The sequence below is a fragment of the Hyalella azteca genome, unplaced genomic scaffold, assembly GCF_000764305.2.
Source record: "Hyalella azteca isolate HAZT.00-mixed unplaced genomic scaffold, Hazt_2.0.2 contig12759, whole genome shotgun sequence".
Classification (NCBI taxonomy): Eukaryota; Metazoa; Arthropoda; class Malacostraca; order Amphipoda; family Hyalellidae; genus Hyalella; species Hyalella azteca.
Genome location: NW_025942707.1, coordinates 45639 through 117727, shown reverse-complemented (window position 1 = coordinate 117727; position 72089 = coordinate 45639). Strand labels below are relative to the sequence as shown.

The 72089-nt window shown below is 34.7% G+C and overlaps 2 protein-coding genes across 2 annotated transcripts; both read right to left on the bottom strand.

The window, feature by feature from the left end:
* Nucleotides 1–12758: 12758 nt before the first annotated feature.
* On the bottom strand, nt 12759–23601 carry LOC108680630 (blastula protease 10). Its single transcript, XM_018169503.2, has 9 exons — nt 23543–23601; nt 20828–20962; nt 19338–19530; nt 17877–17940; nt 16958–17105; nt 16145–16343; nt 14568–14708; nt 13970–14050; nt 12759–13363 (listed from the first exon to the last, which is right to left on the bottom strand). The coding sequence occupies exons 2-9, from the start codon at nt 20936–20938 to the stop codon at nt 13035–13037; spliced, it is 1266 nt and encodes a 421-aa protein (XP_018024992.2). The 5' UTR covers nt 20939–20962; nt 23543–23601; the 3' UTR covers nt 12759–13034.
* A 9928-nt stretch (nt 23602–33529) lies between these two features.
* LOC108680629 (blastula protease 10) lies at nt 33530–40573 on the bottom strand. Its single transcript, XM_018169502.2, has 10 exons — nt 40448–40573; nt 39704–40148; nt 39030–39093; nt 38295–38439; nt 37941–37993; nt 37545–37752; nt 36364–36493; nt 35804–35842; nt 35639–35731; nt 33530–33837 (listed from the first exon to the last, which is right to left on the bottom strand). The coding sequence occupies exons 1-10, from the start codon at nt 40505–40507 to the stop codon at nt 33530–33532; spliced, it is 1545 nt and encodes a 514-aa protein (XP_018024991.2). The 5' UTR covers nt 40508–40573.
* Nucleotides 40574–72089: the final 31516 nt, after the last annotated feature.

Below are 72089 nucleotides of genomic sequence, written 5' to 3'. Positions count from 1 at the left end.
TTCTGCTTTTGATCAGATGGCTTCGCCGAAAAGATCGAGCCACAAAATCAACTTTTGACTTTAAATATTTTTACTCACCGACACTTGGTCAATTAGGCATCAGCCATTCATCAGTTCATTGTAAGGCACCAACCAAATTTTTATGTTAATTTTTTTTTCCTAGGAACATGGCTCTTCTGATGAAGTTATGTTTTATTTATTTGCTTTGCTCGCCTCATCCAAACGAATCGCCGTGACTCAGTAGCAGCCCGGAAGTTTGTGAGACAAAATTCCTAGCATAATGCGCAATTTTTCCTGCAGTGACCGCGACTGCAATGTTTATTTTTATATAAAATGTTATGGAGTCGATGGGTTCAAATAAACAACACTGTAACAAATTGTTACCCTTTTCTGAACACGAAAAGAAGCGTTTGAGTGGCTACGTTTCTATTTTATTGGACCAGAGTTTCGAAATAACAAGAAATTATTTTGAAAAGTTTTGGGTTACTGTTCTAATTTAATAATAATTTTATTTATTTCAGGCCTGATAAATTTCATAGCATATTCAAGTGAAACCAGTCAGTAACTTAGAATTTAATTAGATATTTCATTTTATTAAGCTTTACCATGCGGAAAGGGTACCTCGATTGTTAGTTAACCATCGCATGCATAAATAATATTAGTTATTTTTAACATCATGCTCGAGCGTCTTCATTTCAATGGATCTTTATATTTTTGAGCTAAATTAATTAGATTTAAAATAATTGGTCCTAAATCCCACTAATATGAAGATTGATACATCCTCTTGTGCAAGTGTCAAATTTAATTTCATTTGTTTTGACGACGAGTAATTGTTTCTTCATTATAATACACTTAAATTAACGGAAGCAATGCATGTGACAAACGAAGAAAAAATTAGCTCATAAACATGGGTCATTTGAAACATTGAGTTGCGATACGGGCATGATTTTTCAATTAATATGCAATATGGTGCTTCGTTACTGGAATATTCCAGCGATTCGTTTCAAACGAGAATGTGATCATTACTGAATCTGAATGTGATCATTACTCTTCATTTAACGAAAGTTCCACTGCTCTGGAGATAAAAATTGGGGGTAGCGGACTCAGATTATAAAGTTCATTCTCACTGCAGGACACCCTTCATAAATACGAGCGACAATTTGGTTTCTTTTTATAAGGTGTACGTAACCATTTTATTTGTAAACGTCAGCACTTTGGAAGTGAATGATTCCTAGAACGACACCGTTTGAGTTTATAGTTAACTTTGAATGTCATAAGTAGAATACATGCGTTCCGTCAGACAGCTTTCTGGCGGAAAATTTTTGTTTTTTTACATTTCTCAATTGAATAAAAAAAATATCAACATTCTCAAATTCAGTGGTTGATGCAGGGCATTAAATAAATCTACTGAATAAAAAATAACATAAAAACATTGTTGAACATTCTAAATAAGAAAGTTAGTTTACATTATTTGTGTAGAACTATTTATAGCTTGTAATCATTCTGTGATTATAAAGGGTCAATTTGATAAACTTCTTATCTGTATATTACGAAGACCTGAAATGTGATTTTCAATAATTAAATCATAAGGCTTAAACAAAACGCGGGTTGAAGCAAGAAATGTATGAATACGTATTCGAAAAATGTTCTTCTCAATTAAAAAATCAGTCTTTAGCAACAAATAATTTTTATTGAGGCATTCTCAAATTTCAGAAAAACTTATATGGAATTTTACAGTGCTCAATCTCTATATGTGGCTCACACTTTGACTAACTAAATCTGATGCAGATTTGACTGACGCAGAAGCCAACTTAGCAATCATTTGAGTCGCTGTTGAGCTGCCAAGACTATTCACTAAGATTAAAACGGTTTTAGGTTTAACCTGAAATATTTTGGATAAGTTATGGTACATTTCCTCTGGTCAATTCACCCGTCGACTGGATTTTTACCGTTGAGTCGTGGTCGCCAATTAATTTCAATGATGATCTCAACTACGCCTGCATGATGTTGATGCTTGTTGATCACCGTGTGTTTTCATTTGGATTAATTTCACTTGCAACTATCCTAACGCAGAGTAAATGTTCATGATAACTTTAATAATGTTCTAAGTATTGTGTAGAAATCACAAAAATTCGTGTTAGGGCATGCTTATAAATTCTCTTCAAATTTTATTTTATCATCCATAGGAATTTATTTTGCATGAAACTTCAACTTCGACTTCGATTTTACTTCTCAATCTTCAGATATGCACATCATGTTTGCCACTGGTACGTCACCTCGCTTCCGCAATTTCTTAATTTTTCCACTGAATTTGCATTGCATTTCCAGGAAATTATTCCTGTTTATGCGGCAGCCTGAGGCATTCGGTCGGTGACAGTGATGGCGGTCATCAGTCATCGTTAACCGGTGATCTTCTGACGAGATCCATTCAAAGTTTTTTTTCATATTTCCGCGCTGCTTTACATACGTCGGCGCACTCGCTTAATGATCTAAAAATATTTTAATTCATGAGACTATTGTGGGACATAACTGCAACGTCGGTGAGAAAAACTTCCTTGTCTTGCTCTTGGCGACGAAGTGTTAGGTCATTTGTATTTAATTTAAATATAAAAATACAATGGAAAATAACAATCCTGAAGCTATCACATGTTCCAAATGTAATGGTGGGACAACCATTTCTTTAATTTCAATTCCTGACATTCAAAAAGCTTTCAAATTAAATGCATTAATAAAAATAACCGTAGTAGATCGATGACTGAATTTCTGCATCATAGAAATCATGAGTTTTTTTCTATTTTCTGTACAATGCATAATTCATTCAATATCTTATTCGAAAAATAACGTCTCAATTGCGAGATATTAGATGGTATAGAAACTAGTCAGAACAATGTGGAAGATATTTGACTGCTAAGCTGCCAGTCATATTGAACGTGCTTCACATGAAATGAAAGTTGTTGGAATTCATTGGCTGCCTTTAATTTATTGTTTAAATCATGTTTATTGTGTTTACATGTTTATTGTGTACATGTTTATTATATTTGTTAATCAATGAAAGCTATACATCCATTCATGATTATTAGATTACCATAACTGCATTAACCTGAAATATTTATCTATTTTTATCGCTAGAAACAAGTCCAGGTTCCGCCGCTATTCTGTAAATGCCGCTGAAATCTTTCGGCTAAAATTAAAAGAGCCCCAAGTTAATGCCGCTGTTTCGCGGTATTCTGAATCTGGGCGGTGAGCGGGACGACGTAAAGGCGAAAATCTCGGCGAAAATTCAGTGCAATAACGGAAATAAGCGCTCTATTATGGGATGAATTATATACGACCTCCTCTAAATCATATTTATCCTTTAGATTTCGATTTCTTAAAAACTGCAGAGCGGATTTCCTTGAAAAAATCACTCCTGTAAACAAAATAATCGGTTGATATCTTTTTATGAATTACGTTCGTTACAAACAAAATGTTTTGACTTTTGTGAATGGAGCGGCAATTACCTAATGAAAATTATTAAATCTGATTTATGCATACCTCATTCGATGAAGAAGTCTTCAAATTTATACCTTGGAGAAATGTAATAGTCCCATTGGACTATTACATAAATGTCCCATTGGACATTTTTAAACAGAAAATAGCACTCATCACGAGCAATTTTTTTAAGAAAGAACAAAATGTTTTGACTTTTGTGAATGGAGCGGCAATTACCTAATGAAAATTATTAAATCTGATTTATGCATACCCCGTTCGATGAAGAAGTCTTCAAATTTATACCTTGGAGAAAAATCTGCTCGTAATAGTCCCATTGGACTATTACATAAATGTCCCATTGGACATTTTTAAACAGAAAATAGCACTCATCACGAGCAATTTTTTTAAGAAAGAACACCCGACGTTAAGATTGGACAAACGCCGGAAAAAAACTTTATTTTATTTTCTCATTTATATTTTAACATTTACTTAATTACCAGAATGAATGATAATTAAATAAATGGAGAAAATTAAGATCATTTGAAGCTGCACCATCCGTCCAGTGTCGCAACCTGTACGATAATCCTTGAAAATTATTTATTTATAACACTTCTCCTATCACGATATATGTAGGTGTTTTCACTTCCATTGGTTTCAGTGGAACAATATTTTTTTTATCCTACGACAAAATGAAAATTTTCTAAAAATGTGAAAAATGTTATTTTGAAGTTGAGATAAATTACAATCAGGAAAAAACTTTCCGTCGATCAGTTCCGAAAATATACCTCATAACTAACGAAAATGTAAACTCTATGGTAATTGTCCCAATACGGACGTGATAAAAGCCGAAATTTTTTCCTTTAAAAACACACGTCGCCCAGATTTTTCTGTCTACGATGTAACCGAAGAACGGAGCTTCTATCTCATCGGCCGGTCCTCATCAAGCGAACATTTACGCCGAAATTTCCGCCTCTCAAGCGACGACTTCTTTGACACAAGATGCAGCCGATGGTAGATGACGAGGCGAAGGCCGCCGTACGAACGCCGCTACCAAATCTCTGAAGTTTTCCTGATCTTATCGCTCAGTGATTTTGGTGCGAACAAAAGAACGGAGTTGTTCCTGCTATAAACTATTGCAAATGCTGTGTAAAATAGGATCAAGAGGGGTTACGTAGGTAAAGTAATAATTATGACAATTGGTCGAAAAGCAAGTCGCGTAATTTATTTTACCGCATCAAGACGTTGAGATTAATAGAATTCATGGAATTTTATTTGCAACACTTAGGCTTCATCTTCATAATAGGCATGATATTCGCTTTTTTGATCAGTTACGTTATTTGTCGTGAATATAAATAAATATCCAGTTGTGAAATTTTGTTTAACTCTGAGGATTTGCGCCAGGAATGAATTTCAATATTTGTTATTTCGAAACACTGGACTTTTATGTATCGAGCTGCTGAGCAAAGCCGGCAATATTGAGATATGACCACTTTTAATATGAAAATTTATTAACCAACAATCGATTGAGCCGCTTATGATCATATATAAGTAAATTTAGAACAAGTTGAATATATGTTCTCTTATAAATGTATAGTTTTAAAATGCAATCAAAAAGTCCTTGTTGAAAAAATTTGATTGTTCTTTAATCTTATTTGCTGGCATTACAAGTTTAATTTCAAAAATTTAAAATTGTTCTACTAGTTCTCCTGCAAACTGAAAGAGATTTTCAAGACAGAATATAAGGTTTCATCTCGTACAAAAATTTAAGGGAAATTGCGAAGTCTTCAATGAAAAAACACTATAAATTTTCAAGTATTCACTGCAATAGAGTATCTAGACATCATGATATAGAGAACAAATAAATAGGATCATCACAGAAAGCACGACACAACTGTTTCACCTGCTTACTTATTGCAATATTTACGCCCTCTCGCAACCTGGGAGAAGATTGGAACTTAAATTAGGAGATGTTGAAGTTTGGATAAGATTAGTTTACAGTAAGATTAGTAAAAAATTGATGGGTGTAATCATTGCGCTGTTTAACCTGCCAGGTTGCCCACTCCCACTGCATCGCACGAGTCCAGATCTGAATAACCTGTCAAAAATTGAGATGTCAATAACTGAGATTAAGCTCAAAACTTTCTGAGCTTGCTTCTTTGAGGTAATTCAACCTTAAAATAATAATTTAATTATCCAAAATTGAGTTTGTTTTGGACTCGAGCAACGCATTTGTGGTAATTGCTTGACGCTCTTATTTGTCCCAAGTGCTAAATAAAAAGAAAGTCTGCGACCTGCGCGAGGTTAATGACCGGCCTGGCTGTCACTTGTGTCTGTTCTCATATTTCAATGACCCTGAATGCAACGCTGGCCTAACAATAAAGGTAATGAGAGGATTGTCAGCCTTTCAACAAGGTTTGATAAAAAACTGGTTTCCGGTTGCACCACAACATCAATCAGGGTTTATATGGAGAATCTCTGAGTCTCATAAACTTATTCGTTTGCAACAGTGCGAAAAATTGCTGAATAGTCTCTGAAGTTGTGATCTCACTACCTAATAGTACCTGCAGTCGCGATCTCACTACCTAATAGTACCTGCAGTCGTGATCTCAGTACCTAATAGTACCTGAAGTTGTGATCTCAGTACCTTCAGTTACTATTATAATAGTACCTGAAGTCGTGATATCAGTGCCTGAATTCCTAAAATATTTGAATTGCGCAGTGATTTATGTGGGCAAATTAAATTTGGCATTCCTCTAACATTTATTTTTTGACGCGACATTCGTTAATAAAGCAATATTTTATCATTGATCAAATGTTTTGATGAATTGGTTTCCGTCAGCACAAAAAAACTTTGCCAAGCGCATATGAATAATTGCGCTTAATGTGATTTACTGTGCATTTACTGTGCAAATAATTACTGTGCAAATTTACTGTGCAAATAATTATACGCACTAAAGTACAAATTTTACTATTTTTTCTAAATTGTGATTCTGATTGTAATACAAGAAACACTCCCATGACGCTATTGTCTATGCAAAATATATGAGGCTAAGCACTTGCAAAATATTTTTGTAGGGGTTGCTCAAAATTACATACAATGAAAAAGCAGAAATGATTTCCACTCCGAATAATGACTTTGAACATAATCTTCTAATTTAATATCTGTTCTATGAAATCCGTTCAAAGAAATCTTTAGCAAAAATTCCCTTTTAATATTGTGGTATTTTAAAATGTTTTTTTTTTCTCGAAAATTGTTCAGGAAATCGCAATTGCTCAACTTGAATTGAGTATTTTTAATTGTCTTAGAACTATTTCATAACAATTTCTTCAATAGCTCACTATCATATTCTGAAGAAGACATCATTTACCACAAGAAATTAAATGTCATGTCCGCCGTCTTCAGATTATTTACGATTAATATTTACCAAGAAAAACTTTCTGACCAGCCTCGTCATATGAATTTCTTTAAAAATTTTCCACCGCACCTCCGGCTCATCCCTGAGATTTTCGTAATATATCATGAAAATTTTTTTGTTAATCCCCAAAATTGAGTTTGTTTTGGACTCGAGCAACGCATTTGTGGTAATTGCTTGACGCTCTTATTTGTCCCAAGTGCTAAATAAAAAGAAAGTCTGCGACCNTGTAACCGAAGAACGGAGCTTCTATCTCATCGGCCGGTCCTCATCAAGCGAACATTTACGCCGAAATTTCCGCCTCTCAAGCGACGACTTCTTTGACACAAGATGCAGCCGATGGTAGATGACGAGGCGAAGGCCGCCGTACGAACGCCGCTACCAAATCTCTGAAGTTTTCCTGATCTTATCGCTCAATGATTTTGGTGCGAACAAAAGAACGGAGTTGTTCCTGCTATAAACTATTGCAAATGCTGTGTAAAATAGGATCAAGAGGAGTTACGTAGGTAAAGTAGCAATTATGACAATTGTTCCCAGAAAGAAGCCGGCCTGTGTAAAGCCGGCAGTATTGAGATATGACCACTTTTAATATGAAAATTTATTAAACAACAAAAGTTTGTGCCTCTTATGATCATATTTGAGTATATTTAGAGCACGTTGAATAAATGCTCTCTTATAAATGTATAGTTTTAAAATGCAATCATAAAGTCCTTGTTGAAAGAATTTGATTGTTCTTTAATCTTATTTGCTGGCATTACAGGTTTAATTTCCAAAAATTTAAATTGTTCTACTAGTTCTCCTGTAAACTGCAAGAAATTTTCAAGACAGAATATAAGGTTACATCTCGTACAAACATTTAAGGAAAATTGCGAAGTCTTCAATTAAAAACACTATAAAATTTACAACTATTCACTGCCATAGAGTATCTAGACATCATGATATAGAGAACAAATAAATAGGATCATCACAGAAGGCACGACACAACTGTTTCACCTGCTTACTTATTGCCATTTTTACGCCCTCTCGCAACCTGGGAGAAGATTGAAACTTAAATTAGGAGATGTTGAAGTTTGAATAAGATTAGTTTACATGAATATTAGTAAAAAATTGATGGGTGTAATCATTGCGCTGTTTAACTGCCAGGTTGCATTCCCACTCCCACTGGATCGCACGTGTCCAGATTTTAATAACCCGTCAAAAATTGAGATATCGATAATCGAGATTTAGCTCAAAACCTTCTAAGCTTGCTTCTTTGAGCTACTTCAACCTCAAATAATAATTTAATTACTCGCAAGCCTGTGACTGTTGCCCCGATGCACTTTAATGGTTCAAGAAGTTTTTCCTAATTTCCCTTTTTTCTGACGGGTGATACAGTCATTCTTGCAATTTATTTTATTATTAATTCGTGTCCAAAAGAAAAATTCCAGTTGAATTTCAATTTTCAAAAGGCTGGCAATACTAATTAGTCGCACATCATAAGCGAAAAGTTCTCATTTACGGCCTTTGGGTAGGAGCAACATATTATATTATTATATGTCCAGATTAGATCTCATGTCCCGAAGGCTGTGCTTCTAAAGCCTTGGCAGTGACACAAAGAAAACAAATTATCGAAGCCCCGGAAAACTTGCGCAAAATTTTCTGGCTTGGCTTGATAGAAAAAATCATTTGCGTGATATGTGCAAAATATCTGCAATGATTCATTGGAAATCATTACGGCAAATTTGAATAAGAAATAAGGAATAGAGGGAAACTTGGTTAGTATATACGATATGTCATTATTTTCATTATACGTGATGTGTTAAACACATTTAAAGAAATTACCGCCAATGGTAAGATCAAAACGACTCAAGATTTGACTTCAGCTTGCTCTTCATTGCCAGCAAACGAGCTGCGTCTCCACAGCCTTCGTCACACTATTTGTAGAGCGTAATTTCCTGCGCCGCTGACTTAATGAATCGCCTTCTCGGCCTCACAAAGCCTTTTCTTCGCACATGGAACTGTTTGTTATGGGGTGCAAACTGGATCTATGGTGTTATTATATTGAGACAAATAACTTCTGAGCTTTTATTATTCAACTAAATGTTCGGTTAAAAGTCCTAACAATATCTGTTCTGACGACTTGCTGTCAGAAATATTTTTATTTTATAAAATCAAGAATATTCTTGCGAATTGAGACGAACAAATTCTGGAGCTCAGAAAAAATTTGATTTTCCTGTTCAGTTCTGAGAATGAAATGTATAGTTTTTATGAAGTTACCCGGTCACATTGCACCGGCAACTCCTTCATCTGCAGCCCTTTAAAGAAGGTGCCGGCATTTCGACGCAATCGCTGCGAGTTACGACCTGAGACAACGAGGCGATCAGGTGCACTGCAAACCGTTTCGTCGTTCATCTCACGCATGGGAAATACTGCCCTCCATTTCCTTAAGCTCACCAATTTCCTGCTGAACGGAATTCTTATTCTTATCGCCGCTCGAACAAACCTAATTTGTTTGCGGGGCAGGTTCGCCGGAAAAGTCGATTTTTGCGCTGGAAAGTGAAGAATTGTTTTCGAATATGGCGTCGGCAAGCTCATCTGTAGCCAATGCCGGCAGGATATGTGGTTTTGGATTGTTTATTTTCTTTTCTTAATTTAAGTTGTTCTATCCTTCTTCACTTATATTCTTGCTTATTTGAGCTTTAATTAGACTTTCAAAAGAGACAGACTGTAAAAGTTAATCTAAGATGAATAGAAATTAATTTAATATATTTATTAATTTGTTGATGCATCAAATCCATCATGTTCTGACTTTCGTGCATGGACGAAAATTTTGAGTGTTCGAAGTTATTTCAGTGAGCTGTAGAATAACACTCATGACGAGATAAGAATAACAAGAGGGAAAGTTTAAATTTATTCTGTCTTATAATTTTTTCATAAAATCGTCAGATTGTATAGTAGCTGCGGAAAATATTGATGTTAAAAAAACAGTTCGTTGGTTCCAAATTCAAACTGAAAAATATGTTCCCTATTCACTTCATGTTTATCAATTCTATTCAGACTGCTTGCAGATAAACCAAGCATTTTAATTTCAATCCTGCCTTAATTACAGCAGCTCATTTGGCACAGCATCTGCTGAATTTATTTCCACGGGTCTTCGAAATGCTCATTAAGATTAAAACTAATTTTTCTCTCATAATTCTGATTTATTTCCATTATGTGATGAAAATATAGTCAAGGCTGAATGATTTTGTGTATGTGGTGTAAAATTGGTTTAGTACACTTGTTTCGAAATTGAGATAATTTTATGCATTTTATTTAGAACGGTTATAAATAATCACTATAGATTTGTTTCTCAATCCAATATCAATCATCTGAAACCTCATTCTGATGAATCAATTTCTAACTGACTATAGAAGTACAGCAATGGAAATATGAAATGAGAATATCTCAATAACAAAACGTTCGACCATTTATCAGAATAAATAACAGATGACAGATGTAGTACGTGCACAGTAAATTAGTTTTTAATTTACATTCGAATTTTATCCACTTCAGAAGACCCTATGTTCTATGAGTTTTTTTCTGTATTATTATGCAACTTGTAATGAGTTCATCGATCCTTCTTAAATCGATCTCAAGAAGAAGACTGCACGATAATTTTTACTGCACGACTGAGGCAAATAAATTTATGTGTGGAATTGTTATATCTTTTTTCCAAATTCTGACTTTAGTCTCATTGGCATCAACCCGAGATTCTCACTGAGGTGAGGCAGGTGTTTATAAAAGTTTTTCTACAAAATTGAAAAAGTTCTGAGCTGAAATATCCTGGATGAGCTAATCAGAACTTTTTTGGGATTATACTCCTCAAAAAATCCATTGTTAGCGCAAAATTTTAAATGCACGCATATAAATAAAACTTACAACATGAAACCGAATGTTTTAAAAAGCATCTTGATGAATTCTTAATAATAGGACAGTTCTCATACGGTCAATTAAGTACCGTTGTTGTAACCTTCTATGATTCATCATCAATTGTCACTCAAATCCCAAAAATAGACAAAAATACTCAACCTATATTTCGGAGTAAATAATATCGATAGTTGTACATAAGTTTTAATTCGTCTCTCGCAAGCCAGATATTCTTTTTGTACCTCACTGCGAACAAAGTTGCAATCCAAATCGATTCTTTAAAATCCCTGAAGTTGTTCAAAGGCTTGAGATTGCTCCTGGGAAAGTTTGCAGTCAATTAGAAAACTTCAACTGAAAACAAAAACTCAAGATGGCGAGAAGACAAGCGTATGATAGACGAGCCTCAATGGCCTTGAAGAAGTAAACTTCTTCCCGACACGTGAGACGGCTAATTAGACGGCTAAGGGGAAGAGCCAATTATAGAGTAACTCTCAACGTTATTAAAAAGTTTGTTCAAAGAAATTGATTCAATTGAAAGTTATTTCTCTTGCACTTCATCAAAAGGTAGAGTTCGTTTTCGAACGTTCATTTCAATTATTATTAATAATTGTTTATGCGAATAATTCTTATTATTCGTTTAAACATTCATTCAATAATATTAAAGTGAGTACAGATACTATTTATTAACAAGTTCACTGCTTCATTTATTCACTTGTACGATATTCTTGGTGTAAGTCGCGTTTCGTGTTGTAACAGAGATATTATTTATCCCAATGAAAACTCGTACTGTAACGACGCAAAGGATTGATCTGTAATCGAATTTGGGGTTTCAATTTGTGATGTCAGGAATACTATAAGAGATCACTGCATTTGGTTTGTATTTTCAGATCTTGAAATAGTGGTATTACCATTCATTTATTAATTAGTTAATATAATAAGTCTTGCGATCCGTTCTTATACGTTTTGCATTCGATTTATTTCTACATCGCCAATTAAATAAATAGAACCATGCATACAACACCAGCAAACTGTTTACAATTGTTTGCGATAAAGAATTGTAGCTCACGAATAAAATAGATATTGTTCCTTTATTATCACTAAATTTTTAAGTGTTTCATTACATCCCAACCAAACAAGTTGAAGATGACAGTAAAAGTTTACTGTGAGCTCTCCCGAAACAACAATATACCTGAATCCTAATATAAAACACATTTTTGATCATCACTTCTCACGAAGGAAATAATTACGATTGGATCAACAGCTCGAAGAAGCATACGATCTTTAATATTAATACCATCTTGTGAGAGAATATATTATATATTTATTTGTCAATAAATACGAAGAAAAATTATCAAATTATCAATATTTGAACCATTTTTCGATTAGCAATGATTCAACAAAGAAATCGATATGAAAAAGATTATTATTTTGGTCCCGTGTTGTGAAATAACAAACAAACATTCAATGCATTTTTAATCACAATCGTGCACATTAATATTCTTGTTTACAAATTCCTTCAAGAAAACCACTGTTAACTAAATTTAATTGCAATAAATACTTTAGTTATATGAATCATTCAAAGCAGCTTTCATCAAATTCACGAAACATTAGTCGCTTGAAGCATACAGCTTTTTAATTCTGTATTTCCTTTACACTCTTAATCTTGAATTTCATGATAAAACAGTCCATTTCAGTAAAGCTGTTAAATGGCATTCTATGGACGGTGCGAATTATGTTCAAAAATAAAATTTAAATGAAATAAAATTTATGATAAATTGATTGAATTAATTGCATATTAACTAAATAATTTCACCACAATAGAAATATAATTAGGTTTTCCCGGGGTTCCGCTGGTTCGAAAAGCCCTGCAATTTTTAATGCCGAATCCCATTTTAAAATAAAGATTTACTGTATGTTAATTAAAAACTGCCCTTTAAAATCACATTTTGCATAGTCGTGAAACATGAAAATTCTATTTGACTCCCATTAGAGTAATAAAAAATTGTCGTCATCTCAACTACATTCATTTATTAAGATTTAAAAGCAGGTATGAATTTTTGGTACATCCCTTCACCCAGTTTTGCAATTCTTCACTGTTCTCACACTACTATTAAATTTTAAAGTTAGGTAATTACCAGGTACGAAATGAATTTTGATTACATGCTTAAAGAGCTTAAAGACCAGACTTAAAACACACACAAACAAACAAACTTTCACTAATATTAATAAGGTCAAGCAAACTGTTTAAAAACGTCATCCCAATCATCCTGTTATGACTTCGGATCCTCCTACTTCAGTGCATCCTGACTTCTCAACAAACTTTACATCAAACTCAAAGCCTAAGGTGTTGTTGTTTATCCCAACCCAATAGAAGACGAAAAGTGTTCTAAAATTACTCGTAAAATTTTGTCCCTGTTCAAGTTCTGAGCCGCAATAGACAGTGCCACTCTCGCTCGGTCCATCGAGGCCAATTTCAGTGCCTTGCACAGAACAACGGCCGAGAAGATCCCGGGCTGCCAACTGGAAATATGTGACCGTCAGTTGTGGTCGGAAGCATGCTGGAGCCTCGAACAGTTTCGTGAAAATGTCACCTGGAATCAGTGAGAAGATATCCGTACTGAAGGAGACATTCTGAAGTCAGGAATAGATGCTATTCTTTTTGGAGATAAAAAATAATTTCTCGCTTCCAAACTGCAAGCAACGTGTACATTGTTTTAAATGAAATTAAATTGCATATACAGTAGTTTAATGACAATAGACTACAAATTTCATTAACCTAACGAGTAATGGAAAAGTGCTGTATAACACTGCAAAATTGTAGAAAAAATGTTTCATGTACCAAACAACTATTAAATAACTAATTTGTGCATAAGCCATATAACATTCCATATGCGCAGGAATGTTTTTTGTACCATTTTACCCTTAAAACCTCCCTATGTGACGACTGCTTATTTTGCTTTGTTATCACTTTATGGTAGAAAAATTACGAATTCATGTAATGTATACCTCACTGCAGCAAATTTCGAGCCATACGTAAAAAGCCAACTTGCTATTTATCCTTATTTAAAATCTTGTGGCAGGAATGTCGTAGGATCTTGTATTGTCGCAGGTTGTAGTGCCATAAATAGGAGCTACAAATAATGTTTGGCTTAATAATGATTACATGCAGCGAAAAGAAACTAAGAACTAAAACATACCCATCATCGTTGTAGCAGAAGATATCGCTTCTTCGGTAATGAGTACTTGATTTTTCGGCAAGTACTGATTCATGAGGGCCTCTGCCAATGACATCAAAGAATTAAAGTTGATGAATGATGATGATCGGTAGCATCATTTCTAAATTTAATAATAATGCTTAATGATGATGGTTTTTGGCTAGACTAGCCACTATTTTCTCTTTGAACCTCGTAATTACTCTATTAACGCAACTTTTAACGTTGTAAAACTATAGTTCAAGATGTGATATATATTTCATGTATAGTTATTTTTTTCTCTACTAATAATAAGAACCTAAAGATCGAAATATTAAATATTCGGTACCCTTTATCTCATTGATGAATACAAATATAATTACTGAATCTCAACAGTCAGGCTTATGGTGTTCATTAGTCCATTTAAAAGTTTCATTTATTTTGAATCTACTCCCTCTACATAAAAAATTTATATTGCATTAATACGTACATAAATTCTGGACATAGATGTAATGGTAGCTCAATCCATGTACGAATTTATTTTGGACTAACAAAGTTCGCCTTAAAATACTGAGGTTTAATTCCCAATGGTATGATAACTTACTAGTATATGACTCTATCTCCTTGATCTCACAAAGTTGTCCCGATGTTCCAGCTGGGCAAACGCATGTACAATTCGGTCCCAAATAGCCTAGGTTCTGGCAAGGATCACCAGAGATGTCAGCGCACTTAGACACCCACAAATCTATAAAAAATGTTAGGTTTTTATATGCGATGTTCCTGAATCGAAACATATTAATATCACAACTTCTAGTGCATATTCATAGGGTTAAATCATCAAATAGATAATATAATATGAGCCGACTTTACTTTTAACCAATATGCCTATTTATTATGTAGTTTGGTTCTCAATATTATATAGGTATAAATATATTGATCTTATTACATATTTGGATCAATCATATTATCAAATTTGTACTCCTGATTCTACTGCCATGGTCCACGATTGACTCACTTTTATGTTTTAGGGACTTATTCCCAGTTCATGATTAGCAAAAAAATAATAAATGAATTTCCTTGAAATAACTTTAGTTTTATTTCTAAAAGCCGTACATCGGCTTCTTGCGCGCTGGATTGCGAGGCGTTATGTTCAATATAATAATAGAATAATAATATAAATAAGGCAGTTGTGGCCATTCAAACTTATTCTCTGCGTATAAATTAATGTAAGAAATAAGCCAATTTTCTTGCCATTCGAGGTGAATCTCTGCCTATAAATTTATGTTAGAAATAAGGCAGTTGTGGCCATTTAAAGTTATTCTCTGCGTATAAATTAATGTAAGAAATAAGCCAATTTTCTTGCCATTCGAGGTGAATCTCTGCCTATAAATTTATATTAGAAATAAGACAGTTGTCTGGCCGTTCGAGGTGAATCCTTGTTTTTTGCAGGTATCAAGAGTTCTGACTGATGTGAGTAATTGCATAAAAAGTTGAATTGAAAAAGTATTCGGTGGTCAAACGGGTTTTATTAACTCTTCAAACTGAATGTACATTCTCAAATTCTCAGTAAATGATTGTTGGCAACAGTCATCTGGACTTGATATCAGTGATTCTACTACATTTTCCGGTGATGGATGCCCGCATGGAATGTTTGTTGTAAGCGCTCCATGAAACGCTAACATTCTACAATATTCGTATCAAAGACACTTTCGGCTGTTATGGGAGGATTAGGTGCTGTGCCCATGAAATAAAGCTGTCTCTATTCGCGATAGAATACACTGCAGTGGAGCTATATCTCTCGTTCAATTCTTCATCACTTTTGCGCTAGCAGAGCACCGGATACATTTTTCATTACCCATATTCAAAATCTGTCATTTTTTTTAAATCTATGTATTATGGCTGCAAACGTGAAGATATGATATTAATTACGGTAACTCCATATGCAATTAAGATAAGCAATCCACTTCAACAAGTCTTCCTATATTTTTTTTATCGTACAACATAAAATTCAATAGGTAACTTATAAATTTCAAATGCTTTTAATCATGATTTATCATATAATATATATTATTTATCAAATTAAAAAAAACTTTGACTCTCTCTGAGAGAAAAAACTTATAGGCACTGAAGTGAGAAAACATTACCTTAAAAAACATCGTCATTCCCAGAGACGTTTCATACTCACAAAAGGTCCGTAGTGCATGACTGAGAGCAAATCGTATTCAGTATCGAAATCCTTGGTATTGTATTTGTTGAAATTGTTTTGCGTGCCAGCTTGCACATTTTGGAAGAGTATTTTGACGTGAGCGTCTCGATCTGAACGTCCTTGTGTGTGGTACAGGCCAAGAGCGTGGCCAACTTCGTGGATGACCGTCCAAACCTGCAGCAAAAAAATGGAATATTTTATAAATATTCGTAAAAGCGCGTAAACAATTGATACTCAATGTTGCTTTGAAGACCATGCAATAAAATTAGGCGAGTATATTCCAGTTGAGTTGGAGTTCTGTGTTCGAGCCCCGTATTCAGTCCGAACCTGCAGCGAGAAAATTAACTATTTTCGAAATATTACCACAGGCGTGAAAACCTTTTAATTTTAAATATTGCTCTGATGACTAAAAAATAACATTGGACCAATATTTATCAGATGAGTAAGAGTAATTCGTTCTAGTCTCTTTTCAGAAAATTGACGCCGCAGAGGCACTTCTCATGATTGCTTATCGTCCAGCCTACCAGCTGAAAATTGGTTGAGTCATTGTAAAACTAGAATTAAAAATACTAGAAATTAATTACCAGAACTTTAAATTTATAACAATAAATTTTTATAATGTTTATACTAATAATAATAGAAGTAATAATAACATTAATAATAATAAAAGTAATAATAATAATGACAATATAATAATAACACAAGTAATAAAAATTATGGGATCGAATTAATGTAATTAAAACATTAAAACTAAGCCAACTATTGATATGGTTGAACGTGTTTCATACTTTGTCGCAAGCTTCAGCCAATGTTATGTGTTGGCCAAAAATCCAGGTAATGAAATTCGGCTGGTATCCTACATACGAGGAGCACCCAGAGCCCGCCACAAACGAGAGGCGGTTTCCCAGATACAAAAACTTTGGTGTCTGCTGAAACCTGTGAGATAAATTCAGTTTCTATATTATTAAGTGTTTGATAAAAAAAATTGTTTCTATATTATTAAGCGTAAGAGAAAAATGCGGTTTCTACTTAACAGAGTGTAGGAAGAAAACAGTACGGTGAATATATGGAGCTCATTCTGAAACAGTTTATTTATTAGTAAAAAGGTGAATGTGATTTTTTTATCGGCATATTCTGAGATTAATCTCTTAGTTTTGGAGCACAATATCAAAAACCATCACACACATAAAGTTATAAAGTCCAATGCCTGATTAATGAATTTAAATATTGGTGTCAGTGCAAATAATTTACTTCAGTATTATACACGTCGGGTAAAATATTGTTCTAATTTTCAAAATATTCGACATGATAACATTGCAAACATAGCATCTCTAATCCCAGACGTATGTTAATAAATTATTAATTCATTTAACATTACGAATAAGAAATTACGTAATAAACTTTACAAACTTGTAATATTAGCATGACATGTGTGGACTTGACTGCCAATTGCAACTGCTAATACAAATCCAATTGTCGTCAATGAAATTGTAAAATTCTAATTGACGTTCCCTTGAAATTTCCATAACATTATTGGCCAAATGGAATCTTTATATTTAGTAAGGTTTTTCTTGTTCAATTTACGACTTCCCTTCAATTTTGAAATGAGGGAAGCATGACAAACTACTGCAGGGGGACTGAGACAATTTTGAAACTTAATTTATGCCGAGCGCTCACTTTTTATGAATTTTTCCGTGGGATAATTACCTTAAGCAAGTGTGTAGCTCATATTGATCAAGGGCCGCTCTAATGGTAGAGCTCTGTACTCTCGCTGCAAAGAACCATTAAAAGAAACACTTATGAGAGTGAAACACAATGAAGAAGCTCTCTATGCTAACCAGAATAATGGGATCATTGTCATTAAATCTCGCGGTCGCTTCCACTTTTAAATAAGAAAAGATTTCATGTGATATCATTTTAGAGAGCGAAGAATTTTCAAACATATTACTATAAAATATAACTCAGCACTCAGTGCAGTGAGTGACTGAAAGCGCATTTTCTCGTCGACGAAAACTTGAGGTCACGGACGGACGTGACAGACGGACGAGCACAATAGTGCATTTTTTCCATAAATGAGAAAATGTGCTAAAAAGTATCAATTTTACAATATAATATATTGATCCTACGAAATACAAGACAAAGATATTTTCTAGAACAAATTATATGATTATCACAGAAAGATCGGTAGTTAGAAGAAAATTACAGAATTACCTCTAGAAAATCGGCAGTTAATTAATTAGGAGAAAATTTTCAGAATATTTCATTCAAATTTTTCACTAAATCTTTAAATTCATAGTTCTATGTATGTTTTGACCTTTTCGTCAGAAATATTTTGCTGATAACACTTCATTTCTGTATTCATAAAACTGAAATATCTTTATATTCCAAGAAGTTTAGCCTTCTATTCAGAAAAATAGTAATACCAGATTGGCCTTATTAAAACCATTGCAATTAAGAGATCAAACTAAAATGGAAATTATTTGTAATTCTCCTGACGATGCACTTAGTCCCGTGCACTCATCTTATTAAATCAGCTTTTAATCCTGATATAAATTGTAGCCGTTAATTGTTTGTATTTATCTCGGCGAACTTTCTTCAGTGTAAATTTTTCAGTCGGAATAAATTATGGATGCGGAACATTAATTTTGAGGATTAATCGTAGAATCATGAGTTTATGAAAATGGGTGCGCTAATTGGGATTAAGTTGGCATTTTTAATGAGTTTTTAATATTTTAGTCTTAATTTTAAATAAAATTATTAACAATACACGGCAAAATATTCAAAACTGATGAAATTTTTTTAAGCAATGCACTGTTATGAAGATGAAATGCTACAGCGCTCAAATATTATGAATCTGTTAAAAAAATTATTCATAAGACATCTCCCGGTGGGCAACAATCTTTAAAAAGTAAAAAACATTAATTTCATCACATGAAACACATGTAGGTATAAATTAGGTGATATGAAATTCAAAACAAATTCATAAATTTCGATCACATACATTAAATTAATCAAATGATATTACATGACAGTAATCTATGAGTCCCGTAAGTCAAACGAGTGACGTTTTGGCAAGATAGTCTTTCATTTGAAGCATCCCTGACGGAAACACATCAATGGATTTAATAATCACGAGAGCGCTTCACGCCAGAGCTAGTAAGTACTCACTTCCACCCATCTTATAAATGATGGTCGGAAACCCGTTAATCTTAGGCCAAAGATTCGCGGAAGAGGAGACGCCTTGGCGAATATTGGGATCAAAGGGTTGAGTGAAGTTGCTCTCGAGCTGACTGTCTTCGCCGGGCACTCCTATGTTGAAGTTGGAACTCAACGCTTCCTGCGCTGCCTCATCTTTAACTGTCTGGAGGGAAAATTGAGTGTTAAGACTAAGAAAATTTAAGGAGAGGAAGACTAGGTCTTCTCTCTTAGAGAAGACTTAAATTTGCAATAATATAAATTTAACTGAATATGTTATTTGTGACTTAATTTGCCGATTATTGAATTGCATATATATTGCAAATGTAAGCTGCACCTGTACATCTAACTGCACTGCATACCTACGTTAGAATCTACTTTGTATGTGATTTCACACGCAAATTTTTTCATCCATTTTACATTTCATCCATTTGAGGACAAATTTTTTCCGCCACAATAATTTAACTCATTAACAATTTAGGATTTGTTTTGAAATGCAAAACTGCGCTATTTTTTGTCGTTCGACAGAATAAGGGAACGGCGTTCATACGTTCATTAGTTAAAGTTAATCTCTGAGTGGCGCGGTTAATCAAACACTAATTATTACAACACTTCTCTTTAACTTCAATTCTTGTTGTTTGTTTGTTTGTCTGCTACAAATCTTATAATCGATATTTAAGACACTTCTACCTCTCCCTCAATCGATCTGAAACTTTGCACACTTGCGTAAAGTTGGAGACTCTGCGTGAATCAATTTATAGAATAAATAATTTCGAAAATTTAATTTTGTTATATATTGAAAAAAAAATTAACAGAAATTTTTCATATATGAATATAAAATTAGAAATTCATTGTTCATGCGTAACATCGGAGACACTGGATTCTTAAGAAGTGATGTCTTTAAAAAGTAATTTTTAAACGCATATTATTTTTACAATAAGCACTGTTAATGGCAGCCAAGAATAACTGTAATCGAGATGTTCTTGAACCTCGGACATTTTTGTTTCCATTTTTCGCGTTATGTAAGTTATGAACACAAAGAACTCATTGCTAGATTCATATGACTATTAAATGTTTGTTTATTAATCCGTAATACATAAATACGTGGTTAATTAATCTGTCGTTCGATAAAAATTTTCATTAATTTCTATTGACAATCGTCCAAATTCATTAGGAAATAAAATTTTCATTTATGTCAGTGATGATATACTATTACAAGATATGATTGTTTAAAAAATTATATGAGAAAATTTGTTTTTCCGAATTGAATATTAGGACTGTTATGGTTGTGGTGCACATCTTTTTGCAACCAATTTTACGATATTAGTCGCTGTCACTGAGATAACTGTTACAATATACATAATAATAATATTTATTATTATCAGCTTATCATCAATAATTAATTACATTTTAATTACAATTCCCATGAAAAATTCTTTTTTTGTTTCTCAAAAAAAACTGACCATCGGGTTCGAGTCCACGGCCGCGGTGAGCAGCAGGCCCGGCGTCCACACACACAGCATGACAAGCGCCGTGCCTACAGCCTGCCTCATGCAGCCAGACGTACATGACATGTTCCCTGAACTTTGTTTTAAAATCTGATAAAGAAAATTGAAATAAATAAATTAAAGGTTGAAGCAGCCATAAATAATCCTATAATATATAATATTTTCAAGAAAAAGACATGTTCCTTGAACTTTGTTATAAAATCTGATAAAGAAAATTGAAATAAATATATTAAGGGTTCAATCAGTCATAAATAATCCTATATTATATAAAATTTTCAAGAAAAATACATGTTCCTTGAACTTTGTTATAAAATCTGATAAAGAAAATTGAAATAAATAAATTAAAGGTTCAAATCAGTCATAAATAATCCTATATTATATAAAATTTTCAAGAAAAAGACATGTTCCTTGAACTTTGTTCTATTCTAAAATCTGATAAGGAAAATGGAAATAAATAAAATAAAGGTTAAATCAGCCATATATAATACTATTATATATCATATTTTCAAGAAAAATACATGTTCTCCGAACTTTGTTATAAAACTTAATAAAGAAAATAGAAATAAATAAATTAAAGGTTAAACCAGCCATAAATAATCCTATAATATGCAATATTTTCAATTAAGATACTATTATAGGTTCTTTTATTTCATAGAAAATTTTACAACATGAATGCGCAATAAAAGTTCTTTGACAACCATTTCCTAGAATGGCAATGATTTTGATAGAGAAAAACATAAAAAGTTAAATTAGATTCATGCCATGATATGCATTACAACTTAAACAGTTAATTTCCTGCTAGTGGTAAAAACCTTCATTATATCCAAAAATGAGTCGGAATAAATTAATAATTCAATTTTAGCGACGATTTAATTAGGGCCAATGCTATCGTATTAAGGAAAACTACTGTTGCAAAATGAATTTAATATTTGGTCGTTTTTGTTTCACATACGTCATGAGATTAATAACACATGCGAACGCATGCCTGTAAAAACCCTCCGAGATTAAAACTCGTTTATTAATAAGTTGTTTGAATCGCACTGCTTTGAGTATAATGAGTAAAGCAATAATATCAAAAGCCATTCTTTGATCATTCAACCGCGGACCAAAACAATGTAGTGTGAACAAAATGAATTTTTTTATAAACAAATTTTTTTACACACCATCATCTAATTTCATATTCGTCGGATTCACCAGTATCAATGATTCAATTATTTCGAACAAGCAGGGTTATTCAAATCTACTCAAATACAAGTAATACAGTTTTTACGAAGACTCTGCAACAATCCTGAATTTATAGGCGTTTCCTTTCGTTACTCACGTGAAACTAACAACATACCAAAAATATAACTCAGTACTCACTGCAGTGAGTGACAGCGAGCGCATTTTCTCGTCGACGAAAACTTGAGGTCACGGACAGACGGATTGACAGACAGACGGACAGACAGACGGACGGACGGACATGGCGAGCACAATAGTACATTTTTTTCATAAAAGAGAAAATGCGCTAAAAATAAGCTGACAAACTTAAACGTGTCACTGCGTTGGATTTTGTAAGCTAAAGCTCCACAATACTTGGCAATTTTGACTAGTAGTGAGTGAACAATGTAAATCTTAGCCGATAAATTATGCATGAACTAACTGCAGATTATTTTTACTGAGAAGAGTACAGTATTTTGTTTAGATTATATATCGCACGAAACCAAATTAATTTTCAAATTCTGAACGCTGATTAAGTCTGCAACAAAAGAAATATTACGACTTGGGGAAATTAGAAAATCAGGTGAACTTAGCGACCCTTCGTCTAACGAACGAAGTAAACTGACTGAAATTAAATTGAATTTAAATTGAATTATTTGAAATATGACAAGTGGGAATTTTGTTACACGACAGTCGTATCCAGAAATTCGAATCTTGTACAAGACACATTCGGAGCAATAATTGAAATCTTGAGTTGTTCATATCCACATATTTAAAACACGTACTTGTATAATTGTGGTTAAATGTATGACTATTTAGGCAAATGAAACATTTCCATCGCTTGTTTGGAAATAATATACTTTCGTTTTAGAGTCCAGAAAGATAAGATAAACAATGGATTAATAAGGTTAAGAACAATCATAATAACAAGTTTCCCAACAGTGCAACATAATTTTTCGGCTCTAAGTGGAAATGTTGACATAATGTCGCGCAACACGCGCGCTCTGATAAATTGGCGTGGTAGCTTCATAATTTATATCCTTTTTAAATTATTATTATTGGGCTCTAACTTGAAAGAGGAAGTTTATTAATTTGATGAGCTAGGCTTGCGTTCAGCTTGAACAATTTGTTTCAAACGAAGCCCTTGATAATTAACAATCTAAGTTTATTTATTCATGGTTTCTAATTTTTCAAAAGTAGAATTTCGGTATCTCTGTGCTCTGCTAGCACGTTTTTGCCCATTAGCTTCGTTACTTAGATGCATATTTATAACATGACCTCATGAAATTATTCAGTTCGCAAGGGTAATAAAGATGTATTCGCCCGGTCAGTATCAGGCAGCAACCAAATTATCAAGATATTGAACAGTTTCAAACAGAACAACTAAAAACATCGACCAAAAAAAAGTTCATGAAGCAACCACCAAGTTAAATTCCGAGTTTGGACACAACATATTTAGTAAACACCTACTCGAAATAATTCCAGCGCAGCGCTCGACTGCAATATTGTCGTCCGTTCTCTTAAAGCAAAATTACACGACTGGCAAGTGAGACGGTCGAAAGTCTAGCAGCTGCGCTCCAATGTACGAACACTCGATGACGACCAGTCGACTGTTGCTCAGAACACGCAGACCTGCAGTAGAAATTTGAATGATATTATTTTCTCATGCAGTATACTTAGTTATCAAAAATTAACCTCACATTTTGAAACACCTCGCAAAGTTCGTGGAATTTAGAATCAAAATTCGAATTCCGAGATTGTCATTTAAAGCTACGATAGTGGGTTGTAAGGCTGTATAATTTAACCGAATATTTGCAGCTTAATCCATATAATTCCCAATTTTCGTTTATGTCCAAGCATATTTTGTTCGTGTGACATCGTTTCATATCAATAATATTGTTCGTGACATGGGACTTGAAAATTTCCAAAAATAAGTGCGGAATGTTCTCCCTGAAAATTTGTAGCTGTAACAAAACTAGGGTGCAATAAAATTACTCATTCTTCGAATTCCTTAATATATTCGAAGGAAGGAAAATTTTCAAAGGCACCAAAAATTATGGGATTACACTGATTCAAACTAAATTTAAAAAGCTAAAGCAAATTTTAATGAAAATAATACACTAATCAATACATAAAGCAGCCGCCGACTCCAAATCGTTACTATCGGATTTCTACTATCTTACCCCACGTCGATAGAACAATCGATCTGAGTTACAACCACACATGTGGAATATCGCATCCATCAGACCCAGCACACTCAATATAAGTAAACTCCATATATTACGCACAACTTCTGTTCCGATGTGTACAAAGCAGAAGCAATTACTAAAAATGCGAAAACGTCTTAAGTTCTCTGTTCAGCATAAATTGTTATATTTATTGATTTTTTAAGTATTAGATCAAATAGGATTTAAAACGTTTCGCTTTGTTTTCACTATTTATCATATTTTAAGTGCGTTAGAAGTGGAGTAACACATAATATAAGATTTGTTCTCACTCATTTTTGTTCTCACTCAAGCAAAAAAGGCAAAATTAATTCGCTCGATGGCATATCGTTGTGTTGGTTGTCACACGTGACTTAAATTCGAATATTTTGATCATATAAATTGATGAGCTAAGTTATAGGAATTATTAATTATTTATCAGCCATGAATTTCCATCTCTTTAAGCCCTAATCAAGCTTCGGCGCTCAGTAACGTATTCTCTATATTTTGTTTGCAAGCTGTCTCTCCGACCGTGCCTATGAATAACGGTAAACTAAGTATTCTTTCTCGATACTCACCTCAAGTTTTAAATATGCATCCGTTTTTCTCTCGCAAAAGATTTTAATTCATATTTCCAAAATTTTGTGCCGAGCGGCTTTGACGTAAATTTTTTTGATCAATAAACTGATTCTTCCAGAATTGTTCCACCAAATTAGGTTCAGTATTAGAAGTCGATGAATAAAAATTGAATGAACTATTCTAACAGCCTATGGATAGAAGTTGACAGGGTCGATACATAAACGAACTGCCACTCTTAAACGCACTTCGAATCAGCGTCTAAATTATTATAGGCTATAGATCACAACTCGACTCCACAATTATGTCCTGCACTGTTGATTATTTATAGTTCCAATGTATTGACTTGTATATGTCCACTTACGTGTCCAGGTTTACTTACTCCTTTGAAAGCATCAAAAACTATGTACTAATTTGTGAATCAACTACAAAAATTTTTAACCTTCCGTCGATTCTACCACTAACGAAATTGCTGATATGTAGTTGCTCTGATCAGACGAAAATCAATGTTATCTCTCCACGTATACATAAGTCACAACATAATAATCTACAGGCATATTTTCGAAACAAGACCATAAGTATTATTTTCAACCACCTTGTTGGCCTATGAAGTGACTCAAAATATTATAATTTGCGCACTTTTAGACCTTTTTTATCTTGAAGTGTCCAACAACTTGATCGAATAGAATCACGGTTGGCAGAAGGGAATACGGTAGCCTTTTGACCGAAAGTTTACGTTTCCGCTGGTCACTTCAACAAAGCCAATGCATTCATGACACGCGGAGCTTGCGGATAAACTTCCATAATTGGGTTGCATCTACACAAGTTCCTTTGAGTCACGAAAACTGTTACAGTTGTGTATATATTAAAGAAACATTTCATGCTTTCAGTTCAATCTGGTCATGTGACCAACTAACAGTTGCTGAGGGCAAAGCCAGTAAAATTCAATAGAGAAAAGAGTTCCTAATATCTTTTGTGTAAGTTGTTAGTTCCTAAATTTGTAAAAATTTAATAACGTATTTTTAATTTTACGCATTTACTAGCATATTGAATATTCCGAGTGTGTATATTGCTCTACATTTTTTTATCAAGTAACCCCATTTACTTTAAATTACAATTACCGTATTCACATAAAGCTGTTAAATTCAGATACTTTCCACTTAAAACACGTAAATTTGGACTTATCTTGTTTGGACTTTTTGGAAAGTTTCAAATCTCAATGCACACATTGGGTGACAAATAATTCCGTTCGTTTCGTGTCAATTGTTGGGAAATAATTCAGATGATCTAAATGTCTTCGAAAAACTCATTCGTCCAGGCCAACTGCATTAAACGCTCGTCCAGGTTTCAATCAGTTATTTCCGTTGATTGTCCATTGTAGATTAAAGTCTCCTGTGTAACCCTGCCAGAATTAAGCTAAGAATTTGCATAATTGCCGTTTGATTAATTCTGGCTGAGAGAGCTAAAAGCGTAGAAGGCTTAACATGAATTTTTTTTGGTACGAGACAGCTCAAGTGTGCAATATTTTATTTAAACTATTAAATAGCGACCTTTTCTTTGAGTCCTATAATTGTTAGACATTTTATTCAGAGTTTTATGAATGAACACAAGAATATAGCGCTTAAATCCAATTTCAAATGAATAATATCTTGTCTTCTTTTCAGAGATTCATAAAAATATTTTAGTACCTATACAATTGTGTTCTTATTAATTCTTATGGACATGTGTCTATTTCAGTATGCAAAAAAATAGATTCCTGTCAAACACATAGTAAAAAGTCTTCTAATTCTGCCAAGAAAATATTAAACTATTGACAGAATGTGGATAATTTTATCAGTGCCATGACGAATGATTGAATGTTAAATAATCTAAAGTTTGCTAAATGTCGAGTAATATAAAATGGAGTGCGGATATTTTAGATAAAAATTTATTCTCAAATACCGAGCACTTTTTATTAAGATTCAGCTTCTTTCCCGGTACTAAGCCGAAAATAATGTACTTAAAAATAATATTCTTCGAAAATTAGCATTCAAATTCTTGTCAATGTCATACTTTATGCAAAATCAAACTTCACATTGATAAGTCTAGTGTAAATTTTGTATTCTACGGTCAACAGAATTAATTGCGAATCCACAAACAATTCTTACTCCACGGACTTGCATCCTTCGCACCTGAGCAGGAAATGAAATGATTATTCTGATGATTAGAAAATGAAATGATTATAATAAAATGATTCCAGAGCTGTACTCTGGAAATGATTAATGGCATTCGGAATGCTCTCATCCAATACAAATCAATAAATAATGAACTCGACCAGCGGCGATTGTAAAACCTAACAATAACCAGCAACAATATAACTGCAATCGCATTGTTCATTGCTCACATAGCAACAAAATGCAAGTCTGTCTTAAAAATCATCAATTGGTGAACTTAACAAAAAAATTTATCTGCTGTTATTGATTAGTGGGAACAATTTTATAGCATGAAGTTTTATTAAGATTCGGGATCTGTATCGATGCGAAGAAGAACTTGGACTTTTGAACGAACAGTTCAAACTAATTCTGGAAAAAAGTAGTTAGAAATTCGATACATGATGTTGGCGATTCGACTTCCCCTAAACGACATGATTTTCGCCAATTTTTATTTATTTTTTTGGCTAGATAATTATCGTCTAATATTTTAGGAAATTTTTTGCAGAGAAAAATTAATGAATTTTATTAATTTTTCTTAACGATCATCCACCCAAGGACTGCTAAATTTCACAAAATTTATTTCCCCTAATAATTCAACAAGAAAAGAGAACAGTAACGCCAATTCTAGACTTTAATTTGGAAATCCAAGCTTGACGACCGCATTTATTAAAAATTGCAGTGAGAAAATTTTGCTCCGCAAACCTGGGCGTGAGCACGTCAGATAATGCTTATAAAGTGGAAAATGCTTGTAAATAACTAAATTTGATAATATATTCGAACAACATGAACATTAGTTGAAGTTTAACTTGAACTTGAAGTTTAAAAACATGTTACAATTAAAGTAAATTTTGAAACCGATGAAGGAGCTGGTTTTCGAAACGCTTTAGGTTAACATATGTATAGTAATATTTATTGGGCTTTTGAATTCATCCGACTTTTAATAAATTTATTCGGCTTTTTCTTTGCTTTTCAATTCATGGTGAAGAACATTTCAAAATTGTAGAGTTGATTGAGGAACTTGAAACTAACTATTTTTAATTTATTATCGATTCAACTGCGTGCTTCATTTCGAAAATCTTTGGAAGAATAAAAAATCTAATTTCGAAAATCTTCTTAAAATCAGTCAAGAAGTAAACCACTCATGTTTTATGAGTAAATGAGAAAAGAAAAATGACATTTTCGGGTTATTTATAAAATAATCTTTCGCTTATGTCATTAACATAAATTTTTTTTATATATCTTTCGCATTATTTTAGTTTTTATTGAAAATCGTTCCATCTTTTCATTTGTTTTCGATCACATTTATGAATGCCAACGTTGCAATTTGTTTCTTGATATGAATATGGACTTGATCATTGTCTGTCAACAAGTTTTTAGATTTTAATTTTCTTTTTGTCTCCTCTGCCACGCAGCAGAATGCTTTTGAGTGTGATAAACATCACATTAAAAAACACTTCGATGACAATAGAAGCTTTCAATCTGCTACGGAAAATGAATTTACACGGCGAAATGTCTGGGCATTGCGTTTCTCCAGTTTCTGTTGTCTTTCAATTGGCTGACAAGTTGTTCCCAATTTGTATTGTATTTTTCTAACACATGTCATTTTTGCTTCAGGCCTGAATCTCCACATTTTTATTTCTATATTAATTCAAAATTTTTTTTATTTGATCCATGATGCGTGCAGCCTTTATACTAGGCGATAAAAATTTTTGGACGATACCTTTATTTTTCTGCGTTGCATTTTGATTGGGGGACCTACGATGTATCAAGATGAAATATAAACCTTTTCACGAAAGAAAGGAGCACGTTATTATCATTTTCACATCTATGATAAAAGTTTGTTAGATATAATTACGTCTAAACTTAGGTATAAAATTAGGTACTCAGAACCTATCCCATGCATCCATGTGTCATTGCTGAAGCAGTAAAGTAACGTTATACTTTCATTATTATTGTTCAACTTGTATCAATCTTTTAATTAATATGTAAAATTTTCTCTGAAATTTTTCTTCATTATACCTGATTGGAGAAAATTCAGGCTAATTTTTAGCGCATTTTCTCATTTATGAAATAAATGCACTATTGTGCTCGCCATGTTCGTGTGTCCTACAGTCTGTCCGTCCGTGACTTCATGTTTTCGTCAACGAGAAAATGCGCTCTCTGTCACTCTCGGCAGTGAGTACTGAGTTATATTTTTTCAGCATTGTAATGATAATTTTAATTTCTTTTAATGTGGTTCACATACTTTTAACTCCGTTTAGCGCTTCCTGATATAACTTACGATGAATTTTTTCACGTTTTTTTCGCTTGTGTCCAAATGGCAATAAAATTTCTTACATGTATAAAAGATTTACAGTAAAAACACCACACCTGCTACTTTTAGAAGAAATTACAACGGGGCAAAATAAACTAATCACCCTTGAAATGCGATTTATTCACTTCACACTTTTCGCATTTTTGAAACCTTTTTAGCGCATTTTCTCATTTATAGAAAAATGCACTATTTTGCTCGCCATGTACGTCAGTCTGTCTGTCCGTCTGTCCGTCCGTCTGTCTGTCCGTCCGTCTGTCTGTCCGTCCGTCCGTGACCTCAAGTTTTCGTCGACGAGAAAATGCGCTCTCTGTCACTCACTGCAGTGAGTACTGAGTTATATTTTTTCTCTTCCGCAGACGTAAGCTCATGAGAGACAAGTTTTATTGTGAGCAATAGCATCAGTCGTTCATTTCCGGGATGAGTCATTTGAGCGGAAAGAGCCACTTATTTTTCGGTTCTTGCATTCGAGCGAAAATTTCCGGCTCACAGAAAAACTTTTTGATGGACACGCTGCCCGAAATGTCACTGACAAATGTCAAAAATATGTAAAAAAAATTCAAATGTAAAATAGTCCGTCACAAACTCAGACATAACTAAACTCAGACAATAATATCAACAATCCTAAAATGTATGATTCACTCACATCGCACGCTATCAAAAATCAACAATTATTTGATCTACCATTTATTCATATTGTTAGGGAATAGTTCCAATTCAAATCAAGTTTCATTATAGGATTTTCTTCACAATAATAATTGCTCGGGAGATGAAGTAGTTCACAATGAGATCGATGTTAACAATCATGTAATGCACTATTCATTCACATCGAGCGATATCAACAATCATAATATGATGCACCATTCATTCACATCGATCGATGTCAACAATCATAATATGATGCACCATTCAGTCACATCGATCGATGTCAACAATCACATGATGCACAATTCAGTCACATTCAATGACATCAACATCAAAGTGTAGCAAAGGTGGCGTCTGTATGTGACGTGCAATTCTCAGCAATTAACAGCTTTGCTTAGAACGTGGAATCAAACTAGCTGCCAAAATAGCCTATGAACTCTCCTAGCTCGTTAGCACTCAAGGACGTCGAGAACAATGTGACTTTCAAATAAAGACTTGTTGACTCCCTTGCGAATGTTCATTAATTTATTTATCTTAAAACTTCAAAGAAGTCCGGCAATAAATAATTTACCAATTCCATATAGACGAATATAATTCAGAAGCCAACGCATTATCCAAGATGATTTCCATTCTTCTTTGGTTGTGATCATCTCGTTGCTGTCCTATTATAAGAATAAATAATAAATTCTGCACAATTTTTGTTTTAACATTTACATTTTTTTACTTCTAACCTTCATTTTTTTAATGTAATTAACAGAGTCTCCTCATTAATTTTGGTATTCCAAACGAGGATAAATTTGCTATGAGATATTTAGAAAGATTAGGTTTTAAGAATAAGAAAACAAACCAATTCATAATTTCTCATCCATCTCATTCTGAACTACTTCGCCTCTTGTGTACTTTTTATTGTGAAAATATATTCTTAATGTAAATCATATAGTTTAAATTATATCTGTATTAAGTAAACTATTGCGATTTACGTTACGTGATATGCATTTAAATTATCGTTTTCATGAATTGTTGCTTTGAAAAACTGTTCACTGTGTATCCTTGGAGAATATTTGTATGTAACAGACGAAAAAGCAAATAATTCTCTCCTTTATTCAATTAGATTACCGAAGGCCGATCTCGAATCGATGGCCGATTTAGTTGCCTAATGAACCGACTTTGAGTCAAGCCTCGCATTGATCACTCAATAATTTTTTTATTGTCTGATTCATGAATAGCCCCTGATTGGCGTCCTGCTGAACTATAAGTACGACAAGATGTCTACTAGAAATTTCCGGTTCGAGGCTCCATCGCTGCAGCGATGGAGTCTCGTAATGGAGTCTGTAACAGTGACTAACAATCGAGTCTGTAAAATGATGGAGTCTGTAACAGCGATTAAAATTGACCATGAATTATTGCTGGCTAGAAACTCTAGTTTGTTTCTTGGGTGTTGTGATAGTGTCATACGTTACAATTGATAAACGAAAGTTTGATTGGTTCCCAACATTGAAACCTGAACGAAAAAAAATCCTCCCTTATTCCGCCAAATATTTCTCAGAAACTAAACAAAAATTCAAAAGAGTTCCTATTTAAATCAAGACTCGAAAAAGTACTGAAAACGAGGGTCTGAACATTCTAAAAAACTTCCTGTTTCCAATGAAGCGCATTCATAAGATGCTGAAGATAGAATCTAAATGGTGCCATCATTCTATAAATATAGCCTAAATAAATAAAAGCAAAAATCTTTATTGGGTTATTTGTCACAAAAAAACGTGATATATATGGACACGATGTCACAACCATTTTTAAAGGTTGGACTCGCGATAAATGCATCTTAACCATTAAGTTGATTACAATCTTCAATACACTCTATAATAATTAACGCAGCCTGATTAATTCCTGATTATTTTTCGTCACATCAAAATTCAATTAGATAATAATGTTTAAACATATTTTAATTTAATTAATCCATCAATTTGATAATTTTTTAAATCAATTATCTTCCAGAAATGAAACTTGTTCTGGCTTTCTAATTCTTGACACATAAATCTCTTATGCCAGGAAACTTCGATCCTACAATTTAGATTGATGTCCTGATTTGATGCTCCGACATTTTGACTTAAAAATCTTAAACACTCTGATTTGCAGCTCAGAATTCACGACATTAAAATCTTTGATGTTCTGATCTGATGCCAGGACATTCTGATATTGAAATCTGAGTCTCAGTCTGAGCTTCCCACTCTCACTTTATAGTATGGAGAGATCAACGTGGCCGTTATTTGGGAGATCTTACTCCTTATCGTTTATATATTAGACATCAGCGGTTTCTTTAAGCATCGTGGATACAAATTGCGCGATTGGTAACAGCAATGAAAATCCCGTGAAAATGTTTTCAAAGTCTGAACTGAAAACAATAGGTTCATAAATTTCGTCATCAAATTTCTATAAAGACGATTTAGTTGATTGCCCATAAGATTACTTTTCTAAATATAGTGCAAAATTAAGGTTCATTTTAAATATCCAAAGTATATTAATCAAAACAGACCAAATATGCAACGATTATGATTAAATTAATGATTATTCCCCACTGACTAGCAAACTAAGTTTAGATCAAACTCTAGTAATTCACACTTGATCGCAAATTGTACAAGCCGAATAAAATAAAATTACTTTTTCCAAATGTTGGCTAATTTTTATGATTTTTAGGAAATCGTCAGATATAACCGTGGCTACCGTATAGAAACAAGCGTAAATTATTAATAAATAAACGTTAGGGATTTTTTATTTCCCAACCCTTTCATTAACATTTCATAGGAACACAAAACTTTTATCGTGTGGTGCACTCGTTTGGAACGTCAATATACGCACATTTTATGCCAACACCGAAGTTTTTGGCCAGAAGCTGCCAGACAAATACACAACGACTGCAAATAACTACAACATGACGAACCATATAATTATTTTTGTTTTTAAAAACTAATAAAATATCTTAAATGATTTAAATCTCTAGGATTTGAATGTTTACAAAAAATTGCATATATATCTTTAGGGTAATACATCCACGATGCTAATTAGCTTTATGCAAACACTTTTACGAGAAACTTATCTTAAAAAAATCAACATTTACTGGCATTTATATATTGCGAGCTACAACTTCAATCGTTCTTTTGCTGGGGCTGACGTTCATCTGAACGCAATGAATATCCCATAGGATACATATTGGTCAACGCTCATACACAAGCATTCACATCATTCATGAATTTTTTTTAATGTTGCAATGAGTAAATATGTGAAAAATGAACCTTTTTCTATCCTTCAAATATCATAGAAAAATGTTAAGAAATCCTATACTTGTATTTAAATAATGCACAGAACAAATATTCCTACACGTTTATCGAACTGAAATTTCATTTTATGTGTGTTTCTTACTTTTTACATTTTTTTACTACTCTACAGTGCGCAATTTTGAATTTTCTCAAAGTCGATCGGAATGAAATTTCTTTTTGCGTACGCTTCTTATTCTAAAAAAAATTTTGTTACCCTACAATACGCAATTTTGAATTTTCTCAAAGTCGACTTTAAAGTCAAAGCCCTTGTTCGAGAAACCTTCTTTATACTGCTTGGCGTAGAAGACCACGAGCGAATTACCCGAGGTCTTGAGCACCTGGCCTGCTTTTAATTCGTTGGCACAGTACCACTTGCCGCTGGAGACTGGGTCACCGAGGCTTATCTCGACGCCTTCTACAGCGCAGCGGTTCAAGGAATTTCGAAACTCGAGCTGGAAGTCGACAACCGTGAGCACGACGCGCTCACAGGGTCCCGCCGTGAACCTCTTCGTGAAGATCTCGCCTGGTATAAATATTCAGATCGCGTTTGTTAACAGCATAATAAAAGGTTGGACTAGTGAATATATATACTATTTTGATATAGCATGAAGAAGCAGATATTGTTGTGATTATTCTTATTCTCACCACACACCGTGGAAGAAAAAGGATAAAATATTGTCGTGAAAATCTGATGTAATCCTAATAAAATTGAGGAGCCTTGCAGAACAGGGGGAAAATATGAATGAAAATTTAAGGTGTGATTTTTAAATTAGTATTTATAAATGTAATTTGTTTACATTTTTAAAATATATCTATTTCTAAATATTTTTTCGTAGTACATACATATTTATACATTTTCTGAAAAAGTACCTCTGAAAACCTCCACTTTGATATATCATGAATATAACATCCAAAATTAATACCCTTGGACTTCTAACTCAAATTATTACAAAATATTTTTCCACGACTGCTGGGCGCTCGCACACGCATATTAAATGTTGTCGTCTGTGCAATTCACTTACAATTTACATAATTCATGACATGCAAAGTAGCAGAACCGACAACGCTAAGCAGGCATATGCATACATTTTATTCGGTACTATAAGCATAATATGCCCCCTCACTCCCCTAAAAATTTTTGAATTATTTTTAATATTACACATAATCTATGCAAAAATACGACAAAAACAAATAAATAAAATACACCCGGGGGTAATGAAGTCACGAATGACGGGGAAAAAAGTATTAATCAACTGACAGATATAATAAAATTTGAATAAACCGAACGGCAGAGCATGCGCAGAAGATGACCAACTTTTTTTCAGAAAATTCTATTGGCTGGAGAGTGCGCGATCATCGCTAAGTTGACAATTGAAGAAACGCGTTTAAATTTATCGCTTTAAATAACGTTTAATCGCAGTAGCAATGTCTTTACATGACGAATAGAAAAAAGTACTATTATTTAAAATAAATTTGTATCGCTTCATGCCCTTAGTAGTGTAAGTATCAACAGTCGCTGAATTTTAATAATTTTTAGTCCGTCATTCAATTGCGTGTGACACAAGCAATATGTTTTATCTCTCATTACTAAACTGGATTGAGTAGTAGCTGAGCGATAAGGCCTAATTTTCTTTTATATTAATAAATATTTTTCAACGTCATCAAAATATTTATCATCAGACTTATCTGTGTGATGTAATTTAATCCAATTAAAATAGCTTTGTTCTTGTTTCATGACTTGTTTCGCTCATCTTAATTATCAGATAGTAGAAATTATTTAATATTTTTGGCTTCTTATTCCCATTGTTGATTATTTTCTTTAGTGAGTAGGAAGTAAGTTTATAAAGGAATGAGCATTGAGCAACTGGTATTTCATTCACATTGATAAAATAAATATAAGTTAAGGCTCAACCTTGGGTACAATACAAACCCAAGTGTTACTATTAGGCGCAGGTAATATAAGCGCAAGGAATACAAACCTAAATGTTATTGAACGCAGACAATGTTTGGTTTTGAATTGAAATTGTTTGTTGTGAATTTGAAATTGTGAATTGAAATCGTACACGATTTCAATTCACAAACAACTATTCACGTTTAAATGTAACCAACTCCTCCTCCAAATTCCGATATAGAAGCACATATCGCATAAAAAAACATAATACAAACTTGCAAATTGAAACTAAACTATTATAATACAATAAACAATTCATAACTTAATAATTACTGAGTCAGTAAGCCATATGATAATGATCTATTGTTCATTTTGAAATTATTTTAGCCACTGAAAACAGAATATTATTATTAGATATATCGGCGTCACTTACTTCTGTTACGGGGACGCGGGTAGCCTGGCGACGAGAGGCGGGTAGCAGCCGTCAGGTCTTCGTTGTCAGGAAGCAACTCTGATATTAAAGCATCTGTAGGAAAACGATATTTGATATAAGTTTTAAGTTACAAGTTTTAAAAAAGGCAAGTTAGTATATTAGTTCAGGGAGTCTCTGTCAGCTGGCACTGTAAGAGCCAGAGTCCTGCGGAAGAAAATATGGGTCCATATTTTCTTGGATTATATATACGTTAATTTCTGCTTATAGATATTTGTGTTGGTTCTTATATAAATAGAAAACAATAGATAGCATATGCATGCATATAAATATAGCATATAATATAAATTAATATATAGCATATGCATACTTATTTTTTATACTCTTCAATTCGCATTTTCTTATTTATGGAAAAAATGCCCTATTGTGCTCGTCATGTCTGTCCGTCCGCCCGTCCGTCTGTCCGTGACTTCACGTTTTCGTTGATTTTTAGAAAATGCGCTCTCTGTCACTCACTGCAGTGAGTATTGAGTTGTATTTTTTTGCGCATAGGTTGAACTGAGGAGCGTCGGTACCTACTAGTATTTATGGAAAAAATGCCCTATTGTGCTCGTCATGTCCGTCCGTCCTTCCGTACTGAGAAAATGCGCTCTCTGTCACTCACTGCAGTGAGTACTGAGTTGTATTTTTTTTGCGCATGGGTTGAGCTGAGGAGCGTCGGTACCTACCAGTGCATCCATACATCGCATTGAAGAGCAACTTGTCCATGAAGGAGAGGCCTGACCGAGGCAGGACCATCAAGCCTTTGGCCATTGGGTTGGTAGGAGCTAGTGTGCTCTCCCCGTTCTTTGAAAACGTCTGAAAATGGACCTTAATATTGTACCCCAAAAATAATGGAAAGCATTTAATTAATTTCTTCATAGAAAAATTTAGTCCTTCAGCAAAGAGTCAGTGCTTGCATTTTTTATTTTGGTTTTTTGGTATTGGATGACTTGAAGCGAGATCAGCGACTTGAACAAGCGAGATCATTAATTACTGTGAGGTGAAAAGAGTATTGTCACTCAGTTCTTTAACCTGACCATACCAATAAATCAATCTCAACACGAATAGCTGAACACATATAAAATTGTGGTTCGAGAAATCTATTCTTAAGCCACTCTTACTCAAAATTTTTAACATCAATTAAACGCTTTAATCTTCAATTATTCCTCCGCACGTAATCATTCCCAGGACTGGGTTTGGGCGCTGACTAGGATTGCTTGAGTAATGCATAATTGGTAACGAAATTGGAATGAAGAGAGTACACTCAGAGGAATGAGAGAGGCTTTGTCCAATTATCGATGCAGTTTTTCCCTGAGTCTAGGTCACTGTGACCCAGTTTGGCCCACCAAAAGCTTAGGTCAGTGATGCGGCAGCGATTTCCTCGTGCTGTGGTATATATGTGTGTTGCTATTATGATAGTACGACCCATTAATTTTCTTGAGTGTTTTAAGACATGGAGACGATCTGAACGTTTCTGCGGGCTGTAATTCACTCTAAGAAGGCCTCAAGAACCCTTAATTGAACTGAATTGATACCCTAAATTGACCTGTATTGCGAGTTTGAGAGCCCGGAAATTCAGATCATTTTAGTTGCAAATTGTGCGTAATTGTTCACACGAAATTTTTTTTTTTGTATTTGCTAGTTAATGAATCATTCATTCATCCTATTTAAACATTCTCATGACATGATTTCTTCGAGAGTAAAATCTGCCTCGAATTACCAGTGTAGGCTGAATTTAACCTCACAAATTTTTTCGCTTAAAAATCTCATCCATCTAATTCAAGTGTGGCTATTAAGCAATGTAATTGCTGATTATCAACTATTAAAATTCACCTTCCGGTTAATATTTGAAATTTTTTAAACCCACCATCGGTCCATAGTGCATAACGGAGTAATAATCATATTCGGTGTTGAAATTCCTAGTTTCGTAGACCTGGAAGTTACTGAGTTCTTCTGTTAGCCCATTATCGTACAGCGCTCGGATGGCGGCATCACGACCAGTGCGCGAGTGTTCGTGATGAACGCCCAGCGAGTGGCCAATTTCATGCACCACAGTGCTGAACTGCCAACCAAAAATTGGTTACATCAATTATAAATCACCGGAATTCCACAAAACATTTTATTTATTTCAATCACCTCGAGTGATGAACACCGAGCGAGTGGCCAATCTCATGTACCACAGTGCTGAACTGCCAACCAAAAATTGGTTACAGCAATTTTAAATCACTGGAATTCCACAAATCATCTTAATTATTTCAATCGCCTCGAGTGATGAACACCGAGCGAGTGGCCAATCTCATGCACCACAGTGCTGAACTGCTAACCAAAAATTGGTGGTATCAATTATTGAACCATGTGAAATTTTTCCGGACTTTCAAATCATTACAATTACCTCACAATTGTTGTAAAAGATCCCAAATGAATTCCCGGTTATAAACGATGATTTTGTTTGTGATTATGTGGTTTGATATTGCTAGCAGGACGAAATCTTATTTTTACCGTTTATTCGAGAAATTCTTCCGTATTCAGGAAGTTGTCCAACTGCAAAATACGGAGACAATGAATAAGTAAAATAAGCAATGAGCTAAAATTTCAAATTAGGAATAGCGTTTTATACTTCGTAACAGGTGCTGCCTAAAGTCACTTGCTGGCCGAAGAGCCAGTAAAGGAAGAATGTCTGCCGTCCGATGGGAGAAGAGCAGCCGTTGCCATTCCCGAAGAAGATCTTGTAGCCAAAATAGAGCCATGGAGCTCTTTGAAATCTATGACATATTCCGAAGTATAAATCATATCATTAATAATGTATTACGAATGGTAACATTTGTATAGGAAGTGAAGTTTTCTTAAATAGACTGGTATTAATTTTATTTTCCAGGCGAAATTTTAATTTCAACTGAAAAAAATCATCAACAAATAGACATATTTGCTTTTGTGGGTAGTGTACAGTAAAATCTTTGATCTCTATAAGTGATGCAATTTATTTGTAAAGTAGGTTAGTTATTTGTAGAACGAAATTCAGAATTAAATGCAATTTTATACATTTTATTCATTTGTCGACTGAATTGACTGAACACCAGATGCTATCGTTTCATTTTATCCCCTATTAATCTGAGAAAATTTAATTTAAGAGCCTCATACTGCTCATTTTTCCACTGAAGCGAATCAAATTATATCAGTGCACGCTCATATGAATTGGGCTCATTACATACTTCTTCTATTAATGATATAGAATAAATTTAATTTCATCATGTTCCCATTTTTTCAAACACGGCTAAATAGAACAAAGGTTTCAATTTTCATCGCTGATTCTCTTATTAAAGAATATTTTCGCTAACATTATCCCGGCCGTTACCTAATGCACGTGTGTTCCTCGTAATGAGCGATGGCAGTCAGAATGGTGTCAGATGATACTGGAGCTGAGCCCGTCCGATGAAATGGAAAATATTTTTAATGAAATCTGATTTTATGCGTTCGAAAAAATTTCATCATCGCTATTATGAAAATGAACCATAATGAGGGGTAAAATTAATTAAAGGATTTTGAAGCTGCCCAACAAATTGACCTGAGAGTGAATGAGAATGAAAATTGACCTGAGAGTGAAAGCCCTTCTAGTGTTGATTTCCTTGAATTTTTAATTACAAAAGAATTAATTGAAAAGCCGTGTAAAAATGGAACAACATTCGTTTTTTATGGGAACATTCAATTGCAAGGTGGTATAATACAATTAATATTACTGCTGTTTACGACATCAAACTTTAAATTATAAGTGTTAACGAATACATCAACCTGTTCATGTAAATCTTATTTTTCAACACGTTATTCCATATATTATATAGACAATTAAAATAAATAAAAAATGTAACTCAGTACTCACTGCAGTGAGTAGCAGAGAGCGCATTTTCTCGTCGACGAAAACTTGAGGTCACGGACGGGCGGACAGACGGACGGACAGACAGACAGACGGACATGGCGAGCACAATAGTGCATTTTTTCCATAAATGAGAAAATGCGCTAGAAACTACTCACAGTCCTGAAATGAATAAAAGACCGTCGGCACACCGTCTGAATTCTTCGGCCACAAGAGGCTATCATCGGGGACGCCTTTGCGCTGGGACCATTTAATTCTGTCTGTGCTCTGGACGATGTCGTCGGCCGCTCCGCAAGTCTCAGTTTCAAAGTTTAGGTTAATATTCGAAATTTTGTCGTACAATTTACTACTATCCAGCTCCATACGAGATTTATTAATAATAGCTTTTGATTGATCAAGAGAATTTTCAATCTTCATTCTGATTTCACTCTCCCACGGACCATCGAAATTGAGGTTAGTTTCGTTTGAGCCGCCAGGCAAGAACAGGAGGGGCACGGAATTTCGTTGAGGAGGATGTCGTGGTAGATGATTTACCGTAGCATTGATGTCATTTGGTCTTATGTGACTTGTTGAATGAGTTTCCAAGTGAGATTTAACCGTCGTCTGAAAATCAAAATCTAATTGGAATCTTACTCAAATTCTCATACGATGCATTTTACACAATGCACCCAAAACTGCAAAACTTTCACTACTGCTTCTATTAACTCTATCAATATGTTCATTATAATCGTTATTATTCACATCTTATTAATTATATTTCCCAATTGGGATTTTTCAATAACCAAAAATATTTCAGGGATGTATAACACATAAAATTGTGTTCCCCTCACTTTTGGTCTATTGTATTACAATTTAAATTCATCAGATAATTATTAGAAGAGAAACAACACAAGACAACTCACCGGTTCAGTGGTGTTTGCCATGACACAAATAATCAGGAAAAGTCCCTCGATTCCAACCATTATGTTTAAGAGCTGTCAGATTTTTTCACTTCAGTCGACCCTTTTGTTATGTTATTTATCTGAATTGCCAGTAATTCTATATGCAAATAAATGAATTATATTATCAATATGAATAATTCTCAAATCATTAGGCAAAATTGTTCGAAGTAACTTGATGCAAATGAATCCTTGGCACTTCATGTATAGGTAGCTCTTGTTACTGGAGCAATTGTTTGACTTAACTATAGCCGCTTCTAAAATATCTATCATCCACGTAAATGACAAAATATCCGATAATTTTAATGATCAAATATAAAACAAGAAACAAAGGCTTGAATCACAATATAAAGCTTTCAGCTTTCATGAAGACCTCGGGGATTGAGAATCAAAATTAAATTTAATCAAAATTTTTAATACATTTCTTCCTTGTTACTGACGGAATTCGCTAAATGTAATTCCTGGCAATATAACATTGAGGGAGCGGCATCTTCTTTTTGTTCCATTATTAAATTGATCAATGTACACAAAATTAATAAACCTCCCGTAAAAATTGGTTATAATTATAGGATTTTATGGGTTTACTAGTTGAACAAGTATTTGGATTTAATAAATAGAGTCTTTTAATTCGGGAAAAGTGTTATCACCGCCAGGCATAAATATGCAGGTAAATTTTGTATTGCAATATCAGAAATTTACAAGGAACGAGATATCTTTTCCCGTCCGCTGAATGAGTAACACTGATGGATTGCTGGACCAGGAAGCAGATTTAGCTTCACTCATCAAATCGAGAAATGGTGTCAAGGGCACGACAGATGCAAGTGTGCTCAGTTTCAATTTATTTATCTTCAAATCAAAGGTTACCTCAGCTCTAAAATATAATTAATGATTCAATTAGTCAAGTATTATTGGAAAATTACAAAAATCGGTCATTCACGTTAGAATTATTTATCATTAATTTAAACCAAATAACGACTTTGATTTTCTAATCTTCTAACACAACGAGCTCCAGATAATTTGAAGTGAATAAATTCATCCATGAAAGTGGACCTCGCGTATTTTCTAGTATTTATGTGTAAGGAATAATTTCTAAATCTCATATTCATATTATTCAATCTGAACTATTCAATGAGCTCATTGTAAGAACACACCACAATTCTTATTACTAAATTAACTACGTGCAAATGAAAAATTATAACATTCTTTAGAATTTTTCGTTATTTATAAACATTACGCAGGTGAATGATCATTCACTTCGGATAGAATTAACGTGGAAAATTGGTACTGGTATCTGCTAGATTTTTAACAAACTGTATTTTCATATTTTATCAAGCTACCATTCATATGTTATTTCTAATTATTTTCATAATATAATTAATATCACACTATAAATTAAAAAGGGATTACGGCAACGAATTTTTGTCATGCACATTTTACGACTATGTCATTTAACACGCTAAATTCAATTTTTCAAATGACACTCATATGCATGAGGAGGTAAATTTCTCAGCGAAATGACGCCATAAGAACATTAATTTTTCACTTAACTTGAATCTCAGCTTGAAAATTATTTCAAGTTTTGCAGTCATTATGTTATAATTTAAATTCTTTGAATAAAAAATTAGCAATCTGACCCAAATTGGAGTCTCGTCAACAAGTGTGATAATTTATTTATGAGCGCTCATGTTACTTTGTGGAAGCAATTTTAGGAGTTAGAAATCGAATAAGTAGCAAGTTTATAAATTTTTTTAATTATTTTTTTTCGGATCTCGGATCTGATAATTAGGCGCGTTGGCTACATCAAGTCGGGAATGTAGCACTGCTAAGCCCATTGTAACTTTAAATGCTTTTCATTACAAGGCTCAAAAGCACACTTCTGGAAACATTGATCGCATTTTCATTAAGTAATCGTCTATAGTATTGACGAAAACTTGAGTGGTAATATGCATTAAACCACTCAGTACCACCTTTATATTGAGAGCGAAACGCGTATCATATTTAAAAAAAATCGTGATATTTGTTTTAAGATTTAATTTAAATTTCACATTGTAATTTTCAATGTTTTTATTATATATTCATTCTCTCTATGTTATGAAAACCTTATATTTCTAGTATCTGAAACTTGCATGGATTCGTTATTAATATCGTAGTAATATTTGAATATGAATGAATTGGTAATTTTTTAGAATATTTTATTCTGTTTCTTGGTTTCATTTCTGTTTAAACGTGAAAAATTAAAATAATTTGCGGCGTTACCGCATGAGATGATAACTATTAATGATATTCATGTAAGTACCGATTGCAAAAATTAAATCCATGTCTTTATTATACAATTTTTTGGCGATGTTTAGAGAGATGAAAATTAATCTTTCTCTCAATCGGTCGTACTTGAATTATTATATTAATTTAATCCAAGATTTCCGAACTTAATACCTGATCCTTCGTTTTCCTTCCAACTTTTAAGATCAGTCAATTTATATTCTTTTGCCTAATTGAATTTCATCCGTCCAAATAAGAGTAATCAGAGAGCTGATACGTACGTAGCTCACGATCATAAAATGTAGTGTCTGTACACTAATAAATTTCTATCTAACTTAGAACGAAGAAACTTAAATTTCCGCAATATTTCTAGCGGAACTATTTTCTAATGCAAAACAATAGTTCTTCATCACTTTTGATTGATTCATTATTAGAAGCAGAATTAATTTTTGTCTCAACAGAAGCAAATCAACATTAATAATGAATACATGATTTTGCAGCGTTAAAAAACCATAAGTTTCATCGCTTCACTAAAAGCATATACATTTTAACATAAACTTCTGTTAATAATGCCAACTTCGTGCACCATTCAGCTCTTCTGCATCAGTTTTTTAACTACTAATTTAATTTTTGAATGCTGAAGGTTTGAAGGTTTATTCCGCTCCCGTTAAGGGAATTTGCCTGCCCACTGTGAAAAACTCGGAACGCCAGTGAATAATTAAATTATAAATTTCAGGGTCGTGAAAAAATACCAAATGAAAATGTTGTAGTTTACATGGTTTAATCTACAATTTATACGTATACTACTGATTCATTAACTGGTACAGGAATATTTTACTAATATGTAATAGTGTTACCTACTTTGTATGTTGACCAATTATTTTATTTGAACTTATTTATACTGCAGAATTTTGGCGGTATTTCAAATTTGAAATGGTTGAACTTCAGATCATGTCTTTTTATTCACGTAGGGAAGAACTATCTTAAATTTTAAATTGGATTTTGAATTTATGTGCCCGTACATTTAAATTTACGCGGTATGACCTTCCACGAGAATATTTTTGAAGTCTTCGGACTTTACATCGCATTTTTTCGGATAAATCCACAAAAATGCTATCGCATTTACACAACGATTTCTTTAGATAAAACACTTTAATGTCAATATAAATAGGTTTAGTTACTTCGATGTTAATAGAGTTCACTATTTGCGCCATCGTAAGTAAAATACCAGCAACCGATATCGTATTTCGACCGCTAGTCGACAGCAGTGGTTGGCTTTTTCAATCACTTCCTTTATACCTCGAAAAAACCTGCCGACTCAGCTATAACGTTGGGCCGTTCGTTACAGCAGGTCAGGGTCTACATATATTCATTCATCCACGAACCTAAGGATGAAGTCTAAACTTTTTCGTAGCTAGACTTTGATCGAGACGATGGCCAATGGGCATATAGGAAATTAGAGTTTGGGGTTTTTACTCATTAATCGTAGCAAGAACATCAAAATCAATCAAACATAGTTCGAGTTAGATTTAACATTTGAATGTGAAACTTAGAAGTTTTACTCCGAATAAAAACAACGTTTTAGTAAATGCAATTCATTAGTATACTCTATTTTAGCGATTTCACAGTTTTGCGTAATTTCTGATTAAAAAAACCAGTATTGAAATTTTGTTTGAACTCCTAAAAACATCAAAAATGAAGGTTTCTAACTTAATGAATTTAAATCACGTTTGCATAATCTATTAACTTCAACTCGATTAATTTATTGAGCTTCAGTTGATTTTCTTTCGCGCTCGATTTTTAATAATTGAACTGTTATAATACAGTAAAGTTGTAAGGGTACTATCGAATGGCAACCGTGCGTCAAACATTCATAGCACTTGTCAGAATACGCGGATAGCAAACTTCAGCGAAGATAAAGTTGGAATTTCCACGTAAAGTTACGGACTTCCCGCATAAGTCGTTTCAGGGTCTCAACACTAGCGAGAAGTTAGCCGTTTATTTGACCGTGTCGAAGCCGTTTGCTGCGGCCTATTTTAAATGGTCAAAAGTAGCACAACGAGAAAAAACTAACAAATTTCAGTCAGCGCTCCAGCTGTTCAGCAGTCAAGTGTCCCATCTGATACCCTAAACAAATCGTGCACATTCTCGACCTGAAAAAGGAAAAACATACGAGTTCTGGCTTTTGAAAAGATCGCCTCGAGGCGTTAGGCAAACAAATGCTGCTCGCTTATTGACGGGTTCTCTAACCTTACAAGAATAACATTTTCAATATGTAAACTGTATATAAACTAAAATATTATTTATATGCGTACAATTTAATGAGCAGAGAATGCATTATAATTTTCAAGGAGACGAACAATTCTTCTGATGACGTTGGTAGTTCAAAAGGCAGATTTAGAAAATAATAATAATATATTAACGACGTTTCGAATGTAGCAACATTGATTTTCAAGTTAAGAGAAGCATTGAGTAGTGAAATTTTGTTGGACATAAGTACATAATACACGTAAATAGGATACAGCACAAAAATTTCGAGCCAAAAAGTCCCTCCGCAAACAACCTTAAATTTTTTAGACAAATCCGGTAGTTTGGAAATAGATAGCTGGGGTCCGATTCAAAATCAAGAGGGTTCCAGCAATCGTTGGTCGGTTAATGTTGTGCACCTCCGCATGATGATGATGCTGGTGGGTTCCTCCAGCACAGTGCAAGCGACGGTCTTGTGAGTTTGTCTCAGGGGGTTTCTCTGCCTTCCAAGTTGCAGATGGCAGGTGGCAGTCTCAATGTCGTTGTTGTCAGTCAAATTACTCCAATGTAGTCCAAATGATGAAGAAGTCTACAACCTTCTTTGAAGCAAAATGAATAAACTACACTGGCCTCTTGGAGAACTTCCGCTTTTTGGCAGGGGTCATTGTTTCATATAGTCCGGAGATTGGCGTTGGCAAAAGCGTCACCAAGCTTCTTGAATTCATCAATGATCTTGAGATGAAGTTGCTTGTTTGTAATACTCAATGTCGTAGTTATTAGTCCAATTACTCAAATGCAGTCCAAAAGATGAAGAAGTCTACAACCTTCTTTGAAGCAAAATGAATGGACTACACTGGTCACTTGGAGAAATCCTTTCTTGCAGTGGTCGTTGCTGCATATGGTCTCGAGTTTGACATTATCATGGGTTTCACTGAGCCTATTTAATTCATCAATAATCTTGTGATGAAGTTACTCGCTTTCAACACTTTGAGATAGTTTAAGATTCTTTTCTGAGTCTTCAAATTTCATATTTACAATACTTCTCTCCAACTTCACTTCTTGTCGTTTGTTTGTTTGTGTGTTTTTCTGCTACAAATATTATAATCGATATTGAACACACTTCTACCTCTCCAATAGATCTGAAATTTTGCACACTTGCGTAAAGTTGGAGACAATGCATGAATCAATTGACAGAATAAATAATTTTGAAATGCTAATTTTTTTCAAGTATTAAACAAAATTTAAATTTAATTTTTTTAACATTAGAAAATAAAATTAGAAATTCATTGTACATGTGAAACATCGGAGACACTGGATTCTCATTTAGGTTTACTGTTGATTTTTCTCGGAATTAGTTCACTTCAGTGTCTCACAGTTGATTGATTGATTGATTTTTATTCACAAAGGAGCTCTAGTTACAACTCAAAAGAGAAAAAGAAAAACATTTATAAAATAATAGAAACATCCAAGTGAATGCCCATAAGCAGATAAGCTTCGCAGGCAACATAGGTGATTTAAAACTCTATTCCAATGATAAGTCAAAGAAGTTAAAAGCAACAGAAAGTTTCTAAATTAAACACATACAAGGAAAAAAGCCTCAAGAAAACTGATAACGGGATGTCACTAAAATTAAGCGTAACAAAGCAATATCAATATAACAGTGATTGAAAACGGGTAAAAACTTGAAATATAGAGTCAAAAATATTCAGAACCTGCATGACAAACGAAGTCAAATTAATACTGGTCAAGAATAAATTTACGGAATTTCGTTTTTAAAAGTAATTTGGAACAATCTTTCACCTTATCCATTATCACCTTATCCACAATCAGTTATCATTTCACCTCCTGCTGCCGGGTTATGGGTGCAGAAATTATTATAAGATGGCAGAACTTTCTTGTTTATATGCGTACAATTTAATGACCATAGAATGCATTATAATTTTCATGGAATCGAAGAATTCTTTAGATGACGTTGGTAGATCAAAATACAGATTTAGTAAATAATAATAATCATATGTTAACGATGTTTCGAATAGAAGTTAAGGGAAACTTTGAATAGCAAAATTTTGTTGGCCATAAATACAAAATACACGTAAATAGGATACAACACAAAAATTTTGAGCCAAAAAGTCCCTCCGCAAACAATCGCAAACTTTTTAGAGAAATCCGGTAGTTGGGAAATAGATGGCCAGCTCTAGGGGGATTAGATTTTATAAATTGAGGAATAAATAATTTTAATGTTATCGTAACAAAAATTATTTTGTGTCATTAAAATAACTTAATATTAGCTTTATTTTAATATCGCAAATTCCTTGTTCCAATTAATTGGTTGAAATTTCGAATAAGATTTTATCTGAGCACTTCTGCAACGTTCTCGAACATTAGAGACCATAATTTTAGTCCTGAAAAAATAATGCGCTTGGGCTTGATGTTTATTCCTGCACGAAACGCAACTATTACTCTTGACATTTGAGATGGGCTGGAACGCCATCGTGGAACCCCCTTTATTCCCACAGACATTTTATGGATGCCATTTTATAGCAGAGAGGAGCCATCTGAAAAACCGTCCTATGAAATCGCTGCTGCTCTATGTAAATAGCTTGCTTTGCCAGAGCTCGTAGTTTTCCCTCGCTTGCTTGTAAAGGCGGCACAGGCTTCATGGCCTCGCTAATAGAATGTTGCTCAGTTTTACTGCCAATAAGTGTCGAGATCGATTAACTTCACCATACATCTGCTTGAATTTCAAAAATGTTAGCAGCCGAATTCGGACTTAGCTGAATTTGCTTCCCGGTCGTTTGGGATCAGTACGTAATTTTGAAGTCATTAAACTTTTGAAGAAACCGGGGGAAAAGTTCTGTTACATTAGTGCAAAAAATACTAGTCAATTTTATGAAGCTAGCATACACTGAGTGATGCCTTAACAAGTATTTTAAAAACACAAGTCATATTGACTTACTCGTATTTATAACCATCATTCCGAAGAACAGTCTCAACATTATTTAGTCTGAAATAGGGATTCATTAATGAATATAGGCAGCTGTTTGAATCTAAGGCATTGGTGGTTTAATTGTCAAACCCGAAAGCCAAATACTTTCCGCATAAAAAAATTTAAAGGTACAATGTTTTGCAGCAATTTATGAAATGTGTAATGCAAAAAAAAATTGTAAAAAAAAAAGTAAAGCAAGCAGCCAAATAAATAGTTTCTAGTCTTCACGGTCCTGTTTCGAATGTGTAGTGAATGTCTCGTATATTTCCTCATACCTCAATGTCAACGTCTTCTTTGAATGTATTTGCACCTACATTCTATGGACTGTGAAGAAACAGTGTGATCAGGAATCATGATTTGTAACTATAATATTGTAGTAAATACGAGGTCAATATCTGCTATACATAATAAAGCCTAGTGGCGTCGAATATAAGCGCATAGGCATTTGCTACGTGAATATTTGACAGATATTCATGTCTAATATTAGAAGCTTTTTTGGGGGGTATAGAAGACTTGCCTATTTTTTTAAAATGGCTCCTCCAATATTGACCGATTCAGATTTGCTGCCAACATAATTCTGCGCCTGACTTGCTTGACACAATTCTTGCGACCGGCCAAATTCTTACATTTTCGTACCTTTTGCATGGCAAAATTTCTCAAGCTTTTAGCAAAAACTCGACAACGGCTCAATTCAATGCCACCTGCCTGCAATTTTTGCTAATAATACGTACCTTCTGACCATTATTTTAAATTTACAAAAGGCCAATTTAAATACTGAAATATACATAGATAGCTCGCAGTGACTAATTTCAAATGAAATTAATTAACACGAAAAATAAATTTTGAACTAACACTCCTATACCCACATCATGGAAATTATTCAAATCAATTTTTGGATAAAATTTACCCAACCACTCGCAGCTCAGCCAGTCACAGGTGCTAATTTAATGTCCAACACGCAGTGTGTCATATCCATATAATTTTATATCCATTTGTTCAATCAAATCCATTTTGGTTGACTTTAGTACTCGATTTAATAAGTGTTCCCCCAATAAAATAAATATATCATTTCTTCAAATATTTATGCATTTCCAAACGCTTGACGTTTTATCGTGAGAACTGATCCGTCAAAAAGTTATTTCACGCAAAATAGATGGAAGTTTGTTATTCTTTGTAAACCTGATTAAATAACTTGAAAAAATAATCGTCTACTTGAAATTTTGTCTATGTTCTGAAACGTCATTTAGCGTTGTCTGGTTGTTTAGTATTTTTAATTACTTTTTGGCTGAGCATGCTGACGTCGATTAGTTTCCCCCATTTTCCTCACCAAGACTGAAAGAGAAACGAGTATAAGCGCTGTTCTCTCAACCCGTGTTCGCACAGCGTTTATTTTCACGCAAATCATCACGAGAAAACCTTTGCTCATCCTCATCACCAAACTTTGCGAATTTTTGCATTTTTCTGCACACGAACACTTAAGTTGGTCCTCATGGTCGTCTTAGGGGCAGTTCTTGCCCCGAACATCGGCTTTGAAAGCTCTTTTCCCGAAGCGGTTTGAAACGACTGCTGTGAGGGGTTCACCGATTAGCTGAGTCAGCATTATCATAGCCTTTGAAGGGTTCGAAATGCATTTGCTCAACTCCAAAGAAAAGGAACCTTAAGAGTCCGGCTCCTGTGTTCACTGTCTTCAGTATTTTATTCACTACCACAGGAATAAAAGTTAAAATATTTTACGGAACGGTGAGGACAATTGACTGGGATCGAATACGCTTTTTACTAAAAATTAAATTCATAGAGTTTGTGAGTGGCAGGTCTGTAGTACTTTGAAGGGTAACATAATTATTCAAGTCACGAAACTAGCTGTGGCAATGTGACGAAAAATTTCAGTACGGCGTATTCTCGAGCATTTTTCGAATTTTGGAATTAATTTTAAAATAGGCCTTGGGCTAAGCGCGGCCGGAGCCTCAGTCAAAAAGCTCAACTTTCAAGTGCATCAAAGGACTGAAAGTTTCCAAAAAGTTATATATGAATGTTTTCTGGGACACGCAATGGATAATATAATCTTCTAGAAAGTGCGGCATATTGCCAGAACCGCCTCCGAATAATATAAATATGTTTAAATAACTTCCTGGCAACGAGCTCCAGAGATGAATCGTCTAGTTGAAATTTTTACGTTAGTTTATGATAAATGAAAACGATATGCTAAGAAGATGAGAGCGGAGGGTAGAATTATTTGACTGCAAAATTATTTATTTGTTGTTTTTCATACAGGCATAGACTCCATGTACATATAAACATTCTAATGGCATTAATTTTTATTCCCAACCANCACCATGGGCAACCAGACATCTGGCATCCAAGCAATATGGGCAACAAGACATATGGCAATCAAGCACTATGAGTATAGTTTTTACTCCGTGAAATGAGCCACCAAGTGCTGCGTTGCTGTCACCAACCCAGTTTATGAGAACTGATTTAAGCTCTAAAGTTTCTCGACACAAAATTTCGCAGACTGTATAGACTCTCTTGAGTGGAGCGCAAGCTGCTGTTCGGCACCAGCAGGAACAGACATTCTCTCAAGAGGCTTCACTGGATGACTTTTAAGTTGTCTACAAATTTTTGGACGAATTATAAAAATTAGTTTCAGCGTTTGCAAAGTAGTCGATGAAATAAAAAAAAGTAGCAACGATCATAAATGAATGCGACTTTGTGAGAAGACATTGTGAGTTTGCAGAGGCACATTAGAGCGCACAATTATCAGTTATCTTTATCCATTAATCAGAAAATTTAGTAGGTCATATTGCCCAAATCGTGACATATGCTGGAATCTAGCACTGATACGCTCTTTGCCGAGCCAAACTGGGTCAGGATGACCCAGTTAAAAGTGAATTGTTATTTAGACAAAGTTTCACTCACTTTTATGATTGCATGCAAGCAAGTAAAGCCGGTGTATGTCAGAGGCATTCACGCGTGCCGAAATGTATGCGGCTGGACTGAGCCTCAACTGACTCCCCAATTTACCTGCCAATCTGCATCTATAAGAGGAGCCCTGCACTCAGATAAATGCGTGAGACCTTGTCCAAATAGTGAAGCAACTTCTGAACTTGGGAGGATCATCATGAACCAATTTAGCCGGACAAAAAGATGTATCAGTGCTACGTGCAGAAAGTGTATTCAGTGTATTCACTATTCAGTGTATTCACAGTGTATATTGTATTGAATAGTGTATTCACTATTCAGACAATGTAACAAATAAATTTTTTTAAGTAATAGTACTGCATGCCTTCGTCACTGAAACATTCATTTGTAAGCTAATATCTATCCCTGCTTTGACGACACAAATACCTGAGAGTCATTACCTTGAATCAATTTCCAGCAATCGTCATCAAAATTGGTTTTTCAAAAACTCATTTTTCAACAGCGCTCACAATTAAGAGCCGGGAAGAAAAATGGATGTCGTCCTGGCCTATAGATTTCGGTTTTGGCGCAGAGGCCCCTTTTTGTGGGGCTCATGACCACGCTTCACTTTTTTTTGCCAGCTTCAGCAATAAAGTTCTTGGCGCAGATCCCATCGTAGCTCACTTTCCAAGTGATCGACTTCGTAGTTAATGATCGACCTTGCAGGAGGGAGACTGGGCTAGCAGTTCTTACAGCCCTTTTTGGCAGCCTCATGACACATTTTAAAAATCATATTTTAACATTTGTAACTAAGTAATACACATTATTGTACGCCTCTGCACACTTTCATCCCATGATACACGTTTTCCGTTCTCATAAACGCGCTTGGAACGAATTAATAAACGTCTTTCATTAACAAATAATCACTTAGCATAACTGCCTACTGAACTTTTTCATTCCTATGTGTGCTTTGAACCCTCTAATACAGTTATTGCAAATGCTCATATTCAGTGAAACTAATTGGACAATCTGTCTAACTAGTAACACACTTTTTACTTTAATACGAGCTAAAAATGGACGTAGCACAGATACATCTTTCCTGATCAAATAGGGTCAGAATGACGCACATAAAAGCATTAAATCCATCGCTAATCGGACACATGTCTCACTCCTTCCTCTGAGTGGAATCACTGTAAAAGCTCAGCAAAGTAATTGCGCGTCAACGTAATACACACCACTGGTTTATCTTCAGCTCGACGTAAAATAGTTCACTTGACCGTCATTCGAGCTTGGATGGTAGCTTAATCAAAGCTGTCCGGATTGGCATTGGAAAGCGCTTCCGTTGCTTTGAAATCAATGGAACAAAGGCTTCGGAGTTCGACGGGTCTATGGATTTACTGCAACTCAATCTGACGAGTCGGAACATCATTAGCTTCTGGTTCGTAATGAGATCCGTTGAGGACGAATAGTGTTACAGGTATGATGACTTATTGGAGACTTGGTATGAGAAATATCTGATTGTTTGACTAGTAGATCCTGTCTTGGCGATCCTTCCACTCACTCATTCACAAGGGCGAAATGATATACAGAAAGTAATATACAACTGCTTGTTCCTATTTTATTGCATGATGTATATAGTAATTTGTGCATTTGAACATGCTGAAGTTTTGGCGATCATCTCGGGATCCTGTGGAAATTTCGTGCAAGAGGATCCGTCTCTATATTTTAGAAACACCGGTACAAAGCGATATTGCTTCCTTCTAATGACTGGGTTCAAATGGACTCCTATTTTTAGCGCATTTTCTCATTTATGGAAAAAATGCACTATTGTGCTCGCCATCTCCGTCTGTCTGTCCGTCCGTCTGTCCGTCCGTCCTTGACCTCAAGTTTTCGTCGACGAGAAAATGCGCTCTCTGTCACCCACTGCAGCGAGTACTGAATTATATTTTTTCATAATCCCTAGAATCTCTACTTCAACTTCATGTACGTTTTTAATGCAGGAACCTAATAATATTTATAGCACTGAGCAATAGAGACCTTGCATGTTCTAAATTGAATCTTTACCAAGAATTATCTTTAATTAGCCCTAAAAGTTCGCTATTGTACGTTGAGGCACAAACAATTAGGGATAACCAAAGTGTTGAAATGTATTACCATACCAATTTGTATCAAAAAACTTGTATCAATTGCCTTTGAAGTCGTGATTGAATTTTTCCTACCTGAATAATCCATACCCTGCTTCGCTCTCAAAACTTTCCTCATCGTACCGAATTTCCTTTGAATCGACCTCGTGTCTGATTCACTTCGGATTGGTTTTTATCTGCTGCCGTTTTCTAGGAACCTCGCAAGTAGCCCGAAGTGATTTGGAGCTGAAAGTCGGGCTAATTTAGAGTTCCTGCCGAAACTCATTGACGTCGCAGTCTTCAGGCGGCCACGCATCCAAGATCAGGGGACTTGCATCCATGATACACGTAGCCAAGTGCTGTGGCGTAGCATTTCCTGCCCAGTGGTTGACTTGCCAAGCTCAGACTGATAGCTAAAGTTCGGTTCTTTTATCCGGAAAATGACGTCGGGATGCGTCATCAATCGCAGGCTGGCAAAGGTCAAACTGGTCTTCGATAAAACACATCTATTAATCTCGAAAGGAAGCTCCACGCTGAGGCGACTGCTAAGCAGCGTCTAAAGACTCTCTCAGAATTTGAAAAGTTCCCTCCGGGAGTTCCCAGGTCGTCAAAGGCTCGATTAAAAGCAGGGAATACACGTGACGTGAATGAGTTGACCAAAGAAACTATTTATACGAGTGAATTTTTTTGAAGCGCGGAGAAAAATATCCAAATTGGCAGGCTGATCCAGATGTATGGTCTGCTATAGTACGAGCTATTCAGTCAGACAATTGTCACAAATGAGGCACTTTCTTGGGTGAAGCCGAGGTCATCTAAGTGGATTTTGAGAATAATCAATATGTTTTAAGAGGTTAAGCTCATAACGATTATGTTGATATTACCGACAATAACCATGTAAGTTAGAGTCTGATATGCGCTATAAAGTTCTAGAAATTCTACTACGTATTACCTCCAACAGATAGAGACTACAGTTCATCAAAATATGATCAGGAGATGTTTTTTCCTGACAGCAGGTGGTACCATTGAGAACTCAATCATGCATTGCCTCGAGGATCAATTCCGACGGATTCATTGAACTGCTTCGCGTGTTCTTGACTCTGAAGTTGACAAGCTACAAGGAGCAAGATACGTTGCTCGTAAACTGTAAGTTTATTATTTATAAGCGGATGTTAAATTTACTATTCGTTGACGGAAGATCAAATTTTACAACAATAAATATGCAGGCACTTGCTACGATTTGACATAAAAAACACAATGTTTAATTCATTCGTCATAAAATCTAAAAAATATAACTCAGTACTCACTGCAGTGAATGACAGAGAGCGCATTTTCTCGTCGACGAAAACTTGAGGTCACAGACAGACTGACGGACGGACAGACAGACAGACGGACGGACGGACGGACATGGCGAGCACAATAGTGCATTTTTTCCATAAATGAGAAAATGCGCTAAAAACGGAATACTGAATGTCTATGAAGAAGTTACAACAATCATTTAAACATATTAGATGAAGTTTGTCGTGCATCGTACGTCTATATTGTTGCCAACGTCTTCAGAATGTCTTATCATTAGACAGTTTTGTTTTAATGATTGCAAAACCATTTTTCTGGGATTTTCAAAGTCATTTCGCATGCATAGATTCCTCAAAAGTTACATATTATAATCATTATTTCATAGCACCTCCAACAAAAAGCGTTGAGTGTAAGATGGTATTTAAAGGTAAAATAAATTACATTAAATTAATTAAAAACATTATTTTCGGGAATACGCAAAACCATTAACATTTAAATCATGTATCATTGATGATGAACCGCTGTGGCTACTATACCATCACATATATAACTTCAGCTTACTGTGCCGTCCAACGTTTTGGAGAAGAAATATCACAAAACCTACAATAATAACAGTTGCTGTACACTGCATTGATTAACAGTGGGTCAAATTCCCACTGCATTGATTGATGCAATTCTCATTTATGTCCAATGTATTGACTGAACGAGTCTCATGTCCACTGCATTGATTGACGCGAGTCTCATGTCCACTGCATTGATTGACGCGAGTCTCATGTCCACTGCATTGATTGACACGAGTCTCATGTCCACTGCATTGATTGACGCGTGTCTCATGTCCACTGCATTGACTGATGCAAGTCTCATGTCCACTGCATTGACTGAACGAGTCTCATGTCCACTGCATTGATTGACGCGAGTCTCATGTCCACTGCATTGACTGACGCAAGTCTCATGTCCACTGCATTGACTGATGCAAGTCTCATGTCCTTATAAATTTCAAACTTGATGTAAAATACGATGAGGCATCGCATCTCCCAAACATAAGCCCCTATCAAAGTTTTGCAATTTATTATCGGGCAAAATCGCAACGTTAGCGTTTTTCGTTGCGCGTCTACGTGTGAGAGCAGCTCGCCCGTACTCTACTCTGTTGTACTTTGCACTGCGCTCAATATATTCATTGTGATTGCGGCTACGTTTAAATTTATTATAGATATAAATGTAACATAAATTAAAGCCGGTTTAGATGAGTGAAACAACTATGAAATATCACTAAAAATCAGATACCATTTTCATTCAGGTCCTGCGTTGTTTGTGATCAGTCTTGAAATCAGTCAATTGAATTATAATAAATATAATAATACAATAAATTAAATAATTCGATAAAGTGACATCAATGAATTGAATAAATTCATTGACAGTTGAGTGAGAAAGAACGTTTTATACATTGTGTATTTACTCATCTCAATTTACAACGCCAAATTATGAAAACGAAAATCAATGGTTTACGAGCGACTACCGTGAGCGGTTACTTGACAAATAAATGCTCCGTCATTGACGAGAGTTTGTACTCTGGCGTGAGAAGAAATGCGTGGATGTTATTAAAAAATTAACATTAGGTGTTATTGGTATCAATTGCAATGACATTCAATGTTATCATTTTTTACATTGACATGACCACCATCTCCTATAAGAATTATTATTGTTTCATCTCAAGATGACCTATACCGTCAGTTGACCTAACATTCAGCCATTTGAAGCTACTTGCTCAACTCGAGCAAGTAGCATTTTATTTTAAATTTCAAATTTAAATTAAATTTTAAATTAAATTAATTAAAATTTTAATTAATTTAAATTTTCCCCGGTATCAAGTTTCTGTGAAATAAATATATTAGAACAGGATTTCTGATTTCTTTCTTGATTTTCTTGTAAGGCTAAATAGACGTCCCGGGCGCACACTTGTGCGGTCTTTATCCGACGCTTCCACTTATGCAGCAGCGGAGAGACCTACTGAATAACATTAATTACGATATTTATTCTTAAATTTAGGTTTTCATAACTGAAAATTAAGCGAAACGCGAAGGCGAGCGTGAATATGTTGACTGAAATTTAATTAGCGTTTGTTGATTTTAACTAAATTCTGGTTTCCCACATACTCTATGATAAATTTAAGGTATCCTAATAATTTCACTATATTTTCGGTGTAATAATCGTAGAGGTCTTCTAATTTTGAACGAAAAACCGAAACCCGTCACGTAGCTAATCAGTATATGGCAATGCAGTCAAAGCGCCAGTTTTGTGCTTAGTTTACCAAGTTTGCTGAAATTAGCGCAACTAATTACCAAGTGAAACTCAAGTTTGGAATTTGATCCAATTGGCGCGAGCGAGTCAGTGGGAGCTTTAGCAACCGACTTTTGATTTAACTGTAAACCGCTATAAGTCTTGAAATAATTTTTCCTTGCTATCATAAATTCTGTCGGTAAATACTTTGGAATTAGTTGCAATTAGTAATAGTAGTAATTAGTAGTAAAGGTATCAACAAATTTATCTCTCAATTTTGAAAAATATTCAGTACAATCTGCCTATGCACCGCAATAATTATCAATTCTGCGTACCTCGAATGTTTCCATGAATTCATAGTTCACTTAAGCCAAACTTTTATTGTAAAAATTTAATTCAAGGAGTAGGAAAAGATTCCCTTACATAAATCACACTGACAGCGTCACGTATAACAATATATCAGCGTTGAAGAAAAGTAAAAAGAGTAAACTAAACTAAACTAGACTGCAACCTGAGAGTTTAACTCTTTACTCTATAATTTTGTATATTTTTCTTGGAGAAAATTTTATGGATCACTGCTGAGCTCCTGGTATGTTTTTGTCATATTTCCGTTTTTTCTTTGACTCCTCGGAAGTTGTCTCTCCCATAGTTGAATTAATACATTAATTCAACCATGGTCTCTCCTTTACCTTAAGCCGTGCCTGAAAATAGGTAGAACACAAGAGATATTTTATTCTTGTTGCCTGGCACTCTAAAAGTTCAGGCAGCGTCTAAGATCTTCGAAAATTACTTGCCTTCAACCAAAGTACCGGCCAGCTTTACAATCAGTAAATGCGTACCAACTTTCGTCAATGAATGACAAGTGGCATAATATGGCTTGGATGACAGCAAAAATTATTATCATGGAAGGAACTCTTCCCGCAAAAGTTGGATAAAATTTTTAAAGGGCCTTTTGATTTCACTTCTGAATCATTCACACAAAAAATTTACCTGCCTTGTATTTATTTCACGTAGTTTGTGTAGTTGTATTGAAATTATTCTTGTTTGATTACCACATTATTTTTTTCATCTTTTATTTTTGAATTAAGGACCCTGCAAGTGACAGAAATTGCAGTAAATAGAAGTGTTTCCTTTTGAAACTTGATCATATGAATTCATTTTTCCAAAGTACCGATTGTTACTTAAAGAACCGACTGTACATGAAAATTTTGCCCTCTCCCTTCAACGCTTCAGCAAGTTTCACTTATTGTAGACATATTTATCTTTTACAATAAATACTATTTTTCCCGAAGTAAAATATCTGTCAAAAATGGATCAAAATTGGTGCCAGATATTTCATGGCTTAATCTTGCTCAATACGAAAATTGTCAATAATATAAGCGGAAAAACATATTTTCTGAATTTTCCGCACAATTTGAGACATAGCACCGAGCCTTGCTACGAGTCTCGACACATTTTTTTAAGAAAAAAAATGCCACTTTGAATGCGACGCTCGCTTCATGCGACCGGAGTGCTCTGTCATCCACAATACAAGTGAAGTAATGCATGCGCAGTATTTTAAACCTAAAAGAAGCTTATTCGATCCTAAGGCAAATTCTCAAGAGCTGTATTATTGAGCAGAAAACCGTTATCTCTCACAAACTTGCTCTAAAATGCCTGTATGAACACAAGCCGAAAATTCTTCGTTGAAGCTCTGGTGTAACTGATGAGTCAATAAAGGGGTTACTAATGAGCAACTGTGTAACTTATTAGTCAGAAATGGTGTAACTAATGAGTCGTTAATGACTTCCATCAGAACTGACCGTTTAAAATGGTTCAGTGAAGCCCATCAGGAAAAAATTCTAGTAGGAAAATCATATAATGAAAAATTTTGGGTTGTGGGTCATTTTTATTTCGTACCAGCTTTTGATTGATTGATTGGAATGGGAAGCCTTACTTAAATGTGGACAATAATTACTAGTAGACTTGGTAGAAATATTTTCTATTCACTGGTTCATACATATGGTCTTATACGAATTTTAGAAATTGGTCCTATAAAGTACGTAGCTTTTCAAAGCAAGCGATCGATCCTTCAGATTTGGGATATATATTTTTTTAATTTCACAGATCATACCTTGAATCACGGAATTCTTCGTCCTTAATTATATTGAAGTTCTAAAACTATTCATCTTAAGCTGTGATGCCATTAATTAATTATCAGCCGTAGTTTATGTGTATTTGTTTCCTCTACTGCTCTGCCGACAACATAGACAAAGAACGTGTAATGGAAACTTGTATTTTGATGAGTTAACCATTCAGTCAGTCGTGTCCAGGAACCCAGCGTTGGGCCTCTGGTTGCATTATTTTCTAAACCATCCGAACTATGTGAGTTTCGATGTTAAATGTCATCCTAGAACTAAATTCATAACCAAGTGAAAGTTGAGTGTTAACTTTTGTACTTGATGAATTTATTCTTTTTTTTACGCTGGTAAATGTGAGTAAAATAAGTTGCTCTTGTTTATCGTTCCAGTTTAGAAGTTGCAAGTAAGGGGAAAAAATTTGTGGTTTGACTTCTCAAGCTTTGTTTACCTGCCTTTTTAATTTATAATATCCAGGACGGCTCGCTTGGAAAAATTCTTTTATTTTCCCCTTATCACGATTTGTTCAAGATAGATCGTTAGATTCCATAAATGAGATAATTTTGTACCGAAGTGATCATGTTTCTCCCCTCTATTGTCTGCTTTGGATACTATTTATGACCTTCAATTTTCCAAATTTCAATTACAAATTGATTACGTAGTACATCCTCACAATTCTGCTCGCAATTCGAGATCTGCGCTAAGTACTAAGCAACCATCACCACCTTCATTAATTTTTCATCATGCATCTTTCGAAATTAAAAGTTTTTGCTAACTTTCTATTAGCCTGACTATTTTTGCCCCCACGTTATTAGCTTTCTAACTCGTGCTCGGTCCAATTTTGCTCTTGGCAGCCCTTTATATGCAGCACTCGGGTGAAGTGCTCGAAATAATAGAACTCTTCCTCCGTTGACCTCAAGAGAGAAATCTCTGCAATGTAGACGCTCTTGGATGAGATTTTTCTCTTATGTTTACCTCCATAAATTGAAAAACCCTCTCATCGAGGATTGGAGGAGGTCTTAGTGATTGATAAGTGTGGGGACGGGATTTAGCTGATCACAGGGAGAGTTCCTTTAAATAAAATATAGCCCCAGCTTTGGTGAGAATATTTAAAGGCCTGATATTTTATGGACGTAAACCTAAGCCACTATACTGAAGCTAAATAATTCAGCTCGGATTTCAAGACAAGATGCTTCAGCTGAATTTTTTATTCTAGTAGTCATCGATCGTAGCTGATCCTATCACTGTTTTAGACTGTTTCCAATATTTTTCGCGGCTGTAATTGAAACTTAAGATACATAAAGGTAGCAGCAGTAAATATTGCAAAAATACATCAGTTAACTCTGAAAATTTTGTTTTTAGGTCATTTCCATGCGCAGGAAAAAATCACAACAGCAGAGCTCTTTGACTGTTGTTATCAACAAAAATAAATATTAACACATTGAGTGCAGCATGGCCCACCAGCGCTGCCAAATGGCCAAGAAACGGCCAAGTCTGGGGATAAAAAGGCCTATAATTCAAAATATACTAGTAAATTTGAAGGTTCCGGTGCAAAAAATTAAATTTTCCTTTTTCCGTACTTTTTAAAACTTATTGGGGTAGTTAAAATTTTTGTCGACACAAGCAATTGAAAAAAAAACTAAATCCGTCGGTTCCTCGAACCCACCTTTGTTTCGTGCCGCACTCAACGTTTCAGAGTAAGCCCTAGACTCCCTGGCGTTACACGTGGCAACTTACCGGAAACGAAATCTCTATTTTTTCTGCCTGATCTAGCATTCTTACCGACTCCAAGTAAATGCGCCTGCATTATATATTTTCTACTCCTCATTAATTCCTCACTGCCTAATACTCTGTAAACAATGAGATTTGTTGAACAAGCATGAATCCATGTAACACCTTAGGTGCTTCGTGTGCGACTCGCATTGTCTGTTCGAATCACCGCAAGTTTTGCCTACATATTGCAGCCATTCAGGCGTACGAAAGGTACTTGCATGATAGAGAAATTTTAAATTATCTATTAATTTTGAAATTCCTAACGAAAAATATTATAAATTTAGTCTGCAATTTTAATTTGAGTAACATTTAGTGTTGCAGAATAGACGTGTTAATAGACAGGACTTCCTGCTGAAGTAAAGCAAGAATATTTTGTGTAGCGCACTTGTGTGTGATTTCCATTTTACAGATAAATTATTCAGACTTTGTGAGTATTCTATTCCAATTAACAATGCAGCAAAAATAATCGTAAATTAACGGAAATGTTATAATCCTGTACCTAAGTAACTCTGTTTGACTTCAAAAATTATCTTTAATCCGAGCTGTGCATAATGCAAGCTTGCTATGTAGATGACATGTCTATAAAAACATCTTTAAAGTCAAGCAACATTTCAATAAGGAAAGATCGTGCAGAAGTGGAGACGAAGTTTATCATCAGCTTGGATTGAACCTATGATGAAGTTCTAGGCTTGAATTTCACCACGCAGTTTGCTCAGTAACTCGGCCTGATTTACATTAGGAATATGAAGCCAGTGAATATAGCAATTCCACCGTCATCAGACATTCTCATGGACTTCATTTGATCAGCGGAATGCTAAAAATTTTATTCCTCAGTTTACCGTAGAAGTTATTTACGTTAGTTAAGTTATTATAGTTATTATAGTTAAGTTATTACGTTATTTTAAAATTTGCTTACCAATTCGCAGTCCTGTTAAACGGGCTATACTTGTGAGTTTAAATGGATGAAAATATTTAAAATGCTCTTTTTATTGATGAAGATCACTTACTTGTAGTTTTGAATAACTTTTAATTTTAGCCTCTGTAGGACTATAAGAAACCTTAAGTATGCCAGCTAATCTTAATATGTCACATGTCACTAATAGCTTCCTATATTAAAATTTCCGTTTATAATTGATAATTCCTGCAACCTGGTAAAAGAAACAGCAAGCTATATAATTAAAAAATATTCCGGTACAGCATTGTCTTAGGAATGCCCATAACCTTCTTCTTCTCAGCGCCGATCACAACCAACGGCTGGCAGCCAAGCAATATCGCTGAATCGACTCGACATTTTGCACGTTTCCCTATCTGATACGAATCCATATCAGGCTCCAATTTTCCGACGCTTCGTTTGTATGGCTACGGGGGGCGGAAACCGTTCGCTTCAATGCGCGGTACGCTATGCCGTGCGAGAATTGCGCTGGAATCTAACGCTATATTTGTATAGCTCTCGATCGCTGAACGCTTTTTTTGCCACAAATATTCTCATGAAAGAGTTCCAATAAGTGGCTATTTCCTATACTTATTCACGTTGCTTCGAATACCAATGAATGGAATTGGAGACGATTAAGAACTTAGGCAAGGGTTATTTTGTTACAGTCAACGATCGTCCAACCAGTCAGGCCTGTAATGTTTTTAATGCAAATGCCGAGGGAGAATGGCTCGCCAAAATGAAAAATGGAATTATCCCCATTCATAACGGCAAAATCATATCAAAATCAAATCATATATTCAAAAAAGAGCATTTTTGGCTTCCGAGTTATTTATTCTGCAAAAATTCATTGAAGAATCAGTTTTGCCCAAGCCAAAGATTTCACTTTATTAAGCTTGTATCTTGCCTTTATATGTAATTTTTTCTGCCCTATGAAAAAGAAAAACCATGTTTCCGAGAAAAATAATTTAAAATGCCATTCAGCAATAAAAGGATAAATTCGCACGGGCTGCTCATTTTTCTCTCAAAACGCTTCTAGGAAGACGTCATTTTCCAAAAGCTCTTCAATGCTATCTTTAATGCTTTCAACCTGAATTCTGAAGTTTTCCCATCAAAGCGCATACCGCGGAGCCTTTCACGGAAATTCCGATCCGTCGGTTCCTAGAAAAGATGGATAGCCCCGATACCGCACTAATGAATATTCTTCATCAGCCTATAGAAATATCGAAGAGTTAGTTCACTAGGGAAATTACATCAAACTTGCGAGTTTGGCACCACAACCTGAGACCGCCGAGTGACAGCGGTCCTCGCAAACTTTGGTCGATCTTTACTCGATAAATTATCCCAGTACCGCCAGAATTCGATATTGGATATTGGTAGAATTATTATTTATTACATCCTAGAACAGCAGTTCATGAGCTAAAGAAAGGGTTTCCCTTGAACAAGAAAATCATTATTTCAGGTACAGTGGATATTAGAAAAGGCTCCAGGGAAATAAATTTACTCATACCTCATATGAACAAGTATACTCGTTTAGAAGAGTTCATTTACAGTATATTAGGATAATTTTCAATGACTCGGTTGTTAAATATGCGATTCATATCAACATTTTGCGTATGTTGACGGTTGATTTTTAATTATTCTAAACTCCCTGCAGAGCTTGAAGAAAATTAGTTTTCGTACTATATTTTTTAGTGACAATTTTGTAAAATAATTTTAATGACAGGAATATTTGTGAGTCTAATAATAAATTAGGCTGTTTTATAGGAACTCCAACCTTTGCTTTTAAATTACTGGAAACATTTTTATCGATACTGGCTATTCCTTCAGCAGTGGTTTGCCTTGAAAGTTAACTAAATTTTTTTATTATTTTGCAGCATTGCATTTCTTTGCTCTTTTTACCGTAGCAGAACCCCAGAACCCCACTTAACATCTTGTAAGAGGAATTTAAACAATTATGAAATGTGGGGGAAATTAATTTATGGTATTTTTTAGTTTGCTAGCACTCACGTGAGCCTCTCGTTCCCTTTTCACATTCATAGGTTCAAAGATTTTTTAGTCTTTATTTCTGCACAATTACGCATAAAACTTTATTGATGGAAAAGAGATAATTACGTAAAAACAGAGTTCTAAGTACTTAAAAACTACTTGATAAACCAAAAGTAAAATAGTAAACCTTTGAAACACCTTAAATATTTTCAGGTACGTTCAGCAACAAATACACGTGATCACTCCAAGAAAGGATTCAGTATTATTTCTGGAGTCGTTGCTCGCATCAATGCTATTGTAACTCCCATCGAAACAAAGCAGTAACCGTGGCGAGTTGTATAACGACGTAAAAGTTCTACGATAGACGCTTGTATTGCTTGTAAATAAGCGAGGTACACAGGCGCTGTTCCAGTGAACACAAACGAACTCTAAGCGCTGGACTTTAAACCAAATGGTGAATTGGAAGCAATTAATGAATTCTTTTTAAGCCTGTTGAATTTTTACGCGTTAAACGCTACTCAAAATGATGAACGAAATTCGTGTAGAATTCTCAGCGACAGCGATCGTGTGTGTTAGCGGCAATTTATGAAATCGGATGCTACTGTCGATCCTTCGTTTTTAATCTTTAGTTAGGCCATTTCGATGTGCCTTGCAAATACGGCTGGGCATCGGAAATTGTTTTCCGACTACTGCTTTCTTTATTACATTTAAAAGAATATCTCGCTTAGAATTATAAATTGTCAATTAATTATTACTCGTATAAGACACTTGCGGGTTGCGGATTATTGTCTCGTGTTGCGTTCTAATTAAGAGTGTTCTCGTTCAATGAAGTTTACGTTTGAAACATAAATTAACTCCAAATTTGATTACGCATTCAACTACTCCGACGAATTTTTATGTAAATCTTGGTGAGATCTAAATCTGTTATATACTGAACGACGACAATTTACGTTGCCAGTATTCATATTTTTCAGCTGCCGAACTTGGTTTTCTAACTGGAACAAACACATGTCCTGGAATTAAGTTTTGCAGGAAAGACATGACCAAGAATGAGCCATTTCAAGCGCTATCATCACTATGAGGAAATTAAGATTAATCCTCGAATGGTTTATCCAGAGATCAACTTTTTTACGCGTTCCTCGCACTGCTACGACGACCAACTCTCTGCTGCCGTAATAAAGATACAGACTTGTAATTGGATGCCTTTGTCGTAACTTTAATGCTGGATATCTGTTAGATATTCCTTGTACTTTGCATAATGACTTAAGACTAGGCTTGAGGCTTTCATTTCGCCTCTTCGCCCGTTTCTACGATTTTCCTCATTGACTTTGAACGACCTTCCTTTAAGTATTTTCACTTCCAGAGTTAAGTGAATCACCTAAAATGGTGAACATTGGCAGTTCTTATTGAATTCATATTCCCAATTTAGCCGGTCTACTGAATTTTGGATTAGGTCTTTGACCTAATGTGCAAACGACATATCCTATTTTTTGAGCCACACTAAAGTTAAAGCTTAATTCATGACGTTGATTTTGATCGAGACTTTGGAGTGCTCCATCACTATTACGTAGCTGCATCGGTCTCTGCTGGTCTCTGTGGTGAACCTGCGTTCTTGTGTAGTTGTATACTTTCATTTTCTTTCACAGTTTCCCTTGTGGAGGTGCCTGCGTTTATTACAACCGATGTGCACCGGTGCATTCTTAATTTCATATTTCTGTAAGATGTTATTGCTGTTTTTTTTTCTCGGCAGGTTCACCTGGTGAACTGTATTTGACGTTCCATTTCTTGATTGTAATAATGTATTTGTATTTGATTATAATAATTTCGGTAGCAAAGACGATCCAGATGATAAAGCTTTTTTAGTTGATGCGCTCGTTGGCCTTCTCACCAGTATAATTACACCCATATCTACTTTGTTTCTAACCAACTTCAAAGAATTTTGTTCAAGGGAAAAATTTAATTTTCCCACGCTAGTCTCCTTTGCATAGCGAGCTCTAGCGGCTGGCTTCACACAAACATGGGGACGTTTCGAATTTGGAATTCACATCACAATTCCACCCCCTTATTTTCCTTAGCGCGCCTATGATGTTCTGGACGTAACCTAAATCGCATTCAGCTGATATTGCTAAGTTTAGCCATAAAGTTTGCGTTTTCATAGCGTACGGAAGCTCATGTCGCGATAAAGAAATTCTGCATTAGAAGTTCTACAGTTACTCGCGGCGGGCGTAAGCATAACCGTTTCATTGTTTAAGGAAGCTGAAACGGGTTTACAAGTTTAACTGGTTGTAAACGGTAAATTAAATTTAAGCAAACAAACTGATTTTTATATTTAATTTAGAATTTTTCAGTTCAAATTTTCAAACAAAATCATACAATTAGGCGAGATAATTTATTACAGAAAATTAATTTACAAGGTCGTCTAATCAATCGGAGAGGAAACACTAAATTCACTGATATTGTCTTCATAAGCAATATGCATCTAATTTACGTTTGTTACGTCTATAATTGCCTTATGATCCGTAAATATAGTCACATTTTCCTTTTAGTTCAAGCGATTTTGTATGGACTGAACGAATGAGCTGCTAAAAAGTTGCATGACATCGCTGCAATCCATCTAAAAAATATTAAATGCATGAGCTTTAAGGTTTTTCGTTGCTTGACAATCTATAAACATTTCCCGTGATATTTAATTACAGTTAACAAATTATATTCAGTTATCAAATTATAAATTAAACTTCAAACTGCTAGTCAACCCGGTTTACAATTATTTCTTGACCACTTATTTATCTTTAATTTCCAATATTTGCCAGCGTATTTCCGCAGTGTTCTTGGATCATTAATTAACCATCAGATTAATTTAAATTTATGAAATTGAAAGGCAACATCAGATCGCATTATTATCGAACTTCTGACTGACCAATTTTCCCGTTCTATTATTCCTGAAATATCACACCATTATTGGAATACTGATCCACTTGACCAGTCCAGTCTCTAATAACGAACTCGTCTAATTTTCAATGACAGATCTTGTATAGTTTAAGCCTTTCTAATGGTGGTCGTTCCTGATGAGTGACGAAGATAAAGAAAATGGATGGATTTCGAAAAATTTTTTGGCCCTTATTTGATCAAAGACGAAGCGTCAGCATTTTATTAATGATCTGGCCGCAGAACGCTCTTTGGGTGCCCATTAATTAAGATATGCATTCAAATTATATTATAAAGTTTGTTTGACGCTGTTCAGAAATTTTCTATCAAATTTTCTATCATCATTTTGCTGCTCAAATTTCTGGAGCAACTTTACTATGTAATATGTTTAAAATGGCCCCTAGAAACCGTTTTTTTTTTTCAAAGTTCGCCGGCAAATCAAAAGTTTGGATCTTCCTCATTTAATAATTTATTAATGATGATCAGTTATGAAAAACTAATTGGAGAAAAAATTTTACCGCACGTGTATGAAAGATATCTAAAAATGTCGATTTATCGAATAAGATTATTACCGTGTTTTGATTGCAGATTCAATTCAAGACCGCTTGGCAATAAAGGAGCAGTTCTATCTAATCATACAAGAAAACTTTTCTCGTTAGATGCTTTCAAAAATTTTTCATCATATATAAAAGTAGATGCTTCACTAAAACTTTTAGCTGAACATGTTGATGGTAAAAATTTAAGTATCATCTTCGAATTTCCTAATATTGTATCAGTCTGAATTTGGATTACTTAGATACGACAGGCCTGACGAATTATTTATCCGCCTGGATATAGATTATAAATACGTCCACTCAGATTCGTTACATCCGTCTGGATGTAGATTTAATATTCAGACTGATATAATTTAGATAAAATGCATCTAGATATAACGTATGCTATTTGTTCATGTGGAGAAAACATTAGTTCACTTAAACTAAGCAAGTACTCCGAGGCAGGATGAAAATAATATTCGTATTGTATCGATTAATCGTATGAAACATTTTACACTTTACGTTTTTGGTTATTTTACAAAGATGCTGTATAAATTCCTGTAATGCCATTTCTGCAACCAAATTCATGAACAATTTGTCTAATGGTTTTTAGACGATAAAACAACCATATCTAAATTCTTTGAAATCACATGCCGTGCCTGACACGCATTTCTTCGTCAGATTTGCCGTGTTTCGTTCTGATGCATATCACCTTGCGTCGTACATAGACTTGTGCTCGCAATGATGGACGACTGTTAAGATTTACGAGAATCACCCCAAAAAACACTGCTCGCCGAACTTCCTTCTCAAAAACAGCAACACTTCTGGATGTAAAAATAAAGCACGATCCACATAAATCATAAATCTGGAACATTTCCAAACGAAGCTTGATGCAAAGACATGCCTCTTCGGTCAGCCGAATAAAACATGGGGAAATTGCTTGCATGCGTTCACCCAGCTGTGGGCTTGGCCTATAAGTTGTCCTGTGAGTAAGATGAATTTATGTATGAATCGATACAGCTATATTAATATATATGTGAAATTAATATATATGTGAAAGGTGTGCGTTCCTGGAGTTACAGGCTAGGGATAAGCGCTTCGTTCATATTTTAATCCAAGCGAGCGAGTATTAGCACTAATATCCTTATCCCAACTGGACAACTTAATCTAAAAATAAGTGGATCGCGATTAATGCATTGAATTTTTCGCATTGATTATCATCGCCTGTTTGGAAAGTTGCTTCGAGTAAGTGAATGAACGAAATGGCGGAAAATGTGAAGGCGTTAGCTTGGTGTCCGTTAGGCCAGAAAATCCCTTTGGAGAGAAAGTGAGAGACAAATTTCCTGCCGGGACTAATTGTGGGATCTTCTTGTCCAATTACGAAGGCAGAGAAGAATTCAATCCTCGCGAGATCATGGGGCAGACTTTTTAGCTTTTTCCCCCATCAGCTGGGGAATTCCTTATACTCGAACTAGACTGAATGCAAGTGCATTATAACTTTGCTGTAGAGATCCTAAATTAAATGCAGTCACTTTCCCCCTCGAGACTCGTATAATAAAACCTCTTCGTGCTTCGCAGATAAAATATTCAATGTTTGTAATCCGGATGTGCATGTTTCATTAATAGGTGCAAATTAACGCCCCCGCCTTTTAACGCTCCCCAATGGAAATCATCATTTTCCATTTTCTGATTCAATTGGGGAGGAATTTACGGGGTTTCTCACTATAATGTTTGCTTTATTCATGCAAGAAGCGTTCAAGTGCCGTTTTAAATTTAGAGCGTCTTTTTAGAGGGAGTAATTTAAAAATAATAGTCGCGAATTTAATTCAAAGTTCTGGGTTGGTGCTTCTCATAATAGTTATTTCAATTCATTTGATTTATTGTTGCGATTCAACACAGTGGATCTCACCGTAAACTCACTATCGTCAGTACAAACTAATTAGTGTACGATAGTGATACGATACACTATAATCAGTACAAACCTCATCCTGAACAAACTAATTAATTTTCTCGCGTGCATGACGTAAAATTAATAAATGCGTTTAATTACATCCATGAGAAGGAACTACGAAGCAATTATCATACAGATTTATCAATTTCGTATCAGCTATAACGGAATTATTTGCCCCAAAGAGTTGTAACCAGTTGAATTTATCATTCCACTATTTTCATCATCGTACTGTAACTACGATTTTCTACTGTTATTGCTCGACTCAAAGATGGAACAATTAAGTAGCTCGTAAGTACAATAAAAATACATGGTATATAAACAGTTCACCCAACCCTCTTGATCAAACAAGATGGTCTCGTACATTAATGTCTCTCCTCCACTGTTGGCAGCGTTCATCAATATTTAGCGCCTCATTTAGTTCTTCATCATCATTTTTCTAAGCGACAGTTTAACCTTTTTCTCTTATTTTCTTTGCCCCGTCGAGTGTAATCACTCGCGAGTTTTCTTGTGCCAATTTTTCTCTCGGACATCAACCAGAGATGAGCGTTTTTTTCTTTCTATGGGATTTTTATTCTAAGCAGATTTTCTTTACGCCAAGTATTTTTTTTATAACGCTTGACACCGACGTTCATGTTTAAAATGCAATTTTGAAAGATTCCTCATGATCAAAGAGTAGTACTAATAAATTAATGCTTCGTTAAGATAAAATTTCCCATCTTCCTTTTGTATTCTAGAAAAAAAAAAAACATTTTAATATTCTCTTAGCTCACGGGAAATTAAAATAAACATGCAATTACATTCACTTGACAAAGATCACGTACATCAGTTCCAGTTACCAAGAGACGAGTTTTTATTCTGACTGTAGACACGCGTCGTTCATAAATTTTAAGAGAACTCTGTTGTTACAATGTTCTGTTGATGCGAGCGTTCAATGATTTTTCTATCTCTAGAGGAAAAATAATTAATCCGTATGAATATGCTAACTACAATTTCTAATCTGAAACCTTGTTTTGTAACTCTTAGACTTTTTTTAATAACAGTAACAACCCAAGACGTAGTGACATCCTCGAACTGTCTCAGGGCATTTGACGGGCTTCCTTCCCGACATACGCTGGGAGATTTCTCTGGGGATCATTCCTACAATAATAATCTGGTAAGTTTATCTCATTGAAACTAAATTTGGCTTGTTGATTCCTAAATAATAATAATTGTTACTAGAACTTAACTTTTCTCATTTCAATCCAGATAAATAGCACAATTCCTCTCATTGACTGCATTGAAGTTTGCTAGCTGTCACGATTGGACTTTATTGCAATTTTTGTCAAATTTTTTATAGTATTTGGTTATAGCCAAAATTGAGAAAATATGAGGATAGATGTCTGCTGTAATTCTTATCATACCCAGAAGACAGATCAATTCCATATTATACAAACTGGGAGTACATGTGGCTACCTTTCCCTTTACTTTCCGAACATTGTCACACAGTTGTGAATCTTGAGAAGTTTTTTTTCCTGGACCCTGCTTTTTACAATTCAATATACGTATTTTTCGTGCACAAAATATGCATTCTAATTAACAAAAATCTGTCTGCTCTTTGCTACTTCAAATAGCAAATACTTGTACAGCCCTATTTGTGAAACTGTAACTGGGTAAATAAACGGCTATTGTTAGAGCTAATAAATTAATTTATGCGTGATTTTTAAGAGTGTAAAATGGTACTAAAAGAGTTTATTATAAAATTTTCCCACTGTAAACGACACGAATAAATAAGACAAAACTGTAAGGGACGAAACCAACAAAGATCACATTCAGTGCCGTCGGAGATAAGGCAATGCGCATCAAACTCTTTTGATGCTTGAAATCAAAATTGTCTCGTCTTTGTCCGCCCGTTTTAGTAACTTGATAAGAAATCTGTTTCCCTGTTTAAAGAAATCCTCTTCATAAAGGGTGGTTTTAAGCTTCTTGAAACGTGCATTGCTTCAATATAAGTTGTAGACCAAAAGTATTTACGTTAGTAAGCCGGTCACACTTAGGAGAGCGTGAGATTAATACCTTAGCCACATTTGAACCCATTAAGAAACCACGCAGAATAATTGAGCGATCGAACTCTAATGTCGAAATTTGAAATTGAATGCTATACGTATATTCTCGGTTCTGGTGTGGGGCTGCGATCCCAAAAACCGTTCAACATCGAATTGACCGTTGATTGCATATTGCATGGATACTAGATTCGCATTAACTGCCGCGTTATGAATAAAACGTTTTCCAGTTATGTAATTTTGCAACAAAGACCAGGTAGCTCCAAGAAAATATGTGTCGGTCTAACAAATTCTATCACGTGTGATCACAGCCTTGACGGTTATAAATAAATAGTTAGGAGTTGTCTTGATATTTCAGTGAAAATAGAAACTAACAAATCTAAGAAACTAAAATGGTTTTCTTTAGCCTAACACTTCTGCTTCAACGAAAGTTGCATCCATACGGCGCAAGCTTTCCATCATATTTGAAAGGCGTCGTTAGGCACCAATTAAGGCCCCAAAAACACAGTCCATATACAAAATCCGGTGACGATGGCATTTAAAGGCGGATGCCAAAAGCACGACGGCTTTGCTCACATTTTTAACTATTTTGGCAGACGCAAAAGCCCAGCGAGGAACTCAGGCCGTTGCGCGCACTCCACGTCACAAAATTCTGTTTAAGATCCCACAACTTTAGCGAGCGCCTTTCAAAACAAGGCTATAACTTTCCTCTTTTTTCGTAACATATGCAAATGCAAGAGATTTTTGAGTCCGTCATTTCGGGTTTCAGCGGAAAGGGAGGGATGGAACATGTCCTCGATATTAAACGCCCGTTATGAACGATGGCCGTGGCAACTAGAATTGGCCAAATTTCAGCATGCATGCGTGGATGATTGATGACATCACCATCTCTATTTCCTTATTCACTGCAAACAATTTGTGCTGTAAGTGCAGTCATGTATAAATAGCGAGATCCTAGAACTTGGAAATCATGCAGTGCGAGGTAAGAATCTATTTTTTTAGCAATTTGTTTGTTGTTTGAATAGTCGTAATTTGTCCAGTTCTTTGGCTAATGAAAGTGTAATATATTTAAGCCTGAGCGTAATAAACGAAATATTGTCCAAAGCAACAACCGATGACAGCTAAGAATGAGATACAACAATAAATATGCGATCCTAATAATCGAAACGATCGTACATTCATTCATTCATTCATTGTCCTAAGTACACACGCTCTTTTCATCTTCTTAACAACATTTTTGTTTCCAAATAATAGCACACTTTCTG

Coding starts and splice junctions, on each gene's coding strand:
- LOC108680630 (XM_018169503.2), bottom strand. CDS start 20,938: ATGTCATGTACGTCTGGCTGCATGAGGCAGGCTGTAGGCACGGCGCTT. Junction 17,941..19,337: donor CATTTATAAGATGGGTGGAA/GTGAGTACTTAC, acceptor GGTTCTTTGCAG/CGAGAGTACAGAGCTCTACC. Junction 14,051..14,567: donor GGAGATAGAGTCATATACTA/GTAAGTTATCAT, acceptor TGTCATTGGCAG/AGGCCCTCATGAATCAGTAC.
- LOC108680629 (XM_018169502.2), bottom strand. CDS start 40,507: ATGGTTGGAATCGAGGGACTTTTCCTGATTATTTGTGTCATGGCAAAC. Junction 39,094..39,703: donor CTTTTATTCATTTCAGGACT/GTGAGTAGTTTC, acceptor GGACGGGCTCAG/CTCCAGTATCATCTGACACC. Junction 35,843..36,363: donor TGCGATGTATGGATGCACTG/GTAGGTACCGAC, acceptor TTTCTTCCGCAG/GACTCTGGCTCTTACAGTGC.